The sequence below is a fragment of the Lygodium microphyllum genome, chromosome 18, assembly GCF_053477565.2.
Source record: "Lygodium microphyllum isolate KBCC chromosome 18, Lygodium_microphyllum_v1.1.10, whole genome shotgun sequence".
Lineage (NCBI taxonomy): Eukaryota > Viridiplantae > Streptophyta > Polypodiopsida > Schizaeales > Lygodiaceae > Lygodium > Lygodium microphyllum.
This window is the reverse complement of record NC_141152.1, coordinates 108036355-108108443: the sequence shown is the minus strand read 5'-3', so window position 1 is coordinate 108108443 and position 72089 is coordinate 108036355. Positions and strand designations below refer to the sequence as shown.

Genomic DNA, 72089 nt, shown 5'->3' with positions numbered 1-72089 from the left:
AGCAGTCTTCAGCTACATAAATAAATCAATCGGTTAGAAATCAATCCTAACCTTAATTTATCACGAGTGCGCACTCTAAACTCATAAACGTTTATTAATTTAATATGTATTTTGCGGAATCACCTGCTATGGAATCACCCACGTACACACTAAATTAACAAAATGCCCGAAAAGGATAAGCGTCCCCATCGACTTCTCGCACAAAGAATCCACTTTGTGTATGAGCCCCGATAATCAAAGTTTACGGAATCCACCGTAAAGCCTCACGGAATCCACCGTGGCACGGAATCCACCGTGTAATATGCCTCCTGGCATCAAAGAGAGAGAGAGAGAGAGAGAGATTACATGTATATATGAGAGGGGTTTAACTAAAAAAGGGAGGGGGAAAAGAGAAGAAGTGATTAAACATGAGAGAAAGGGGGCTTTAATTAAAAAGGGGAGGTTTGGGAAGGGGGAAAGTTTGGGAAGCCCTTTGGAGGTTAGGGGTTTTCTAAACTTATAACCAAAATAATATAGTAGTAAGATAGGTGAACCTTTTCTTGCCCAAAATCCCACTTATAGTAGAAATTTCAATAAAATTCTTACCTTTGACAAAATCCATTACGTGACATAAGTTTTGGATCTTCCAAACAAATCTGCATTCCTACATAGCCAAATAGATATAATAGTGTCAACCCAAACTTGGAAGGAGATTCATTCAAGTTTCCTTTATTTCCCAATAAGACTTGTTTTCAATTAATGTAAAATCTAACAAGCTAGTGTCAAACCTTTTAGGCCAAATATACACCTAAAAAAAGTAGACTTCTAGAGATCACTTCAAAAATGGCAACAAACATGAAATATGTCCAAGGAATATCTTATTATCTAAATTTGACTAGTGCTTAGGTATCTTTGCAAACCTCCCCAAACACACGATGAAATTCAATTTTGTGATTGTCCTCTCTCTCTCTCTCTCTCTCTCTCTCTCTCTCTCTCTCTCTCTCTCTCTCTCTCTCTCTCTCTCTCTCTCTCTCTCTCTCTCTCTCTCTCTCTCTCTCTCTCTCTCTCTCTCTCTCTCTCTCTCTCTCTCTCTCTCTCACTTGCTCCTTCCACCATAGCTCTTGCTTCCACTACGTGCTTCCACTTCAGGATTCAACCCCTTCAAGATCCTCTTCAAGTAATCGTGGTATGGAACATATAAGTGGTAACTAGCAAAACAAGTCAAATAAGTAATTTGGTGACATGTAGATTTCAAGAGGTCATGGTAATTATAAAGGCAAGGGAGCTCTAAAGAAAGAGGTGGATGGGAGAACGTAGATTTACTTGCATTAATGGTTTTAAAAAATATACCAAAGTATTTTTTATTTGAGACTGTTCATACTACTACGTATATCATGGACATAACTTCCATAGTTGCAAATCATAATACGGTCCTTGATAAATATTTTACAAGCAAATCATGATAACTATTTGGTTGTATCACATAATATGTTCACGTGTCAGATAAGTTGCATAAGAAACTTGATCAAAAAGGATATTGTTGTTATAACCTTGTCACCAATGAGTTTGCTGAGATATTGAGTTCTATATGAGCTGGCATCCACTATGTATCTTGGTAATATGATAGGATACTATTCATTGGTATCTTAGGTGATCAACATGAGGATATGCTAGTGATTCTATAGCTAGACTACACCCACATAGTCTATCCTTGGTTATAGCACATTCATTGTGCCACCTCTTTTTTCCTTAGTAGGTTCACATTAATCTTTTATCATGTTGTAGACTTAGTTCTTTTGTGAAAGAATAAGAAAAATAAATTGGTCCTATCTCTTTATGTGCTCAAGTCTCCATTGCTTCAGTGTGAGTACTCTTGGTCTCTTCACCTCTCTCCTCTCTTGTTTATTTTCATGGTATCAAAGCTATCCCACGACTACATGGAGCTCGATTAAAGGATGAAGTGAAGATGATGGAGTACGAAAACAAGCAAGCAAGCAACGGGCAAGAAGCTCTTGCACCTTGCTCAGTATACCTTTGGATTATAGTTGCAGGAGGCTCTTAAGGCCAGCAGATCTATAATCTCCAATTACAGTGAAACTTAATGAGCATTTAGAACAATGTATATACTACAAATTGTCCCTTAGGGCTCTTTCATTGCAAGTTTTGGCATCAGATGTTATTTTGGCCTCCGTTCTGGATTTGCAAGTGGTCTCAACAAGAGTTTTTGGATATCTATAGTTTCAGATGTGTCAACCACATGTACACAGTTATAGATTTTGAATCTATAAAGTTTCAGGTGTTTGTTGGGTTGCAAACATAGAATGCATCTACATACAGATTGTAGATTGTGGTTATCGTTGTCCAATTAGTAAAAAAGGCTCCGTGTTTAGTTGTGGTGCACCTTGTATCAACTTGCTTGTAGATTGTAGCTTATTGCAAGTTATTTTTTTTGTCAAAATGTCTGGCAACTTCAACCAGGTTGTTAGTGAGAAGCTTGATAAGAACACTTATCCTACATGGAAGTTCAAGATGACAAATTTCTTAAAGAGCAAATGTGTTTAGAATTACATTGAAGGAGACATCATAGTAGCACCTAAAGTTCCTACATAAAATGCTATTGTAGAATATGTAAAGGCTAAGAAAGTTTGGGAGCTGACACAAAGTAAAGTCGTGTATATCTATCAGTGTCATAGATAGTATGATGGTCTATTTATAAGAATCTGAAACTCTCACTATTGCATGGAAGAATAATGTGTATCTATCAGTGTCATAGATAGCATGATGGGCTATTTATAAGATTTTGAAACTCTCGCTATTGCATGGAAGAATCTGGCAAGGTTGTTCAAAGTAAACATAAAGGCTAGAAGTTGTAGCTCAAATCAAAGTTGAACCTAGTGAAAAGAGGGAACTTGTCCATTAATGATTACGCCTTGAAGATCTAGAGTATTGTAGAAGCTCTTGGATATTACTATGATAATTTATGATAATAATGTTATGCATGCATGCTTAGATAGACTTGGAGATGAATACAATAGCTTTAGATCATATATGAATATGAGGGATGATATCCCCAATTTTGCAAACTTGAGTTCTATGTTGATTCTTGAGGAGAAGAACCTTGGCTTAGATTTCTCTTCTTCTCAAAGTAAGAACAAGTCTGAATAGGTGTTTTACTCTACTAGTAGAGGCAAAGATCATTACAGAGAGTAAGGTGGTAGCTGTGGTCAAGGTTATGATACACAACAAAATAGAGAAGGACAGTCCCAAGGAAGGGGGAGTCAAAGAGAGCAAGTTGCAGATTCTTATAGGCAACAAAATTCTGGTGATAGAGCAAGGAATGCTAGCATTGTGCAGCCACATTTCTAAAAATTGCTTTAAAAATAAGGATGAAATTAGAAATGAAAAAAAGTAGTATAGCAATTATACATCTAGTAGCAGCAAAAACAATGATGAAAAAAGTGAACAATTGTTTGTTATATAGCACTTTATGAATACTATGACTGTTGATGGTTCATCAAAGAATGATGTATGTTATGTAGACTTTGGTGCCTCTAACCACGACTTATTGTGGAGAATGGCTTGGAAAGATGCGCAGTCTAGAGTCTCTAAGCTATGCGGAGACATGGGATGATATAACTCACCCCTTTAGTCATGTTGAAAATATTCATTTAAGTATGTAGGATGGTAAAACTAAGTACTTGGTTGATGTGTTGCATGTACCAAAAATTTAGTTTCTATTGATCAAATGGTAGAATAGGGATTGTAGGTTCAGTTCACATTTGATGGTTATTATGTAGAAGATCTAAAAAATGATTGTAGATTGATTGCAAAAGAAAAATGTAATGGTAGATTATTTATTCTTGATGTAAGCCTACCTAAAATGGATGATGCCATGTTTGCAAGATTGTGGATGGCTTGCCCAAGTTGAGGGTTGATGGGATGTATAAAGTATATGAAGCATGTTAATTTGGAAAGTAAGCAAGACATGCATTTCCACATGAAAAGCATGTATGCAAGAAGCCATTTGAATTGATACATTTTGATGTGTGGGATCCTACAAAGACTACAAATTTGAGTAGTTGCAAGTATTATGTTTCTTTCATTGATGATTATACTCAAAAAGTATGGGTTTACTTCATGCGTAAGAAAAGTGAGGTGTTCACTTACTTTAAAAGCTTTAAGGCTATGGTTTAGAATGAGATAGGGTTGTAAATATCTAAGATCAGATGGTGAGGGATAATATCTCTTCAATGAGTTTTCAAAAATTTTATAGAAAAATAGTATACAGAAATAGTGTACATGTAGATATACTCGACAACAAAATGGAGTTGTTGAGCAAAAAATAGGCATATTGCAAAGGTGGCTTGTGCATTGATGTCATAAAGAAACCTACCTCATTACTATTTGGTTGAAGCAGTTGTTATTACTGTATATATTATGAATAGGATACCAATTGCTATTGTACATGGTATGACTCTTGAAGAGAAGTTTATGGGTAGAAAGCAAAATCAGTTCCATATGAAAGTATTTAGATGTATTTCTTATGTGTATATTCTTGATGAGTTACATAGTAAATTGGATCCCAAAGCAACAAAATATGTATTTTTGGGATATTCTCTTGATCAAAAGAGATATAGATGTTATAATCATGTTATATGTGAGCTAAGAGTTAGTAAAGATATTGTTTTTGACGAAATGAGTAGCTCGTATTGTAGCATGTAGAACGTAGTTGGGGTTGATGATCATGAAAGTGTGGCTATGCAAAAAACAGGTCAATAGTCATAAACATTGAGTGGACCACAAGAGTCTCCTGGTCATGGTTTTATTGATAGACCTTGGAGTGGTAGATTGATGTCACAGGTTACTCCAACAAGTATATCACATATATCAAGAAAATAGAAAGAGAAAGTTGGAGACTCACCTATTATGACAGATGTATCATCGAGTTTCTCTCATGTTGATGTTGATTTAGATGGCTTTGAGTAGAGCTTGGATGAGGAGTTTGGGATTCCATCTATTAAAAAACTTGGTGTGTGGAAGGCGGCATAAGAGGATGCTAAAGCACTTGGTAGTGATCCAAGTCTATGTAGGTCAAGTGGAGTAAGAAAGCCAATGCAATGATTAACATATAATAGTTATGTAGCTCATCACTATGCATGCATGGCTAAGGTTATACAAGATGTGGATCCCACTTGTTTTGAGGATGTAGTGGGAAATGAGTATTGAGATCATGCTATGGACAAAGAAATGGCTGCACTTATGGATAATACACATGGGAGTTGGTGCCTTTACATGAAGGTAAGAAAGATATTGACTGCAAATAGGTTTACAAGGTTAAGCAGATGGATCTATTGAGCACTATAAGGCATGATTGATTGCCAAAGGATATGCACAAACTTATGGTATTGATTATGAGAAGATTTTTGCTCGGATGGCTAAAATGACCACTATAAGGATTGTCATAGTAGTGGGTGCATCAAAAGGTCGGATTATGCATCAAATGGATGTTAAGAATGCCTTCTAACAAGGGGAGTTGTAAAAGGAAGTTTATGTGGAGTAGCCACCTAGTTATGTGGATGAGAATAATCTAGATTATGTATGTAGTCTTTGTAAGGCCTTGTATGGGCTAAAGCACACACCCATGCCATGGCATGATAGGATTGTAGAATACCTTGTCAGCATTGGATTTCACAGAGCACAGGTTAATCGCTCACTCTATGTATATGAGACTGATGTAGCTATTGTGGTTATTACTATATATATGGATGATTTGATAATTGTAGATGATAGTGAGACAGAGATTTAGGAGAGTTATGCTATTTTCTCAGCATAGAGATAATTAGGACTCTAGAGGATATATGGTTGTCACAGAGACAATATGCATTGTATATGTTGAAGAAGTATGGTATGGCTAATTACAAGGCTATTTCTATATCTTTGGATGTTAATGCTAAGCTTATTGCACATGAAGGTGACTTGATTGAGGATGTCACTATGTATTGAAAGATTGCGGGTAGCCTTATCTATTTGATGACCTAAACTACATACTTGGTTTGGAGAGTCAGTTTATATAGCTTCCATGTAAGCCACATTTGGATATACTGCTATGCACATTGCACTATGTCAAGTTCACCTTGGATTATACCTTATTCTATGATACACATATACCATTAGACTTGCATGCTTACACATATGCAGATTGGGTAGGTAGTATTTCAAACAGGAGATCTATCAGTGGCTTTATGTTTTCCTTTGGTAGTATTGATGTTACTTTGAGCAACAAGAAATACTTGACAATTCCCTTATTTAGTATAAAGGCAGAGTACAGAGGTGCTGCAATTACAATATGTGAGGTAGCTTGGTCATGCAAGCTACTTGGTGATTTGGGAATGTAGGTGGATAATAATGTTATCATTTACTGTGATAACCTTAGTAGCATTTAATTGGCTAGAAACCTAGTGTATCATATGCGCACCAAACACACAAAGGTACATTATCATTTCATTTGGGGGGGCAGGTTCTAGAAGGTGATATTAACTTGGTTATATCAACACAGAGGATCAAGAGTTGACATTTTTACTAAGGCCTTGGGAGCTAAGAAGCTTCAATGCTTCATGACTATGCTTGGAGTTTATGAGCTCGTGCTGAGCTCATGAGGGAATGTTGAGATGTCTAGCTCTACACATGAGCTAGCATCTACTACATACCTTGGTGATGTGGCATGATATTATCCATTGGCATCTTAGATGTTCGACACGAGGATATGCTAATGATTCTATAGTTGGATTATATCCACATGTGATATTATTCATTGGCATCTTAGATGTTCGACATGAGGATACATTAGTGATTCTATAGTTGGACTACATCCACGTAATCCATCCTTGGTTATGGCACATCCTTTGTGCCACCTCTTCTTTTCTTAGTGGGTTTACACTTAATGGCCTATGTATATACATTGTGGTACTTTCATATTAGTCTTTTATCATGTTATAGTCTTAGTTATTTTGTGAAATAAGAAGAAACAAGAAGATTTCAACCATATCTCTCTCTATGCTCGAGTCTTCATTGCTTTTATGTGAGTGCTTTGGGTCTCTTCACCTCTCTTTCCTCTTGTCTGCTTTTAGAGTTTAGAATGAGTAGGGATTCTATTTTTTATGAGACAAGGAGTTGGTATGCATCTATTGGAGATGCATTGGATGATGCTAATAATCATCATAGCCATGTATAGCTAGAAAAGGAAGAATCACGAACCCTTAGTGACCATAGACATTATCATCTAATAGTAGATTTATAGTCAGCTTGGAAGACTAAGGAGTAGCTCCTCATCTTCAAGTACATTTGCTAGCCTTATAGATAATGACAAGGGAAAGAAGAAGGCATGTGAGTTTGTGCAACAAAAGGACACAAACATAGAGAGAAAGGAAGAGAGAGATAGCAGGAAGAAGAAGAAATAACTCTACATTGATCGAAGATGAATGCTGAATACAATAGTGTGGATTGATCAGTTCTTTAGACATAGCCCAAGGCAATGATGAGGCCACTAAATCAGTGTGTGAATCAACAAACTGTAGAAGATGAATGAATCTACCCTAACTAGCTAGCTATAAATGTGTGGGAGCTCTCGCTCAACCACCAAGACCCACGGACTGCTTATTGCTTCAAGCCTTCCAAGCCGAGCACTAATGGCTACCTCTCACATAGCCAATGCGCCGTTGATCCTCTCGGGGTAGTGATCTTGCCTCCATACCGATCGAGTTACCTCCTCTCCCGTGCACTCCAATAGCTCCACGATCTAAGTGCAAGCTTGAAGCAAGCTCCGTACTCAAGCTCCTGCTCCAAGCTCCATTACTGTGAGCAAGACAAGAGAAGAGAAGAGAAGAGAAGAGAAGAGAAGAGGAGAAGAGAGGAGAAAATGGAGAGCTTCTCCTCCCCGGTCCCTCACCCTCACACACTCACTCTCTCACACTCTCACACTCCCTCTCTCAAGCACAAGCTCAAGCAAGCAAGAAGAAGAAGAAGAAGAAGAAGAAGAAGAAGCAGAAGAAGAAGAAGAAGAAGAAGAAGAAGAAGAAGCAGAAGAAGAAGAAGAAGAAGAAGAAGAAGAAGAAGAAGAAGAAGAAGAAGAAGAAGAAGAAGAAGAAGAAGAGAGCCACTTTTGGCCACACACAAGAATGAGCTTCTCGTTCACTTTTCAACTTTATATACAAAACCCTAAATCCCTTTTGGGCGGTCATCCCCTTATCCCCTTTTTTACATGGCCGCCCATGGCCTAGGCTATTTTTCCCATTGTCCTCCTATCTTCCTAGCTTCCTTTTCACTACCCATCTACATTTACAAATTGCACGGGTGACAGCCCGGCACTCTTAAAATAAATCATGGTGCACCTTGTGCTTTTTTACAACAGTATAGACTCGCGCTTTTTCTCATGCACCTTTTTCCTTGATTTAGGACTTTTCTGTATTTCTTGTGTTTCCAGATTCTTCTTGGTGCGCCTTCATCTTCTGCTTCACTTTTGCCTTGGCCTTGTCTTCCGCTTTAGATTTTCTAGTTTTTCTACCTTGTTCAATTGAGGGTTAACATTACCCCCCTTCTAGACGAGTGCCAGTCCCATGGCACTCACAGTTGTAGGTAACAAGCTTTAGCATGCACCAAAGACGTGGGTGGCAAGGACGTCTGTGGTTGCCTTGGAGGATTTCTGGTGGTGGGCAGATGAAGTTTGTTGGGGCCACATTATTGGCGTGGGTGGCTGGTGGTAGGGTGGTTGGAGTTGGGGGTAGGGCTGTTCGCTGTTGGGAATTGCACTGGGCTGGCACATGTATTGGTTTTTGGGGATTCTGCACATGACAATTCTTGGCAGGCTTGCAAGATGATAAAGAATAAGAATTCAAAGTTGAGTGTCGATGAAGAGAGAACGACACTTTCGTTGGAGTCTTCAATACCTGCAATTGAAAACCTCTCATATGTGGTCTCTCCCTCAAGGTAGTGCTAGTCTTCTTTATTGTGCACAAGACGTAGTTCAATTAGTTTGGGAGACACGTCGAACTCTAAGCAAGCTGAGAGTATTGTCCTGCACTTGAGGACCCAAACTGTGTATATATTTCGGTGCAGATATTATGCGAGTGCTCGTGCATACTTAGATATTACGTAGTTAGAAGACTGCAAGCTGGTTCCTCGTAACAATGTGTGGATGAAGCAAAGTTGTCCATGTTGAGAAGTACACATGAAGGTGTATGAGGCATTCTTTGCGTTGTAACAGCACGATGTAGCATAATCGAACACATTGACACCGAACTTTCGGTAGTTGGTAGCTATTGGGCTTGCTTGATGAGTACGGTGTACTTTTCATGGCCATTCGTGCGGTGCTTACCACGATCGATTGCGATGATACTAAGGCGGAGTGCAAAAAGAAATCGTGCAAATGGGTCAGGGTGATAGGTCTAACCATAGGCGAGACAAGCTCCTTGGGTATGTCCTACCCTTGATGTGCCCTGAACAATTGTGGGGGTTGTGTAGAGGGCTAGGGGACTAGGGACGGAGCCAGTCGACCAAGGTCATTAGGCGTATCTAATTTGAGGACCCCTAGGTGTTGTGCTATGATTGTGAGTGCTTTTTTCCTTTCTTTTCTTTTCTTTTTTCTTTTTCTTTTTTTTTTCTTCTTTCCTTTTCTTTCCCACGCTTTTTTTAATTTTTTTAAAAAGAATAATATGAGTACAACCATTGCAATACATTAAGGCCACAGCCTTTCAATTGGATCGAGAAATGTCGAGATTCAAAGGCTGTGAAACTGGATATTATAGCGATGATTGTGTCCTAGCCTCGTTGCTAGAGGAACAGTTGTTGAGATGGGGAGATACATTGGAGATTTTGCAAAACCTCTTTGTAATGTGTGATGTTGGTAGAATTGAGGTAACAGCTGCCGTGAGTGCAAGGTGTAGAGTTTGACCCAGAAAGAGAAAGTGGCCACTGTTCATGCTTTGGACCATGCGATGTGGGCAATCGGCAAGGGTGATTTTCACTTTCGGCAGTGTGGCTTCGTCGTGGCTCTTTGTGAGGTTGGTGGTCTTGCGATGACTTGGGCATTGAACACTTTCGTACAAAGACCTGTGTCATCCTGTATCCACTTGATACTTCATGAGAGTATATGCAAGTCACATGTATCAATTATAATGAACAAATGCAACATAAAAAGATATTACTTTATCAAAATCCTATGGTGCTGACTGCGATGCATATCCTCGGCGCTTGTTAAAGACATGACATATATTAGTAGTAGGTAAGGGAGGTTTATACAGTTGGGGAGCATGCCCCTTTAACCACTTAAGGACAAAAAGTCATGACAAAATGGCATTTGGCAACAAGCAGCTTATGCGCATAGGGCCTATTCTATTTGTATGAGGCATGGTGAATTTGGGTGATTAGATGACTGGGGCTGTGCCAGTGGTGGGCTCCTGTTAGGCTGGGAGTGGAAGATATCGGCCGGGAGCCGAATGGTGTAGTCCTTGGCCGCAGTTGTTTCAAGAATGCTTTTAAACAATTCATCAAATTCCTGCTTGTCTCTAGCTACCTTCTCCTCTTTCAAGCACCTGGTGCCCAAGCGTCTGGTGGGGGCCTGCACGGCCGGTGTTGCTACACCCCGGTTGCTTCCTTGAGCCTTCGTCCTCTTGGCTTGTGGAGTTTTCAGCCTGTGTCCTGGGCAATGTCTCTTGGGGCCTCTTTTTGGCCGTACCTTTTTAGAGTAGGCACGTAGCATTATGGTGGGGGCGCTAATGCCTTATGCTCCCTTCTACGGAGGAGAGCTTCCTTGCATGCCAGCTGCATTGTGTGCTCCATGATGGCTATTGTGGGAAAATATGCAAAAATGTGAACCAAGGTTAGGCTTTGAGGCAAGATAAAATTATTTGCATGAAAGGGATTAAATAGTGGATTATCAAGCGCATATGAGGAGGAGTGCGGTGAGGTGAGGCATGCAGTGTTTGTTGTAGAGGGACGGCCCTCATGATGATATTTGTTCTACTTCGACTATGGGGCGTATTCCAGCTATAGCAAATCTTGGCTTATGCTAAGTTGCGTGGACTGGTTGTCATGGAGTGGAGCAAGGCTCGTCCCTGGAAGGATAGACCGGAAAGGGGAAATGTGTATAGAAGGGGATGACACCCCCTCTACGCCGTCAGAGATGTTGGCCAGGGCTTCCTATGGCGGTAATGAGGGTTGCATGCCCTCCAGCTGGAGGCGGGAATGGTCACACGACTTTTAGACGTGTGGCGAGAGGAGGACCTGAGGAGCTCAGCCTGTCAAACCCAACTCTTCTCCCTGCGCTTGACTATCATTGCTTGTGTGTGTTGATATTATCTATAAAGGGTCACAAAACTCATTATTTATTTATGTACATATTTATGAATCCATGTCACTTCATGAGGATAAAAACCAATTGTAGAACTCAGGATTGTACTGGAGTGTGGCACACGCATCTAGTACTCATGGCAGCTTACTCAATAACGATAGATATTTTGCAACATCGAGTAGCATGGTATCTTGTCCGAGTCTACTGGCAACATGTAACTCCTCCTTAGTGAGAACCTTATCAGCCCAGAGAGTTCTCTTGGCTAGTTTCAGCTAAGTCCGTACCCCAAATGGCAGCCAACACTCGAAAGAAAGTTGGAGCCACATAGGTTGGGTCTCTTTGAGACCGCCATTTGGCCAATCACTCCTCTGAGACTGTCATAATCTGGGCTCCTAGTTCGGCCATTGTAACGCGGTTTTCAAACCAACGTTTTTCAAATCGACTTCGACTCTTTGATTGTTGCTTTAGTTGCTCATCTTTAAGAGATTTGGTTGGCAAAGCACATCATTGAATGTCACCGTTAAGCGTAGTTCGTCAGCTTCCTAGTCAGAGATGAGTCGCATGCATTCATGCAGGAGCATGTCATAGTGCTCGTCAATATATTCTTGCTCTTCCTAGGATAGGGGAAATGGCAAGTATTCCCCAAGCTGCTTCTTGGGGAATGCACCATATCTGCAAGGACGTAGACACATGCAGATACTTTGAGTTTAGCATCCAACTCAATTAAGTATTCTGCGACACTTTTATGTTCAACAAGGGCTTGCTCGGTTGCTATCTCATGCAAGGTTCTAAGAGTTTCCTTAGGCTTTAGCATAGCTAGGGGCTCAGGCCTAGATGAGCAAGATTGGTCAATGCTAGGATTGCTTATGCTCTCGGGGTTTTCATGTTTCTTCTGAGGCCTTGCTGCTATTGTGTCATGGTTCTCCTTGGATGTGACCGGTATAGTCTTGTCACCCTGTTGTGATAGTGTTGTATCCACTCTTGATTGGTCAATGCAAGTTCTGTTGTCAGTGGATTAAGTGTTGCAAGAAACCATTGATGATAATGGTTGCTTTGATTTTTCAGAGTACATGGATGTGTCTGAGGTTTCACCGTTGTTAGGAGATATGGCAGGGAGTTCATTCGTGGGTGGACTCGATGCTTTATTCCTTAGCTCTTCGGTACTTTTGATCTCAATCTTCTTGGGGTCTACAACCGCTTGCAACTGTCATTGTTGTTTTCATTGTTTTCTCTTCTCTTTCTTAGGCAATCGAGGTGTATCCTTGGAAGAATTGGGACCTTGAGCTAGGTCAGTCAATTGATGTGCTTGGTTGGGCCTCAGCATTCTCTTTCTCTAGTGTGTCCTCATGGGATATAGCTGCGGCCTGTTGAACAGCCCTGCTAGGTTGTGAGAGTACAACTACCTCTCTTTTTGGAGAGTCTAGCTCTTCAGCTAATTCACCTCTGTTCAGCTCCTCAAGCCTAGGCTTTAGATGCTTTCGAAGTGCTGGAGTTGTCACGGATGTTGGTTGCGACACCTCTTCCACAAGTGAATGGCTAAGGACACGTTCCGCAAGGGGCATTGTCACGGCCAAGGGTTGTGACTGCTGTGATCCCTGATTGGAAGTAGTAGCAACTAGACTCAATGGACTGGCTACTATTGGTGGATTGCGGTGTCAAGTCCTTAGGCTGATCGGAAGTGGTCATGTATTTTGTTGCCCTTTGAGCATTCACTTGTATAGATCACCATTAGTTGATCTAGTCACATTAGGTTGCACAGGCATATCCTTAGGCCGAGAGCTACAGGTGGTGTCATATCCCACCTCTTGGACATCTGGAAGCTTAGATGGAGATAGAGGTTGGGATTGAGCAACTACACTTGACGGCTGCTGTTGTGCTTCCTGTGTCCGTTTAGGGAAAGAGGGTGTAGGAGATCTGGGACTCTTAGGTGGACTTGGCACTGGCTGAAAGATTTGCTCACGGCTGTTAGACAATTGTGCCATTTGCTTTGTTGAGCAATTAACCTTCTTATAAGCAGCGTTGTGCCTATGGTGCTCATGATCCTCTTGGGAAGTCAAAAGCTCCTTGAGCACTAGTGGTCTTTGTGCACGCTTAATGGTTACATCTGACATCTGCTTACTAAGCATGCTAGGCTCTTCCTTTCTAATACTCATGTTTGGTTTCTTACTCTGAGACCTGGATTTTCTCTTAGATTTCCTCCTGTGCTTCTTTGCTTTTGATGCAATCTGGCCTTCAGTTGATAGAGGTGGTTTAGCAAGGGGTTTTGGTACACAAATCCATCAGTTACCTGCGTAATACCCTTGAGCACGTAGCGACGCTTTGGATATCCATCACGGTGTTGTGCTAGCTCTCCATTGGTGCCTTCGTCTATAAGGCTTGGGCTACTTTCATGGTCTTCTACGATGTTTGTAAGTCCAAAGCCTACCCTTGGCATTGTCTCTTGACCTTCTTATTTCAAGCCTGGCCTCACTCACTAGTTCTCTCTGTTCAACATGCGCTTGTAGCAACTCTTTCAACAAGTCCTTGCTGCTATCACTAGGCTTGCTTGGCATGTCGGAATGTTCCTTGTCTTTCCCTCGAGGTTTGATGAGGTTACCCTTACGAAAGGTTGTGATTATTACACTCGGTAGTGTCAAGTGTATCCTCTATGCGACATAGTCAGCCTCACACTTGGTTGCTCTCTTGAAGGGTCATCCAAGGAAGGTTTCCTTTCCACAACTAGCACTATTTGGAGGAACATGGAATAGGACATGCAAGCTTTCAGTTTCAATAGTTACAAGGATTTTGCACTTTCCTATGAGTGCTTGTGGGTGTCTCCTATATGGACTAAGTTGCATTAGTCCGTGTGAGCTCTGGTTGGCCTAGCAGAGTCCATGCTTCATAGGTCAAGTTATTAAAATCTGCCCCTTCATCGATGAGAGCATCGACAGTATGCTCTCTTTTTGCAGTGAGTTTGACCCTAAGATAAGCAGGGGGCACTATGTCTTCATCTTTCGGGTCTTGGCTTGTAAATTTAAGCCTCCTGATGCACGCCCTTGAGTCCCCAACTACACAGCTAGATTTGGTTTCTCTACTGATACCTTAGGTCATCTATGCAGTGCCATTCAAGGTGCATCTATCTTCAGGACTGTCATATCTAGTCATCCTCGCAGTTGTAGCTTGATGTTGTTGCTTTCCGCTTTGACTAGATGTAGTCCGAATGCAACACATACATATTTTTGTGGTGTGGCCTTTTTGCCCTTATTGGCTAGATTGGCCCATTGAGGTTCTAGGGTCTCTGGTTGTCTTTGTTCGGGTATGGGCTTTTGGTTGCTCCTTTGCAAGTGAGAGTCCATACTTGTGTAAAGCCATTACTACACTAGGATCTAATTTGAAGGACCTGTCACGATGCGTGTTTTCTCTCCAACCTACTTGGGGGAGGTGCGGAGGGGGCAGAGGGGGCAGAGCCCCCTTTGCGGGGGTCTGGCGAGGGCAGTCCCCCCAGCTCGTAGGGTCGTTACGGTACATGCCATGTGCAATTTGAAGGACCGTTTATAGCCAAGTTTTGAACTACTTGCTCTAGATTTCGGCCGAGTGATAGATCTATGATGTGGTTTCGGTTCTATATGGTCTCTCGGTTAGTTTCAGGGTCTACACGTTAAAATTTGAAAAAAATCTAAATTCGGCCCAACAGTCCGAATTGCAGGGACCAAATGCTCGATTCAGCCCGCTCGAATGGCTAAGGGCCGAATGAGAAAGTGCCGAATGTAACTGGTCCGAATGTCAAATTCAGCTAGTTCGAGTGGTGGGTGTCCGAGGGCCAAGTGGCCGAGTGGGCTGAGAGCCGAGTCAGGTTGGATTGAGGGTTGAATGGTGAATTCAGCCGGGCCGAATGGCAACTTGTCCGAGCGGGGTTGGGCCAAATATCAAGTTGGTCCAAATGCTTGATTCGAACGGGCCGAGCGGAGGGCATTCGAGTACGATGGGCCGAATGGTTGATTCAATTGAGGGCCGATTGGTAACTTGTCCGAGTAGGATTGGCCGAGAGCTTAGTGTCCGAGTGGACCGAGGGCTGAGTGGCCAAGTGGATTGAGTGGTCCGAGGGCCGAATATAGGACACGGGGCCGATGGCTGATTTTGGGACTCGGCCCAAAATCCTTGTCAGTCGGACGGGCCGAGAGAGACGCGATTTTCGCCGGACTCCACGAAATTCGTCGCGCTGAGCGATTGAGGCCTTCCTACTGGTTGAGCACCTCCAGATCCAAGCTACTCATGCGAGGAAGGTGTGGAATTACCTGTGGTGGGCAAAGAACTCCTCGATCACAAGATCGAAGCAAGTCCACGCAATGGAGCTTTCTCTCTCTCTCTCTCTCCAGCTCTGCTGAAACCCTGCAATGCAAAATGTGGCCTTCCTTGCCACTCCTGGGCCCTCAATACCCTGTCCAAGCCTGCACTCACCTTATTCTTGCTTCCCTCACCAATACTTAACCCAAAATTTTATTGTTTGCCCTTCTTTTCCCTATTTCAGCCTATTTTACAACAACATAAAACCCTACTGCGTGCTCCAATGTTTTGCTCCTATCCTTCCTAAGGAGATCGAATACCTCTTCAAACTCCCTCGCTTCCTACCTATTTACCTTAAGTACCGGTTCGGGGAAAATTCTACTTCGATGCTCGATTCGAAGCGCGCAAGCGCTCAAGGCTTGAATCAGTTGTTCCCATCAACGGAACCAAAATGTGGGAGCTCTTGCTCAATCGCCAAGACCCACGGATCGCTTATTGCTTCAAGCCTTCCAAGCCGAGCACTAATGGCTACCTCTCACATAGCTGACGCGCCGTCGATCCTCTCGGGGTGTAGTGAGCTTACCTCCATGCCGATCGAGTTACCTCCTCTCCCGCACACTCCGATAGCTCCACGATCCAAGTGCAAGCTTCAAGTATGCTCCATCCTCAAGCTCCGTGCTTCAAGCTCCATTGTTAGGAGCAAGAGAAGAGAAGAGAAGAAGAGAGGAGAAAATGGAGAGCTTCTCCTCTCCGGTCCCTCACCCTCATACACTCGCTCCCTCACACTCTCACACTCCCTCTCTCAAGCACAAGCTGAAGCAAGCAAGCAAGCAAGCAAGAAGAAGAAGAAGAAGAAGATGAAGAAGAGAACCACTTTTGGCCACACACAAGAATGAGCTTCTCATTCACTTTTCAACTTTATATACAAAACCCTAAATCCCTTTTGGGTGGTCATCCCCTTATTCCCTTATTTACATGGCCGGCCATGGCTTATGCCATTTTTTCCATTGTCCTCCTATCTTCCTAGATTCCTTTTCACTGCCCGTCTACATTTACAAATTGCATGGGTGAGAGGCCGACACTCTTAAAATAAATCATGGTGCGCCTTGCATTTTTTTACAACAGTATAGACTCGCACTTTTTTCTCATGCACCTTTTTCCTTGATTTAGGACTTTTCTGCATTTCTTGTGTTTCCAGATTCTTCTTGGCACGACTTTGTCTTCTGTTTCACTTTTGCCTTGGCCTTGTCTTCTGCTTTAGATTTTCTAGCTTTTCCACCTTGTTCGTTTAAGGGTTAACCAAATGTTTGAATATTGCCAAAACTAGCCAATCTGCTTGCCTACGTGGCAAAAAATGGGCTGACCTACCAAAGATATTATTGATTACAGTAAATGCAAATTGACTACACAAGCTACTTGTGAAAATGATGAGGTGGTGTGATTAAGAGTAGTAAAATGATTAGAAAACACATAGCAAAAGTACACTAAGCTATTAGAGGTCCAATGCTTGGATGAGAAGGAAATGAGAGAGAGAGAGAGAGAGAGAGAGAGAGAGAGAGAGAGAGAGAGAAGAAGAAGAAGAAGAAGAAGAAGAAGAATAAGAAGAAGAAGAGAGAATATGAATACAGAGAGAGAGCATTATAGAGAGAGGAAATATAAAATTTAAAAGAGAAAAGAGAAAGAAAATATTTTTTTAAAAGAGGATGAAGAGAGAGAGAGAGAGAGAGAGAGAGAGAGAGAGAGAGAGAAGAAGAAGAAGAAGAAGAAGAAGAAGAAGAAGAAGAAGAAAGGAAACAAGAGGAGAGGGAGAGAGAAAAAGAGAGAGAGAGAGAAAGCGGGGAGAGAAAAAAGGTAGAGAGAGAATTTTACGTTTGATGAGAGAGAGAGAGAGAGAACAAGGAGATAAAAGAATGTAAACTAAAATAAAAGGTAAAGAGAGAAAACAATTGACATAGGCAACTGAGAGAGAGAGAGAGAGAGAGAGAGAGAGAGAGAGAGAGAGAGAGAGAGAGGGAGGGGGAAAAAGAAAGAGAAAGAGAAGAAATGAATTGTTGAGTGAAATATAGCAACTTTGTTTGCCACTTCGTGACAAGGTGGCCGCACGTGGAATGCTAGTAAGGTATTGAGCAAATTGCTTAGTAAGTTGATCACATCTTTACATAATATAAATCTATCTTGGCATTAAAGGGAAAAGGGTTTCTCGTAACTTAGGTAGAGAAATTAAGGAAATTTACAACTTCCTTCTAGCCTCATTCTTAGTTACTACAAAGAAATGTGTTAATGTGAACTCTACCCTGAAGTATAATTATGGCCTTTAAAAACTCAAGCCGAGGGGTTTATGGAGGGCTTAAACGTCCGAACTAACGAATTCCAGCGAGAGAGAGAGAGAGCGCATTCATAATTACGAAAAAGAAGGAGCGTTCAGAGCAGCCATAGCCTCCATGCGACCCCTCCTTCGAGCAAGACCATGGCGACAGACTTCCCCTGCTATTTTCCACACCTTTCGAGCCTCATCCCAGCTCGTACACCCGCACGGATTCTCCACCGTGGCCGCACCTTCAACAGCTCCGTCCTCAACCAACTACATTCCCGGTCGTGCAGATGCTGCCGGGACAGCCGCATACGCACAGAGGAATCCTGCAGGTATCTATTAAGCTTCTCGCTAAGCGTATTGTTAGAAAAGAAAGCAGCTGCATCTAGAATTGCTGTACAGTGAGACGATGACATTTTGAGGGACAACAAACTCTTATGTCTCATGGTGCGCATTCTTCGAAGTACAGCTGCATCCAGTGCTGCTATACAGTGACATGATGGACCTTGAGGGAAACAGATTCTCATGTCTCAGTGTAGTGCACTAGATAAGGGAGTGTTTTTGAGGGGAACCGATTCGTCTCATGTTGGAATACCCTATTAACATCATAGTCGTCAACCTGGTTTAAGGTAGCTTCAGTCGTTTTCTTGGAGTGCTTAGGATTTCCTTTCGGATTGTGAAGCATCTTGTTTTGTTATCCCATCCTGACATGTTTAAGTGATTTCAGTGCTTAGGGATTCCCAGGCTATCCTATTTTTCTAGTAAAAGGTTATTCTTTTTAACTATCCCTGGTTGGGACTATACATTTGCTGCAAACTTACAGGATGAAAGGCCAGAGGAAGCTCACATGTCACAAAGTACAAGTACATTGATTAGTACTATGTTCATGGACGCGTGCTATTGACATTCGGTGATGTTTGCCTCCAGAAGCTTTTCAGCCTTTTATTAGTCAGCTTCAAAGAAAGTGATTGATTATCTAGTGTGGATTTATGTGCTCATATATTCCTTCTTCTACCATAATAATTAGCTGGGTAGTCTTTCAAAGACCAGACAGTGGTTAAAGCTACAATTGAGGATTTTTGTTCTACATGTGGCATTGGTTCTCTTGAATGTTTAGGTGCATTCAAACCATAGCTCATGGTGCAGTCACACCTTGAGGACCTATCAGAAGACAGACAGCTTGGTTGAAGTGCTAGCTATGGACTGCAGGTTTAGAAACAGCTAGCATTCAGACATATAAATGGGAGCTTATCATTTAATTACGATGACATCTGGTCAGCCCTCAGGCATCACAGTGGCTATTTGCAGTTAGACTGGCTGCTTGCACCAATCGTTGCTTTTGCAGCTGTCAGGTGTGAAATCTAGATGGAGAATCCCTTTTTTTGTTTTATGCTACTGACGTTTGATAGCCCAATCCTTATGTTCTTCAAGGGGTATTCTTGCCCTCTCAAAATTTTCTTGACTGTGACAGATTTCTCTTGGTATAAATACAGTTTTACCTTAGAACTCTATCTAATTTAACTTGGGAGCTGAGAACTATCTTTTTCCAGGATGATTTTTGAACTATAAGACTTACTCATTGTTCGACTCCTATAATTGTACATATAGTAACTCTATATTGCAAGGGCTTAATGTGGCAATTAGGAGGTGGTTTTGCTTGGCCAAGCTTATTGCACTTGAAAAGTCTTTATGCTTGCTTTACAGTATGAAGATGCTAAACTTTAGTGCAAGATGCATCTTATAGAAGGGCCATGGCCATTTTTTCAAGTGCATTTGTAGATCTACTCAATGGCTAAGGGGGTGTGGCATGGAAAATTGAAAGACTCTGTGCCATAAGGATTGAGATGGTTGCAAATTAATTCCCTGATCTAGGACATTTCTGGGAATAAATGTCAAGCATTAAGGCTGATTTGCATAGGGTTTAGATCAAATTTGAAATATGAATCCATTGCCCGATGCAGAACTGAGTGGTATGGCCTTGTGAAGCACTGGTGAGGTGGGATACAGATAATGTTCCATTTCTGAAAACAAATGTCAAGAATAAAGGCTGCTCTGCATAGGTTTTAGATAAAACTTGAAAGTCGAATCCATGGCTTCATATGCAGTTGCCTCCATAACATGTAGTCTTGACATTCCTGAAAAGTGGTGGGTTTGAATATTTGTAGTTGATTAGTATGAAATGTTTAGACTATATCTGGGCTTTTGCATGAATTATTAGAGCAGTATTTGCAAATGATTTGTCTTTAAGCAACTTGAATGATAATTTGCAAGTCTCATCAATGTATCTCTTTTCATGCCGATATATTTGTTTTATCATTGTTCGAGTTTGTCTTCATTCAGATGTCTCATTTAGTTCCCATTTTTTATAGGACCTGGCCACTTTAGAACCTTGAAAATTGGAGGTGAAACAGGTGATCTTATTGTTTCATCCCTTGCACATGGGACTTACCTTGGTGGTGATAATGATGCAGAAGATAGAGAGTACATAGAAGCTATAACAAGAAGTTTGAGTCTTGGTATCAATGTAATTGATTGGTAAGCTTTAGTTTGGGTTTTCAATAAATGTTACGTTTGAACAAAATGGTTGGCCTTAGAAAATGTCTTGTTTTCCAGAATTTTTTAAAGGCTCTTTTTTTGGGGGTTTTTTCTTTCAATGGTTATGTGTGCTTTTGTGAATTAAAGCTTGAAATCACCTACAATTTAATTCTTCCTTCTTAATGACACTATTCTTTGGTGATTTTGTTAAGTGCAAGCAACTTCCGTAATATGCGAAGCGAGCTTGCAGTTGGTCAATGCTTGACGAGGGCCATTCAGCAGGGGAGAATCAAACGTAATGAGGTGGTGGTTACAACAAAAGGAGGCTTTTTGACATTTGACTATAGGGAAGATATTGAGCCTCGCACACACATAGAGAATACTTATGTTAAAACAGGCCTATTTCAAATGAATGAATTTGTGGGAGGTTGTCACTGCCTTTCTGCACCGTTTATCAAGAACCAGGTTAGTGCTTTTTAGGGATGGTTTTAAAAGCTTTTTTGGACTTGTATATCATTTAGATAAGTCATTTGAGATCTATCCATACAGCATTACATGTTCTTGCTGTATGGTAATGTGGACTTGCCAGTTTTGCAGCTTTCTTATTTTTAAACCAATAACATAGTAAGACATATTGCACTGATTGTGGGATTTGAGTGGGTTTCTAGACCAAGCTGTGGCATTCAATCAGTGGCCTCACCTAGGAAATCACTGATGACATCAAATATGAGGGGTGTTTTTAACATGGCAAGTGAGTGAACAATCATTCTTAATCGTGCTTTGGCAAACAAAGAAATGCAGACTTGAGATTATCAAATTGAAAGCAGTACAGATTCAATCACCTATTTAATGCACATCACAAACAGGAGTAGCACAATTGAGGATAGTTGGAATTGTAGTGGGAGTGTGTGACCCTGTTGGATTGAAGGCAAATATAGAGACTTGCACATTTTGATGTATAGGGAATACCATATTGGGGTGAGGTATCTCAATTCTCAATGGGTGCCTTCGATGGTGTGTGTGTGTGAGTGCGCAATGGAAGAGAATTGTGAACATGGAGAGGGAAGGCAAGAGAGACAAGATGAACGGAGATAATGAATGAGTGGAACTGCACTGATCTGAAAAAGAAAACTGAATACAAGGTTGCACTGATCAGCTCCTGCACCCTGCTGATATACATCAGTGAGGTTGCCAGAATGGGTAGGGAGAAGCTGGAATAGCACGCTGAGAATAGGAGAGTGGAGGTGACCAATGCTGAATGTGAGGGCACACCCAAAACCGGCTGACCAGCTGCAAAATGAAGTGAAATGACTGTCTAATCTGCTGCAGGTGCAAATAAACCTGGCCTACCTGCATAAAAGCTGTTGCTAGCCTGCCATGTGGCACAAACTGCATTTCAATCCTACTCGGCAAGTATAAACACATCTAGAAACTGACTGATCAAGCTGGAAACTGAAATGTGCAAGCATGCAAAGTCGCTAGAGCTTCTTACCCCCTCCATGAAATGGGCGGGATGATCAACAATGACAAAATCCTAGAAAATAAAACAAAAATATAAGGTCATGATTGCACAAGTTCATCTAGATGGATATAGCAACCAGCATACAATGAATGACATATCATGTTTTAAAAGATATTATCTATAGAAATAACCAAATAGCTCGAACCTCTGATTGAGGAATAGCCTTTATAAAAATATTTGTCAAAATGACTTTTGAATAACCAGCCTAATCACAATCCATGAATTTGTGCATAAGTGAAGAAACAACCTTGAAGAAAAGGCTTAAATCCTTGGTGTCCTTGAGGTAAGTAAAGCCACTCTTTGCTGTTTGCCAATGATTGACAAAAGGGTTGTCAATGATGATGTTTGATTGGGCAACTAAATGCTTTGTTGGTGATGGAAGTATGCCCCCCCTCAGTGGTGACAAATTGGGGAGCCAAAGGTGGATGAAGGACACCAATATAAATGATAGGAGGTGGTTGCTGGAAATGATGTTGTTATGTTGCAATTTGGATAGCACTGATCCCAATAATAAGCAAGTTATCAATATATACAATAAAAATCACCAATTTGGATAGTACAGATCCCAAGAATAAGCAAATTATCAATATATACAATAAAAATCAGCAAATCTGAAATATGTAGCACTAAAGGAACATGTGCCATAAAGGATCACCCACTGAAGGAGCATGGTCAAGAGAAATTTTATCATGCTATTGATCACAAGAATCAAGACAATAAAGTTTTAATGTGAGAGTGCCAATCAATACAATGGAAGAAGGTACTTGATCATCATAAACCACACACCGAGGGCCATCAAAGAGAACACGAAAGCTTGAAGTAGCAAGGATTGAGATGGAAAGAAGGTTCTTCTTAATGCCTAAACCACACACCGAGGGCCATCAAAGAGAACACGAAAGCTTGAAGTAGCAAGGATTGAGATGGAAAGAAGATTCTTCTTAATGCCTAGCACATAAAGGACATCTTGTAATTTCATGGAAGTGTCAAAAATAGTAATAAGTTGCACATTACCAATACCTTCAATTGCATAAGAGGCATTGTTTGCACACAAGTATGCCTCCTAAGTACATGAGAAATTGATAAGAATAGTTCTCGAGAAGAAGTGATGTGCTAAGAAGCACCATTGTTAAAATACTAAGTAGAAGCTGCATCAGTGATTAAAAAGAAAGCATCATGAATAGAAGGCTTGTTTTTGACTAACGTGCTTATTCTTCATTTGATTTTCATCTTTTCCATGATGGTGGGTAGAAGAGGCTTGTTCGGTTTCCATGGTAGCATTGTGGCTGAGATGGCTTTGTTTTTTTTGCAATAGGAGAGAGATAAGATGGTTGAAATTGTAGGTAACTTCGTAACTTGGTCGCCCATAGTTACCAACTGCAAGGTGGTAGCAAAACTTTGATATGATTTTGGTAGCTTAGGCCATGCTAGTGAGATAGGTATCCATGTTACCTCCTTTCACGTGAATGTCTTCTAGTTGCTTACTTACGTTAGCAATGCACGGTTCATTGTGCACTTGATACAATGATGCAAGCTTATCCCATACATCCTTGGTTGTCTTGCAAGATCGAATGTTTGGAGTGATACAATAGACACTCGGTTGGCCCCAAAATTGGCACGCCTTTCGGTATTTCTTTAACTTTGATTGCTAATGGACAGTGTACAATTGAGATTTCACAATCTCCTTTGCTGATCCAAAGTCCCTTGTTGTACATACAACCAATAAGCAATTTGGCCAATTGCCCCTTGATTTTCACCTAGGACTTGCATAAATGGAACTGCCAATTGGCTAAATGCTACCTGTCATGAGGACATGTATTTTTGAAACCTCACTTAACATGTGGATTAATTTTTAATCACATGGTTAAGTAAACATTGCACATGTGAGCTGTAATTGGGGTTAGAGTAAAATTTAGGAGCTTGGGACCCAAGGAAATCACGAGATGTCAAAGGTAAAAGTTGCTATAAGTTATGCTGCATAGGTACTTGATGGTATTTGGTGTCAGTTGTTGGCCTAGGTCATTCATTTGGCCGTAAGTGTCAGTCTCGGTGACACTGGAGAAGTGGTGTTTAATGGTACCTAACGCCAATTTGATAGTCAAAGATGGTTCAGAGACACTCGGGAATGAAAGTTACCTAGCCAAGTTAATTATTGGCCAGTTAGATTATTTTTCAGGACATCGAAATAATTATTAGATTAATTTTCAGTATTTAAAGACTGAAAATTAATATTTAATTATGGCTAATACTAGAAAAACCATTTGGGAAGGTTGCCACTTGTTAAAAATGCCCATGCAAGACTGAAAAACGTTTTTAGAGGCTGGAGAGAGCCATTTTTAGTGCATTCAGCTTGTAAGAGAGAGGGAGGAGATGCTGTTGGTCTGATTTGCAGCCATTGGAGGACCTTCTGAGGCAGCTAGGGGTAGGAGAAGACCAATCAACAGCAGGTGATAGCATATACAGGCTGTTGAGACAGGGCAACAACAACAAATGATTGATTTTTTTCAGTTCTTTGCATCTACAAGTTGTGTGGCAGGGTAGTAGTTGCATTTGACTGATTTTCAGTCATTCTTCGCGACTAAACTCTGAATTTTCTTTCTCTACAGCTTTCTCTCTCATCTCCCAGCCATTTCACAGGCTTGCTCCGAAGATCTCAGCATTTGGACCTTTGGAGGCTGAGAAATTGCAAATTTCTCTACTGTAAACTCTAATTTACAGCAGAAATTAGGGTTTAGCAATAGCCTTGGGAAGCGTGCCAAAAATTGGAAGCTCCAAGATTTGGATTCAACAAGGCTGAAGGTGAATTTCAGCTGAATTCAGGTGGAGGACTAGTCGGCCATTGAATTTGGGGCATTTTCATCATCTATGAAGTGGGTAAAGGCCAATTGAGTGCCCAAATCAAGGGGCAAAATAGATTGAAGACTTGTTGGTCACTTTGGACAGCAAGGGGAGTTGAAATACCAAAAGGGGTTGGGAGAATTCCATTGTAAATCAACTTTTTTTTCAATAAAGCTAAAAGAATACCGAAAGGGGTGCCAATTTTGGGGCCAATCGGGTGTGCATTGTCCAAGATGAGTAGGTAAATTTGTATTTTCAGATTTGCATTAATTTTTTGCTGTTGTAATTAAGTTGTAATCAGGGATTTACTACCCATCCACAGAAGGAAGGCTGGTTACCAATTGTATTCTTTCAAACAATGCAAGAATAGACACGATTACATTTTCATTGACATATTCTGTTTACACAAGAAACACTATTCAACAAAGTTGTCATCTTTGATGAAATGACTTCTTGGTATATAATCTCTGTTGTTGTCCCTATTGATATGTCTGCAGACCATGGATCTACTGTTGCTCAACAGCAAAGTACTACTATGACTAGGCCTACAAACAATGTATCTCTGAGTGTATCTCCTTGGATTGGCAAATTGCACAGTAATGCATCATCATCCACATACAACACTATGTCAATGAGGGGGAGAAATGATATGGGAAGCAAAGGAAAATGAAAAGTTGTTGATGATGTGTTTGGCATGATGACTTTTGGATATGAATCGGCTAAAAGCTTGGATAGTGCGAACTTGGAATTCCATCTGTGTATACTCATGGTGTTAACTAGAGCAGATATGTTCTGCCTCGTAAAAGAGAGAGGGGAATCAAGTAGTGCACCATAGCTGAGACACTCGCAGAGGATGAGATACTCAGTTGATAGATTCACATACAATGGATATTTTGCAAGTCATTATGCATACATGACCAAAGAACTTGTTACATTTGTTGAAGCTGTCTTGGATAAGAACTGTTGCAAAGCAATGGATGAGGAAATGTTTGCATTGGCTGAAAATCAGACTTGGGAATTGGTTGCATTGGGTGAAGGTAAAAGGACTATTGGTTGTAAATGGGTGTATAAAGTTAAATGCAAGTTTGATGGCAGCATTGAAAGATACAAGGTTAGGTTGGTAGCAAAAGGCTATGCTCAGCAATATGGTTTAGACTGTGAGGAAATATTTAGCTTGGTTGCTAAGATGGCAACCATTAGAACAATAATTGCTTTGGCTGCAGCAAAGGGCTGGAAATTATAGCAAATGGATGTGAAGAATGCATTCTTGAACGGTGACCTAGAAGAAGAGGTATTGATGGATCAGCCTGAAGGGTATATACATCCACAATATCTAGATTATGTTCGTAAGCTGAAAAAGGCTCGCTATGGGTTGAAACATGCTCCAAGAGCCCGGCATGCACGTGCTAGTAGTTACTTGTAGAGTTTTGGCTTTACAGTTGGTACAACTAATCACAGTTTATTTACCAAAAAGAGTGATGTAGGCTTGGTTGTGTTGGTCATCTATGTAGATGATCTCATTATTACAGGCAATGATGACATTGGAATACAAGATGTGATGGCGATGCTGAAAATTGAATTTGACAAGAAAGATTTGGGTGAGCTGAAGTTCTTCTTGGGCATTGAAGTGGTAAATTCAGCCAATGGCCTTTGGCTGATGCAAAAACAATATGCATTGGAAATTCTAAAAAAGTATGGCATGACAAATTGTAAGCTACTTGAGATCCATTGGATCAGAATATCAAATTGGATGCAAACACTGGAGCTGAAATTGCAAATGTTACCATTTATAGGCAGATGGTAGGAGGTATGATATACTTAACTATCATTAGGCTTGACCTTAGTTATACAAGTGGGCTTATCAATCAGTTTATGCAAAAGCCTAGGAAACCTCATTTGGATGCAGTGAGAAGGATCATGCGTTATATCAAGGCAACGGTAGACTATGCACTTTTTTATGAGAGAGATAAGGAACTGAAGTTCATGGGATATATTGATGCAAATTGGGCAGGATGTCCTTATGATAGATGATCTACTAGTGGCTACGCATTCAGCCTTGGTAGTGGAATGATTAGTTGGAGTAGCAAGAAGCAATCGACAGTTGCACTATCTAGTACTAAGGTAGAGGACAAAGGTGTTGCATTAGTAGCCTGGGAGATTGCTTGGTTGTTGTAAGTTGATGGCTGATTTGGATATGCACATAGAGGCTCTAGTGACCTTGTACTACGATAATATGAGTAGTGTACTACTGGCTACAAACCTTGTTTATCATTCTAGAACAAAACATATAGAGATACACTATCACTTCATACGAGAGATGGTACTTGTAGGGAAGGTGGATCTCCTGCATGTCAAGACAGATGATCAAGCAGCTGATATCTTTACCAAGTCACTAGGTAAAGATAAGTTTAGTCACTTCAAGCATCTACTCGGAGTACACTACCCTTCTTGAGCTCGAGGGGGAGAGTTGGAAGAGTCAAGCTCATCACTGGTACTCTATCCCCGACATGATAGTTGTCTAGTCTAGCTGTCACTAGCAGGGGGGTGTATCAAAAGTGGTGCAGCAATGGAAGTGTAAACATAAGCTGTAATAAACTGCTGAAACACAAGATAAAAGAGAAAGGGAAAGAAAGAACACAATACAGATGAGAACTTAGATGTATGCTCGAGAAATGGAATCCATATATCAAACACGAGACTGTCGCGTACGACAGTGAGTCATTGGCTGTGTGGGCATCCGCACCGGCTTCTCTCTCCTCGAGAACTCTAGGCTGTGAACTGAACTAATTGAGGAGGAGGACCTCAGAATTTATATAGGCATAAATAATGCCATAAAATATGTTAGGTTGGCCAGCATTTAATGCTGGCCAATTGGCAGAAATAAATGCCCAAATAGCATAAAATTCTACACAATAAAAATGCCTGAAATATTTATCTAATGTGCCCAGCCATAATATATGCTCAGACTCACATATGAGTTGACATATTTGCTAACACTCTCTCTCAGATCATGGGTGATTTGATACAATACAATGGTACAATGAGAATGAATCATAAACCATACAACATAGAACTATTAGCAGATTAGTCAGCTCATGGTTGAGTCTGTACTTGTGGTACAATAGGCTGCTCTCAAACATTATTTACACATTTTATTTGCCATTGTTTAGTGTGGTTTAGGCATTATTTGCAGCCAGTTGGCCAGCATTTAATGCTGGCCGACCAGTCATATTTTAGGCATTTATTTGGCCTATTTATTGTCAGTCTCCCTCCTCCACATTCATTTATCATTAGATAGTTCTTGGAGAGAGGGAGCAGGTGCTAGTGCCTCCACAGTCGGTGACTCACATTCTATTTGTACTGTCTCATGTCTTGGTATATGGATTCCATTTCTTGAGCATACGGTATTAGATTTCAGGATTTTGTGTTTCTGTTGTGTTTTCTTGCTAATTTCAGGACTGTTTTCCCTCTTGCTGATCAGGCGGCGCTGCTCCTGCGAGGCGCCTTGTTTTGCGTGCGTTTTTTGCTGATGTTTGCATCCATACAGCTTGCGCATGTGTTTCAGCTTGTGTTTTGATGTTTCAGCATCTCCTCTTGGCTGGGCGCTGAAATTATTAGGCCGTTTTTTGCTGTTTTTGACAGTTTTTGATTGATTTTTAGACTTTTTACCGTAGCTTTTTGTTAGCAGAGTATTTGTCAGCTCATGTGTGAGTCTGAGCTTGATCTGGGCTGGGCATTTTTATCAGGTATTTTAGGTATTTTTCTGGTGTGGCATTTTATGCCAGTGGGGCATTTTTATGCACCAGTCGGCCAGCTTTAATGCTGTCCGACCAGCATTATTGCTCCCCACTTTTTCAGCCTATTTATACTGAGTGGCTCCTCCTCAGTCAGTCACTTCATCTTCACCATCTGCAGACTCTGTGGAGAGAGGAGCCAGTGCCAGTGCCCACGCAGCCAGTGACTCACTGTTGTATGCGACTGTCTCGTGTTCAGATATATGGATTCCATTTCCAGTGCATACATCTGAGTTCTCATTTGTATCGTGTTCTTTTCTTTTCTCTTTTTGTCTTGTGTTTCAGCAGTTTATTTCAGCACATGTTTATGCTTCCACCGCTGCTCCACTTCTGACATGGTATCAGTTTTCAGGATTTGTGTTTCTGCTGTGTTTTCTTGCTGATTTCAGGACTGTTTTGTACCCCTGCTGATCAGATGACTGCTGTCGCAGCCAGGCGACCTGTTTTGGGGCTGTTTTCAGCCTGCGTTTTTTGCAGTTTTGCCATCGCCTGCTGCCTCCGCACCCTCTGCTGCCTACGCACCCTCTGCTACCTGCGTTTTTCATCTGCAGCTGCTGGCGACAGTTTACTACCTGTTTTCTCCAGTTTACAGCCTGCGTTTTGCTGATTCAGCATCTCTCGTGGCTGGGTGGCTGTTCCTTCAGGCCGTTTTTGCTGTTTTTGGCAGTTTTTGACTGATTTTTTGACTTTCTGCAGCAGATTTTGTCTTCTATTGATCAGATTTTGGGTTATATTGCATGTGAACTCTCTTTTTCTGTAGTCTGTGCTTGTGTTTTGGCTGTGTTTCCTCTCTAAATTCCATCTCTTCTCTACTTCTCTTCTTATCCTCTCCATATGGCTCCTCCGTGCACTTCCACTGATGATAAGTTACATGGACCTGATTATCTCACATGGAGTGTTGTCATGAAAGCTTGGTTTGTGCAGAAGCGGTTATGGTACATCGTCTGTGGAGCTATTGCTCGACCTCTCCGTCCTTTTCCTCTTCCTGAAGACTTTGATGAGGACAACTATGAGGAAGCGGTGCTCACATGGGACTCGGATGATGCCCGTGCTTACTCGGCGTTGCTTCGGTGTATTTCTAAAGCGGTCTTACCGGCGGTTATCTCCTGTAGGACCTCTCCTGAAGTATGACAGAAGTTGCAGCAGATGTACGAGGCACCTTCCACCATGCGGGCCGTCACACTTTATGGCCAGCTCCAGCAGATGAAGTTTGAGCCGAAAGATGCTATTCAGTCTTTTCTTCTTCGTGTTACGCAGGTACAGGACCAGCTTCGGCACATGCAATCTGCTCTTCCCGAGGTGCATCTTGTCGGGACGGTTCTCTACAAGCTCCCCCCGGAGTTTGATGGAGTGGCCAATGCTTTGCGGGCGCAGACATCATCGACTCCTGTCAGTTTTACACATATGACCTCGATGCTTCTTGAGCATGAGGCATCCTTGAGATTACAGGGGCGGCTTCCGGCACATTATGGAGGTGAGGCTTATGTAGCTTCAGAGAGGGGTGACGGGAAGAAGAAGTCGAAGGCCCAGTGTTACCACTGTGGCAAGAAGGGACATTTGCGGAAGGACTGCAAGAAGTTAGCGGCTTCCAGGAAGGAGGAGCAGAAGACGAAGCGGGATGCTGACTCTACCGATGAGTCCTCTCCTTCATCAGACTCCGACTCCGATCCTCCGACCAAGGTGACGTCCAAGGCGTGAAAGGGATCCTCTTCTTTGGATCGCGGGAAGGGCTTGGTGGCCCCTTCCTCGGCTGCTTTCTAGTGGTGGTGATGAGGTCATCCCTCACGACTCTCTTGTGCCAGAGAGGGAGTGTGAGCGGATGTTCAGATGGGGCAGCCGCGCCTCATCTATATTTTTATATAGGTGCACAGGTTCCAGAGAGGGACGTCCCTGACGCATCGACTTCAGTCTGGCGGAATCAAATCCTGGAGCTGGGATTGACATCCAGGTTCATGCTGAGCTGGTTATCTGACAGAGAGCGGGAGGCTTTCGTCTGGAGCTCACATGAGGGGATACTTTGGTGGTCTGGCCAAAGGTGGGGACTCCATGGTCACATATGTTCAGAGGCATTTTTGACAGGATGGTCTTGTATGCTACTGAGAGACATTGGTGATGGACACAGAGACATGCTATGATCTTCTCTATTTTCAGGTGTTTGGTACGATCGACATCGACATCAGGTTCTCTCCGAGGCACCTTGGTGGTGGCTTGATCACCCACTGCTTGGGTATCCATGGTTCTACTTGGTGGTTCTATGTTGTATAGTTTCTGATCCCTTTTCATTGTACTATTGTATTGTATCAGATCACTCATGATCTGAGAGAGGGTGTTAGCAGAGTATTTGTCAGCTCATGTGTGAGTCTGAGCTTGATCTGGGCTGGGCATTTTTATTAGGTATTTTAGGTATTTTTCTGGTGTGGCATTTTATGCCAGTGGGGCATTTTTATGCACCAGTCGGCCAGCTTTAATGCTGTCCGACCAGCATTATTGCTCCCCACTTTTTCAGCCTATTTATACTGAGTGGCTCCTCCTCAGTCAGTCACTTCATCTTCACCATCTGCAGACTCTGTGGAGAGAGGAGCCAGTGCCAGTGCCCACGCAGCCAGTGACTCACTGTTGTATGCGACTGTCTCGTGTTCAGATATATGGATTCCATTTCCCGTGCATACATCTGAGTTCTCATTTGTATCGTGTTCTTTTCTTTTCTCTTTTTGTCTTGTGTTTCAGCAGTTTATTTCAGCACATGTTTATGCTTCCACCGCTGCTCCACTTCTGACACTTTTGTCTTATTTGATCAGATTTTGGGTTATATTGTATGTGAACTCTTGTTTTTTGCAGTCTGTGCTCGTGGTTTGACTGTGTTTCCTCTCCAATTACCTTCTTTTCTCTACTTCTTTTCTAAATTCTCTCCAGATGGCTGCTCCATGCACATCCATTGATGATACGTTACATGGAGATTCCCTTGAGGCTCTTGCAACTTTAGAGAGGGGTTCGGAGATGAAGAAGTCAAAGGCCCAGTGTTACCAGTATGGCAAGAAAGGTCATTTAAGGAAGGACTGCGAAGAGTTAGTAGCTTCCAGGAAGAAAAAGGAGCAGAAGACGCAGCGGGATGCGGACTTCTCTGATGAGTCATCATCTGCCTCAGATTCCGATTCTGATCCTTCGGCCTAGGCAAAGTCCAAGGCGTGGAAGGGATCCTCTTCTTCGGATTGTGGGAAGGGCTTTGTGGCCCCTTCCTCAGCTGCTTTCTAGTGGTGGTGATGCAGTCATCCCTCACAACTCTCTAGTGCCAGAGAGGGAGTGTGAGAGGGTGGTGAGATGGGGCAGCCGTGCCTCATCTATATTTCTATGCAGATGCACATGATCTAGAGAGGGACATCCCTGACGCATTGACCGATGTTTGGCAAGTACAAATCTTGGAGCTGGGATTGACATTCAGGTTCATGATAGGTTCGTTACTTGATAGAGAGCGGGTGGCTTTCGTCTGGAGCTCACATGCGGGGATACTTTGGCGGTCTCGCTAAAGAAGGGGAATCCATGGTCATTTCTACCGTATGGCATTGGTGACAGGATGGTCACGTATGCTACATCAGAGGCATTGTTGGTAGACATTGAGAGCTGCTATGATCTTCTCTATTTTCAGCAGCTGGTACACTCAACATCGATATGAGGTTCTCTCCGAGGCACCTTGGTGGTGGCTTGCACACCCACTACTTGGGTATCCAAGGTATTTGAAGAGGGAACACAGCCAAAATACGAGCACAAACTGCAAAAAACAAGAGTTCACATACAGTATAACCCAAAATCTAACCAAAAGAAGACAAAAGCCATTGCAAAAAGTCAAAAATCAGTCAAAAACTGCCAAAAATAGCTAAAATAGCCTGACGGTATAGTCGCCTAGCCAGGAAGGAGTTAGAAACACCAAAATGCAGGCTGAGTACTACCACAAATAGGCTGAAACACAAGACAAAAGAAAAGGGAAAGAAAGAACACAATACAGATGAGAACTCAAATGTATGCTCGGGAAATGGAATCCATATATCAGACACAAGGCTGTCGTATACAAATATAGCCCATTTTACCTTCATCTCCATAACCCATAAAGATGTCTTTATGAGATTTCAAGTCAAGTTTGGTTTTGCTATCAACAGGTACATGTACATAGCATTCGCAGCCAAAGACCCTTAAGTGGTCATATGAAGCAGGTTTGCTAGACCAAACCTCTTCAAGGATACCGCTTTCAAGTGCACGATGTGGAGATCGGTTGCAAATATGCACCGTGGTTTTAAGTGCCTCTTCCCAAAATGATCGCAAGAGATTAGTTGTGGACAATATGCACTGAATCTTCTCACATAACGTGCAATTCATTCGCTCAGCCACACCATTGGATGATGGATTGTAAGGAGCTGTAAGCTCTCGTTTAATCCCATTGACATCACAAAACTTATTGAATTCTTTAAATACATACTCTCCCTCATTATCTGTTCTTATGTATTTTAACTTTTAAGCCCTTTTGAGTACTAACCAATGCATAAAACTTTTTAAAAGCATCCAATGCGTCACTTTTCTGCTTAAGCAAGCAAACCCATAGCTTTCTAGAATGGTCATCAATAAAAGACACAAAATAATGGAAACCACTATGAGTTTTTATTGGCATGGTGCATACATCAGAATGGACGAAATCCAAGATACATGCCTTCCTAGAGGCTCCATGAGAGTACGGACTCTTTAGATATTTACCAAGAACACAATCCTCACAAAAGTCAAGCTTTGAGTTTTTCACATCAACTCTTCCAAGTGAAGAAAGTGCTTGCAAACCCTTTTGTCTCATGTGTCCAAGACGCTTGTGCCATAACTCCGTGTGATTGTACTTCAGCAACTGCAACAAACTTTTCAGGAAGTGCCTTGCAATAGAGATTGTACAGAGTCTCCTTTTTACCACCTCTAGTGACTATCATAGACACTTTTTGTATTTTCCACATTCCACCACCAAAAGTAGTGAAGTAACATTTGCTGTCTAGCTACTCAATAGAAAGCAAGCTCTTCTTGATGCCAGGTACATACCTAACATCATGAAAAATCAATTCCTGACCATTTTCTAGAGCTAGGTGTATGGTGCCCATTCCTTCAATATTACATGCATGATTGTTGCCTAGGTAGACTTTTCCAAGATTACCTTTTGCATAAGAAGAAAAACACTCCAAAGATGGAGTTAGATGAAATGAAGCACTGTTGTCAACAATCCACGATTGTGACTGTGACCTTAACGTGACATTAAATGTCACGTTAAGGTCATAGTGACAAACTATCATGAGTTGACAACAAAGCATCTATCACATCCATTTTAGTGATATACATGTCCTCCACTGTCATAGCAAGCAGATCTGAAAATGCAACTAGCAAATCAACATCTTTATCCTCTTCTATTTCCTCAATAACAACACTAGATACCACATTTACTTTTTCTGTATCTTTAGGGGTAGAGTTGCCATCCTTGTCATTCTTTTTGCCTTTTGCATTAGTCTGCTTCTTGCGTTCTTGTTCCCTTTTAAAGTACCTGCAATTGGGCTTTTTATGCCCTTTGCAACCACATTGATAACAAATTACATCTTGCTGTTTTTTCTTGCTTTTGTCGTGGATTTTGTTTTTGTTTGGAGATTAGATTATGCCCTTTGCAACCACATTGATAACAAATTACATCTTGCTGTTTTTTCTTGCTTTTGTCGTGATTTTTGTTTTTGTTTGGAGATTAGATCTTTTTTGAGTTCTTCCTCTTACATTGTAGGCTGATCCATTGTTTTCCCCACTTACCTTGCATCTAATCTCTTCATTTAGAATAGAACCATGCACACCATCAAATGTCAAGTTGGGTTATTGCTCAATGACACAACCAATGCTTCCCATGAATGGAGCAATGTCATGAGCAAGAAGATAGCCCTCAATTTAGGATCAAAAGTTGGCAAACCTGCATCTTGTAAATGACTCAAAATACCAGTGAAAGCATTCAAATGCTCTGAGGCAAGTTTAGACTCATCAAGCTTCAAGTTGACCAACTTTTGCATGAGATGTACTTGATTGCCAGGAGTTGTATTCTCATAAGTAGCCTTGAGTTTCTCCTAAACTACATAGGTAGTATCAAGCCCCTTTATATCAACCAAGATATCATCTGTGACGGCCATTTTAATGTAAGTAATGGCCTTTTTATTCATTTTGGCCCAATCCTCATCTGACAAAGCAACAGGCTTATATTCTGCTAAAGCATCATCACAATCCTTTAGAAACAGTATACCTTGTATACAATCTTTCCAAAGATCAAAACCATTGCCATCGAATTTACAAATCTCAAAGAGATTCTTTGTGTTAGATGTAGATGCACTGCCAACCATCTTCAGCAATACACAACTGCAATAAAGGGCTGAATGCTTTCAGCCAATAGCAAGGTTGTTGAATTGTAACAGCAAGTACACACTCTTGTACTTCCAAGGTGTCCAAGAAGCTGATGTTTGGCTGCAATTTCAGTCTCCAATTTATGAATCTCAAAGAGATTCTTTGTGTGAGATGTAGATGCACTGCCAACCATCTTCAGCAATACACAACTACAGTAATGTTTGAATGCTTTTAGCCAATAGCAAGGTTGTTGAATTGTAACATCAAGTACACACTCTTATACTTCCAAGGTGTCCATGAAGCAAGAGTTTAGCTGCAATTTCAGTCTCAAGTACTGATTACAGCATATACATGAATTAAAGCTGATACATTTGCATTAAAGACAGCTCCCACTTCACTAATACATCACCATAATGCCCAAATGCAATGATCCAAATGCTGTATTTACCATTGTTTCACTGCATAGTGAGTATTCAGCAATACATGTACCAAGAGAAGCTGCCCCTTTTTCAACATTTGAAGCATCCATAGCTCAAAAGACTCCCACACAGTAGTGAATCTGCTGCAAATTTCATTGTCCAATCTCAAATCAACTCAATACATCACCAATGTGAAAAGCTCCAAAATTTTTGTAGTGAATCTACATCCATTGCGTCAATACATCTTCTAAGCATCAAGTACGGGCTAATGTTGCAGAAATTTCATGAATTCTGCAAAAGCCCTAAATTTCGAGGTCCAAGAGTGCACAAATTTCCAAGAAATTGGCTCAATCAAGCAAAAATTTCACTTGAATCGGAAAATTTCCAAAATTTCCGAGACTCATGCACCCAATGTCTGCAATTTATGGTTGAGAAATCACCGAAGCATATGTCTGGCACCAAATCTACGAAAAGCCCCAAATTTCAAGAAGCAGGTTTGCACAGATTCGTATTTTGTGCTTGTACGTGTGAACATCCGGTAGGGAGGGGAAAGGAAACTAAACTTTTTTTCAGATTTTAAAGAAAAAAAATGGGGGTTGACTATTCGTTCCAACTGCCGCTATCACTCGACACGCTGTGAATTGTAGCCGCGTGTAAAATCGTCCGCCTGACACGTCGTGAACCGATTGTTTGTTGTCTACCTGCCTGACCAAACGCTTGTTTACTGCGACTGGCACCCGCTTGTCGAGACTGAGTTTGTTCCCCCTGCGCTTGTCACGAAGCTGGTCAGCTCGTCAATCTGTCAACTACCAACACACACCTTTAATAGTACCGTTGCCTCTGCAGCCTGGCTTGACAACTGTTTCTGATCACAACTAGTGCCTATGCACTGACTGTGATTGTCGACTATAGCACATGACTATTGAATATCGTTGTTGGTGTTGCAGTTGCTTGCGCGAACAAAATTCCAATGCTTTGATATCAGTTTGTCGAGTAGAAACGGAAGTAGAGAGGACATGCACATTAATCGAGGTGCTCAATAGTACTAAACAATGAGAGAGTGAGAGTGAGTCGACGAATAGCTGTGTACTAGTGTGGTATACACAAAAGAATAAAAGAATGTATTTATACTTAGGGTACAGTACACTTACACCCGCTAGGGTGAGTTCACGTGTTTGAAGTAATTTATACACAAGAGATACACCGGAGAGCGTAAATGGCCTTTATACCCAACACAAGCCATACAAGGCCTTCTTCAACCTGTAAATCTTCCCATCTGAGGAACCAAAGCTAGGAGACTGCTTGACATAGATCTCCTTCTTCAAATCAGTCTTCAAGAAGCTTGACGTCACATCCAACTAAAAGACAGGCCATCTTCTATGACCAGCCAAGGTAAGAACAACACGGATAGTCGCCATATGAGCAGTAGGGGCAAAAGTATCATGGAAATCAACACTTGGGCGTTGAGCAAAACCTTTATGAACAAGGCGAGCCTTGTGCTTGTTTAAAGAGCCATCACTATGGTACTTGGTCTTGAAGACCCATTTGACACTAATCACCTTCTTATGAGAGGGACGAGGCACAAGGAACCAAGTGCCATTCTGCTGAATAGCCTCCAGCTTGGCTTCCATTGCTTTCTGCCAATGATCAGACTGTAGAGCCTCCTTCACGGAGTTAGGCTCTTTATCCTGCATGACATGAGTCATCAAATAGTAATTAGTGTAAACAAGCTCAGTGTGGTGTGCTTGGTTTGGCACTCCTTAGGGATCCCCTTGATCCATGAATCTTGAAGTGTATCACGTGCCCAACAAGGAGGAGACCCGAGCTCGCCTCGGCGATCTCTATCTGTTGAAGTTTTTGGAAGGTCCACCGATGGCAGGGGAGCAATCGGTGAATCTGGTGATTGGGAACTAAGCTCTTCATTCGAAGAAGAGTCCTCAAGAGGCACAGGCTTCAGAGGAACAGTCGCTGGGGCTTAGCTATCGCCAGGATCTCCAAGAACTGGGTGATCCTCACCCTTTGGGGCTGGAACCTTCACGAACCGAACATCACGGCTCGTGTAGACATCCCGCTTAACAGGATCAAACAATTGGTAGCCATGAGGCTGTGAGCTATAGCCCACAAACACCTTGTTTTGGAAGCCACTTCAAATTTGTCACGCTGTGTCTTCGGGATGTGATCATAGGCATCATATCCAAAAACCTTGAAATAAGAAACATTTGGCTTTGACCCAAAGTACGCCTCATAAGGAGTTATACCAACAATAGCGGAAGTAGGGGAATGATTAAGGATGTGAACTGTAGTAGCCACAGCCTTAGCCCATAGAGAGTGAGGTGTCTGACGATGCTCCATTATGGTACGGGCCATCTCGATTACATTGCGATTCTTGCACTCCAAGATGCCATTCTCCTGAGGGGTGTTTGTATTGGTAAACTCTTGGTGAATACCATGATCTACACAAAAACGAGCAAACTCATTAGAAACCAATTCTTCGCCCTTATCCGATCATAAGGTCTTCAGCTTCCGCCCTGATCGGTTCTCCTCAAAGAGCAACCAATCCTTAAAGTTGGAGAAAGCCTTCGACTTCAGATTCAAGAAATAGGCCCATGTCATTCTGTTGTAATCATCTACAATGAGCATGAAGTACAAGCTCCCTCGAAGGGATTCCATCCTCATCGGTCCACAAAGATCGGTAGAAGCTCCAAGGGTGTTGAAGACCGCCTCGAAGCCTTGTTGGGAACATCACGAGTTTACTTTCCACGGATGTAGGATATACAAGGTTGTTGGCTCACCACAATATCGGGCAAACCTCGAACAAATTTGTCCTTAGACGCCTTTTGAAGGTAATCAAAATTGAGGTGGCCAAATTGAGCATGCCAAAGCTTGGTGTGAGTTTGAGAGGTAAGAAGAAAAGAAGTCAAGGCAGAAGAAGACTATAACTTGTAGACTCCATTCTTCTCATAACCTCCACTCTCGAGTGAATGGGACCGTCACCACAACATCAGAAGCCGTCAGGGTTGAATCCTCAACCACCTCCAAATGGAGGAAAGCAGCTGATGAGGAGCAGCCACTGCTTGGGAATCCTTTGAAGATTTCTCCTTCCTCTCCTTCTCCTTGTCGGGGCAATCCTTCTTTCAGTGACCTGTTTGTCACAAATGTGACAAGTAGACTCCTTATCTTTGTCCTTCTTAGATTTGTCCTTCTTCTTTTTTGGTCCTTGCTCTTCTTTTGAGAGGTTTGACCAACCAAAGCCTCAGATTTCGAAGCATTGGTTCCTTTCAGTTGCTCCTCTTGGTCCAAGACCATAGGAACCAACTCTTTCCACCGAAGGGTCTCAGACCGCCTTGAAGCAATCAAGGCAGAATAAAAACCATTGAAGCAAGGCGGTAATTGTGAAAGGAGAGTTATCGCCATGTCTTTAGAAGTGATCACTTTTCATGCGTTTTGAACCTACATCTGAAGCTGCCTTAGCTTGTTGATATGCTTTCGCATGGATGATGACTTGTTGACTCTATATGAGAGATAATAGCTGTAGTACATGAGAGAAATAAAAACAAGCGAATGTGAGCATTAGGTTCATCCCAATGTGCTTGAGCGTTTGCCAACTCCACCTTCTCACTGGAAGAGAGTCGGGAACCGTCACGCGAAGTAGGACGATTGATAGCCTCCGTAACAAGCTCCGCCCAATCATAGGACTCCAATATGGCAAGCATTACGACCCGCCAAATGCGGTAGTTCTCACCATTGAGCTTTTGATGAAGGAAGAGCCGGTAGGACAGACACTTTCTGGTCCATGATCGCCTGAAACTCTGTCTCAGCCTTAGAAGACATCTTCAGCTACAATGCCTGCACAAAACACAAAGAGCAGTCCTCTCTGATTGTGAAAATATAGCCTGCTAGGGCTATGGGTCGCTCGTCCCGCTCCTTTACCTGCCGAAGGTGATGAAAAGGTAAAATCTGCACTTGAAGGCCCAAAACGCAGCATTCTTCCTTCTTTGACAGCAAAAAAACAGCAGCACCTTCAGCAAATCTTCTATTTTCTCGCACATCCATACTCGCCTCAGCCTTGTTTTGATGCGCAGCCCACTTGCTCGCACTTAAACATTGAAAACGCAGCCTTGTGTCGCGCTAAAATCTCCTCTTAAGATGAGTCCACCCTAGGTCAGTCCTTCAATGCTCTGATACTATGTCAGAGTGAAGCAATGCGAAAGCGAATGACCGAGACAGAGTGAACAGAGAGAGAAGAGAGAGAGAGAAAGAGACAATGAAATGAAGAAAATCTGCAATGAAGAATGTTGTATAAGGATGTAGAATTATATGCGGGTGCAGAGAGAATATTTGCGTATGTCTCCACCTCGAGGATCTCGGTCTCCGTCAGCCCCGAGGGCAATCTCTACGGTCTATAGCTTGAAATTTATGAGAGACAACTTATTGAGGCTATTGGAAATAAAGCCTATGAATAGGCTGAAAATAATGCCCCAGATAATGCAGGTCAGCTGCAATTAATGCAGCCGACTGGACAATAGCTGTTTAGACTGTTGTCCAACTGCCAAACGGCCATGTGGCACACATCTTGCCCCTGTTGCTTGCTGCACAAACTGCTCTTGCTCCCCCTGCCGGTCCAGGGAATGTCCAGCTCTAATAGTAACCGCGTCTGGAGCCCAAGGTGGAGGGATAGGGACACGGGGGGCAGTGGATGGAAATCCTTACTTAGGAGTGACGCAAGGGATTTGTGACGACAATCCATAAGCAAAGGATGGATATCCTTGCGTTTGAAAGGTTGAGTGGGGGGTTTGTGAGTGTCCGAGGGTAGTGAGAGGAACGCCCAGTAAATTCGTCCTACAGTTGAAGAATGGGGTAAAGCAGTGTCATGCCGCTACGCGCACACCATGTGAAAAATTCTAAAGTGTGGCTTTCTTATTGATTTAGAGAGCCAATGCCATTTTAGACATTAGTGTTAGTGTCCATGGTTCAAAAATATTAAAATTTTGGACAAGTTTTAGCCAATTTTTGATATTTTAGATATTATCTCTTGTAAAAATCCAAAGAACTGTAGACAACTTCTAGATTAGGATAACATGTAAAAGAAAGCATGTAGCTTTCAGCCATTTTGAGAGGATTTTATGTAAAAAGAGACATTGGCGAAATCGCTGACGCACAATCGTTGTTTTTAGATAGTGAACAACACTCCGAAGTGGGAGATAAAAAAAGAGTGATCTGGCAGAATTTAGGTCAGATGTGTTAGTATTTTATCCCCCTTTCAGAGCCAATGGAAGCATCAGATTGGCGATCTGAGCAGCATAGAGGAAGGTATTATTTTATATACGTTTTTGTCTACAAGAGTTTTATCTCCCCATAATGCTGAAATAAACTGAGAGGCTTCATCTCTGTGAGTATTCTTCTACATCTTCTATTTCTTTCTGTGAGTATTCTTCTACGTCTCCTATTTCTTTCAACCCCTTCTCTTTCGTCTACTCCGGTCCTTGAATCTCTCTTCACCCTGCTGTCTCTTACCCCCACGGTAGACTTTCGACCTAAAATGCTCTGGCAGCGGGGGTAGGTGGAAGGTGCAATGTTAAAGGGTGGCTTTTTCCCTAATGATGCACCAAGAGGTGGAGTGAATGAAGGGTAGGTAGATGGTGGGATGGAGAAAGAGTGTGATATGTAAGATGATCAAAATGAGAAGAAGATGGTAAAGGTGAAGGTGTATCTACCTCCTCTTCTCAACCATAATACCTTCTTTGAGTCTCCAATGATGAAGAAGCCTGATAGGGTGTCATAGGATCCGAAAAACAAGGTGCTTGAGACATTATGAGTCAGAATCGAGTTGCATACTTGCACAAAGACTAGCCTTCACAATCACTGTCGGATACTCTTTAGCAGAATACCGACTCTAATACCATGTGAAGGTATGCTAGGGTTTGCACTGAGAAAACATAGCATGTATGACCAAGACTGAAACACAAAGACTTAGGCAGAGACGAACAAAACTCAAACCCTAAACACAAAGCACAATAACTCAAAACTCAAACATAGAGACAAATATAGAGAGAAGAAACTCTGAAGTGAATGAATGCTTTAAATGAATGTAAAAGTGTACAGAATGCCTAAGGGCAAAGTAATGTAGTGTCAGAGAGTGACGTCCACCAGAGATGGATCCAAGTGTTGTGACCACTAATCATAGTGTCGGAGTGCGAGAAACACCAAACGTTGATCACCAGAGCGTTAGGGAATTGAGGCGACAATAGGAGACGTGTTGATGTAGACAGTCAGTTGGACAACCAAAATGAAGGTACTGTAGGAATGGCCTGATGGGAGGGATGGCAGCAACTTGTCGCCTGGCACCAGATGCTGAAAACGTGGCTAATCAGGTGTTATGATGATGCAGTAGATGGAGACCTCCAAACAGCAAGGCGATGGCTGAAAACAGGCCGCCTAGGGCTCAACACTATATACATCTCATTATTCATACGTAGATACATACACTCTTTCATACATACATACATACATACATATAGACATTTAACATACATAGATTCACGCATGCATGGATGCATAGATACACACACATGTACATATGTTTTCATATATGTGCATATGTAAAAACACACACACACACACACACACACACACACACACACACACATAGGGTTGATGCCATGCTTTACTTTCGTAATGTAGCTGCTCTTGGCATGCTACACTAATGGGAATTTTGAAAATTGTTTTGTTAACCGCTTGTGCCTCACATTCATGTTTATGGGTGAACTCCCTTGTGACTAAAAAAAATTAGATTGCTCTTTTTCGGTTGTCACTAATAAACTTAGTGTTGATCCTGCATGGAAACTCCCTCTTCCCTTTAAAAGGCTCACAAGCTAAACTGGTCTATCCTTTCTCATCACTGTCCAGACACCTCTAGGTGTGATGAGGATTGGCAGACTATGGAGAGGCACTGCCTCACCTTCGACACATACTCTTGTTCTTTATTCTTTCTTCATTCCTATTGCCCTCTGCTGTCCTGTGACTGCTGCAGCACCATTCTTCTTAAACTCCTTGACTGCATGCTCACTTCCATGATAAGGTGATGCTTTTGTGGTCTCGTGCTAGGACCCTATTGCCTGCGAAGTGAACCTTATGCTAGGTTTTTTAATTGAAGCAGTGCCCCTCTATACACGGCCTGACCTGGATCTGGCTCTCATTGTGTTTTCATGATCCGATCTCTGGCTATGAAGCTGCCACCTGCCATAAAGACGAATAGTTATAATGCAATTGATGTCATGACAGCATGGTAGTACTGATCAGGTCTGCTTGACGTCCTTAACTAGGCCATGGTGGCTCCAGTGCTGCAGTTATCCACTGCCTTATGACTTTCTTGTTTAATTACCATGATGATGCTGCAGGAATTGGCAGCTTTTCAGCTAAAATGGCTGGCTTTAAAATTTTTTTTCTTTTTAAATGTGCTTTCTTATTTTTACTAGACTATGGCACAACATAGAGCCTATCTCAGACTGCAGCTATTTGACAGGCACTATCAGCTTGTTATGTACTCGTATTATCTTTGTTTTTATTAAACAGAGAGGCCTTTGACACTTAGGCACAGCCGGGAGATCATCTCTGAACTTCATAATTAAGGGAGATTGTATGATTTTTAAAATTTTCCGTGGTATACACCTTGCGGGCGAATATATTCACCATGCCGTGAAAATAAAGCTTACATGCTCAGTATTTCTGAAGTATTTTCTCGTATGAGACTAATTTTCTGACCATTCGTTAGTGCCATTGGGCCTTGTAAATGTGCTTATTTAAGCTTCACTTCCCTCAATAAGGAGGTGTATTAAAATCCTTTGGAGTGCTACTGTACCACCTATTGTTCTCTAAATATTATTACTCAGCACTACACTCTACCTACATTCAGCACCTATCTTGAGCCTCTTCTATAAGCCCTCTACAAAACTATTTAAGCAGCTACTCTTCTCCCAAGCACCCAAGCAGTGTTCAAGCAATCCTTTTTGACAACTTGGTCCATTTTGGAACAGCATCCAGCCCTACTTAGCAGTCATAGCAACAAACAAGGCAGTCTTTCTATGCGCAATCAATTGGGATAGCAACTGGGCATGGCTTCTCACACCTGCAATGTAGGAATGGTGTTTTAGTTGCTACTAACTACTGTCCTATTCAGTTTTTGCAGGTACCAGGGCATGCCTCTCTTTCACATTTCAAGTGTTACCCACTTTGCTGTGGGCCTGTAAATCTTTCATCATGTTGTATTATGCAAATTTCCTTGGGAGTATGGAAAATCAATTTCTGCTGCTAATTCCTGGTCTTTTTATATTGTACTATGCCTTGGTGTATTATTTGGAAAGCTTTTTTGTAAAACACTCACCAGTGTGTGTGTGTGTGAGAGAGAGAGAGAGAGAGAGAGAGAGAGAGAGAGAGAGAGAGAGAGAGAGATCATAGTCTCATTGTAATTCTTTATCAGCTGGAGCTGAGCAGAAGAAACTTTAACTTGGATGTAATAGACATTTACTTTATTCACAATCCAGAGATTCAGCTCTCAGTTGTCCCTCGGCAAACAGTGCTCAATCGGGTAAAGAGTGCATTTGCTGGTCTTGAGGAATGTGTGCAAGCAGGAAAGATTACAGCATACGGTGTAGCTACTTGGAGTGCATTTCGGTCAAATACCTCTCACAAGCAACATATCTCTCTTGAAGATCTTGTCTACTTTGCTAAGGAAGTTGGTATGTTTTCTTTAGATTATCAAAGATGTCACCAACTAGATCATCTTTCTCTGTGGGAATGACATTCTTTGAAAATGCTGGATCTGTAAGCCCATTTACAATGCAAAATGTCCTTTTTTTTTTTTCAAGAAAGCAGTCAAAGAAAGCATGAGAGCTAAAATAAGTGAATATCAACTGCAAATAACTGCACTGGGGGTTTTTAAACAGCCGGCTGAAAACATGCAAGGAAGGAACAGTTTTATCTTGATAAAATTAGATTATGGTCGTGCGAGTTTTGTTAAGCTGCAGGAAGACTTTGCTTTAGTTTGACTATTCAAGTACATACTTTTATTGGGAAATGCCAAAGATGGGCCAGTGTTGCCAGAATTAATATTTGCTGTGTTTAGATTGAGCAAGGCTCCTGAGGCAATGCCTTAAGATTAGGTGTCTGTTGTGAATTTCGAAAAGTATTGTCAGATGAAAGTTCTTCCTTGTTGAGTACATCGTGCCTATAGTACTTTGAATCTCAAGAAAGACAGCTGTGATTGAAGTTGGGATCTTACTAATTTTAATTATTGTTTTCTCCAACTTCAAGTGGAGACAAGGTATCACACCATTCTGTTGCCAAGGATACTAAGGATCAACTCATTCTAAGAAGGACCTGAGCGTCACATCATCCTTCTAGTGGAAATCCTAAGTGACTATGTATGAAGAGGGATAATCGACATGAGGGCAATAGTCAACATTGGAAATCAATTAGCCTTAGAAGCTTGGGCAATCTCACCTATTGAGAATGCATACTTCAATCTAACTATAGTAGTAGAAGAGTTCAAAATCCATCAACTAGGCAGGATAAAGGAGTGGCCTGTTAAGATTGCAGGTATCAAGTTCTCTGTAAATTTCATGGTCATGAAAGGGGTAGTCTATGCCATCCATATGTTTTAAGAAGGATATGTTGGTGTGATATTTATGTATGATTACTATACGTCAGGCCTAGTTGAGCTGATGACATTGTTGAGCAGTTACTCAGCCTTATTCAGTGTGTCTTTGTTAGCACTTGTAGAGACTCTATGATGAGTCAATGAGTGAGGGACCAGTAGTTCAGATTTCAGTAATGAAGTTTTTTCCTGTTTGAAGGGGATGTAGGTCATGATTGATATCCATATCTGCTTAAGTAGACCATCACCTGGTGATACCAGCATTTTAGTGGGTTGACGTTTTCAGGTTCTTTAGATGACACTGTCTGCTGGTTGTATGTTGAGGAAGCTTATTTGTGTTTTATCTAAGCATAAGTATTCTACATCAAGCATTCTTCAGCTGTTTTTCAGCCAGAGGTAGTGTTTACTCTATGCTTAGATGCATGTAGGGACTTAGTGTAATGAGTCGATGAGCAAGAACTGGTAGACCCATAATGAGTTTATTTCCATGTTCAAGGTGGTTGTAGATAATGATTGGTATCAAAAAGGTCTGTTCTTGGGATCCTTCACTAGTAACTACTTACTAGGTTGACGTTCTCAAGAAGAATGAGGTATTGTTTTGTGTTCTTTAAATGATGTTATTTGCCAGTCATATGTCTGAGAAGGATATCTGTCATTTTAATCTGTGATTAGGTCAGCTGTTGATATTAGTTTCTCAACCATATGTAGTATTAATCTATATTTGCACAGGTGTACGGACTCAACAGTGTGATCAGTCAATGTGTTAAGGGACCTAGATCAGACTTTTATAATCAGTTTATTTCTATGATTGATATCCGTTTTAACTTATTTTGATATTTTCCTATGTCAGTATTGCTATGAAAGAAGAATCAGAGATTGTTGGATGTTCTGTAGATGATGCTATTTGTACCGGTCATTTGTTAATCTAGGTTAATAAATCTGTCGAGATTCTGGGTCAGATTTCTGCAATGAGATCATTTCCATGTTAGATCATGATTTATGAGAATGTCAGTTAGGCAGACAGCTTTCTTGAGATGCTATGAAAGGAAAATCAGAGGTTGTTTTATGTTCTTTAGGTTATATTATTACTGCTAGTCATGTGTCTGTGGAGTTGTGCCATATCTGTTCGTTATTCTTTTACGTTAGGGCTTTATAATAGGAGTTTTGTTGCTCTAGGAGGATCATTTCAGGATGAGAACTTTTTACTGTTCATTTTCGAGGATCTGTGTATTGATACAGATAGTGCAATTCGTTACTATCAAAGGGGGTAAACTTCAGTGTCACAGGGATCCCATCATGTTCATAGGAGCCAACTATGATGTGCAGTATAGTGGAGGGTTTTCTTCTCACATAAAACAACAGGGTGGGGTGTCTGAGTTGTTGACAGGGCCATTGAAGTCTCTGAGGGAGCCATTCTTAAGGGCAATCTAAAGGATGGGCCTCAGTGGGTGCCGTTTGAGTCCTTGACAGGCATTCACGTTGCTACGGGAGAGCAGAAGCTAGTCCATAAGCGGGTTATCCTATCCTACATGTGGCTATCCTTTTTTTGGAAGACATTTTCCTAATGTTATTTTGTGGACATAGGCTGAGAGACCCACTATTGCGTATGGACTACGAACAAACATCTTTCTAGGGAGGCACTAGAGGAGTGAGGAGATTCACTTGTTCCCATTTGAGGGAAGTTCCAGTTCTAGTTCTGGTTGCAATTCCATTCCAGCAAGAGTGAAAATTCAAGTATAGCAAGTGCTACAACAACCTGCCTAGAACCGTTAGAACTATCTATAGTATTCAAGTTGAAGGGCAAAGTTATGTATCTACTGTTGACAGTTATTCAGGTCAAGGTCCAACACCTTACCATTTATAGTCATTCCCAGTGAAGCTACACTCTTAGCACCTTAAGGATCAATTTTTAATGGCAAAGACCTACTCTCGTCAAAATGGAATTCTAATGTCAATGTTGAGGTGGTCGTTTCACCTGGAGGCATACTGGGATCAGTTAACCATACTCAAGGCATGAGTCTAGGTCCAAATTTTGGGTGGGTTCAGCTTTATTTTATTCAAAGTACGGTCAGATTTAACCTCTAGCCTGGCTCATAAATAGCTTATTCTTGACAATGGATTTAGTAAATTCTATCCTAAAGCTTAACTAGTGCAATACTTGAGACTCCGAACCACTCTCAACAAGATTCTATGTCTCCATATTTCCATATAATCCAGATAATCATCACAGAATGTCATTAGAGGGATAAGGGATTGGCAAGCCAGGTGTAATAATTCACACTTTAAAGAACAGATCTATTATAGTGCATATGACCTTATCCCGGTTTTGACTGTGAGAACTCAATACAGATGATTTTCTTGTGTGGTGGGGCCTCTGCAGGAGGAGAGAATCACCACTTTAAAGTTGTGGAGCTTCCCTACAATGTACGCTTGCAAGAAGCTGCCACTTCCCCGACACAATCTGTCAGAGGAAAACGACTTCCGCTACTGCATGCTGCACACCAGCTTGGTCTCTCAGTGATCGGATCTGTTGCTTTAAATCAGGTCTGATTAGCCATATTTTCTTGTCTTGATGACACAGGGATATTACTTGTTAAAGTAGATATACTAAATCTTGTCATAGGGAATCACTTGTACTAAACTTTTCATATGCTTCAATGCAGAACAATTTTTTGAACTATATGCCGCCAGGTTGGAGAGAGAAGTGTACTGAACTGGGTGACAGACGTACAGATGCACAATGTGCCCTTCAATTTGCCCGCACGACTCCTGGAATTTCAACTAGTGTGGTAGGTATGCGCAAAATGATGCATGTTGAGGAGAACTGTGCCATTTTTAGATATCCTGCAAATCCTCGTTCATGACGGAATGCCTAATTTGATTATGCATCCAGTCTTGCTGCTTCTAGCATAGTGTATTTGCTGATCCTAGCATCTACTAGGACAGTTGCAGTGCTGTGTACCCTATGCAGATAGCAACCATTTGATCTTTCATGAAGTAGAGTCGTACTGCTGATAGCATGTCAAACCGTGTGTTCTGCTGCTGAAGTTCGTAAGGGTCTAAAGAAAATCCTTTGGTTTAGGTACCGTAGCTTTGGTTAAGCTATTGAAGCTTCCAAGTATACAATGTATAAGATTAGTTTACTGCTACTAAGGGCTTTTTGGAGGTAATGACAATTTTCTTTGGAATTGAAGCATGTGGAAAATTATTATGAGATTGAAATTGTAACATGTTTTGCCTGTATGAGCATTCCCTTCTGCATGTGCCAATATACACATGCATGCTTCTATCAATCTCGGTGCTTGTGTGCTTTCTGTTTGCTAGTACGAGTAATTAAGTAGCTTCAATCTCTGAAGATATATGGATTCAAACACTCCATGGAAACATGAAGGAAACTTAGTCGTAAGGGAGAGCCAGATTGCTTGAGATGTCTGCATGGTAATTCTAGAGACAGACCAACGAATCCCTTTTATTCAATCGTAAAGACCCAGGTTGCTTTAGATTTGGCGGTTGCATTGATGGAATGTTTATGGCAAAATCCATTATCATATAAGGATAATCTTATGTAAACATGTAGAATATACAGGTGTCTTTTGTAAGAGAGAGCATCTCAAGACCAACATGAAGTAACACAAAAGATAAGGTTTGGATTTCAATTGCTGCTCATTCGTTCTTGATATTCCAAGTGTTGATGCCAATATTTCTCATAGCATACATAACCTGACATACATAATGTGTAATATCTCAAATCCATGGTGCAAATTTGCATATGTTGGGCTTAATTTTCTCTTGGTTCAGAAGAGCTATGTGGTTGCAGTGATTTTTTGGGTTTGACTTGGATTTGTTAGGCTTTGTCGTCCTTGAGTGCTTGGTTTTGCCTTTTGGGTTTGTGTTTGTCACGTCCGTTTGAGGTTGATTGCATGTCATCGCTTTCCTTTCGCAACTTGTTTTTTGCATGCAAATCCTACCCCCTTTTGCTAGTATTATTGAGATAATGCCAAAGTTATTCCTTCTCTCATTTCACTTCCTTTGCCCTCTCATCAAGAGGTTCATTCCTTTTTTTTGACATCGCTCATAGAATTGTGCTGGAGTCTTATGTTGCTAACTAGAACTTAGAACAAGGATATTGGATTGCTTTTAGAGGAGTCTTTGCTTCTCCCAGTGTTTGATGAAATGGGTATTGTGAATGTGATGGCTGAGAGATGGAAGAGTGTCTCAAGGTCTCATATCCTAAGAGATATAAGTTGCTACTTATGGTGGAAACCATGGATATACTCGCTGAGCATTGATTTGTTGAAAATGATGAATCAGGATTTGTTAGAAGCCTCTTTGCTAGATTGAAGGGATGCACTCAAGCTCTTCACCTAGGGAAATAAGTGCATAAGTCAATTATGGCATGCTACTTGACTTGATCACGAGTTAAATAACAAGGTTTGGTCGATGCATCCAACATTGGAAGCTAAGCTTCTTTCAATGGTACCATGTTCTATTGATTCTTCTCTTTTGCTAAGCTTTTCTTGTCTCATTGATGCTAGGTTGAATAAGGGTGTCATCTGTTTAAACTCTCTCTTGGCTATAACATGACACGAATTGGGAATTTAATCCAACCATAATGCTGTGTACTATAAGAGAATTAACAATATGGTTTTTCCTTACTAGTTCTTACGTATTGTTTTAATCTCCTTGGATATCTTTGGTTACAACTTTGGAAATTTAAGATTCTTGCCTCGTAAGTAAATGCAAAAAGATGTAAAGGCTAATATTAGCCTGGTTACAAAAATATCATGATACCTAAGATTAGTCACTTCATTAGTGTACTTGGGTTACAAATATATCATAATATGTAATAATAGTTACTTTGCTAGTATACTTGGGTTTCATGGCTCCTAGTCTAAGTAAACAATCAAAAATATTAAACCTCCAATGTTGGTTGAGAAAACTTGAATTTGAAGAAGTAAAATAGCAAATTATAAGGTGCCATGAAGCTAGACCAAGCATACTTTTCTAGCTTTCACAGTCTAGTTTAAGATTATGTTGCTTGATTTGATATGAACTTGGAACAAAGTAAGTTTGTAAAATAATCATGTTTAAAGTTATGACTAGAAAATTGAAGCGTGTAAGGACTATGGTTAGGACCAAGCTAGAGGACGAAGAGTTATAGAATCTAATGAAGCTATTTTGTAGGAAAACTATAAACATCTTGCATGTTCATATTGATGATGTGGGTATTTCAAAGTCTAGTGTGTGCACACCATCTCTAGAATACATGCGTGAACTTGGAATGAAGTAAGTCTGTGAAATAATCATGTATCAAATTAGGATTAGAAAATTGAAGTGTGTAGGGACTATTGTTAGGACCAAGCAAGAGGATGAGTTATAGAATCTAATGAAGCTATGTTGTAGGAACAATATTAACATCTTGCATGTTGACCTTGTTCATGTGGGTGTTCTTTTCTTATTACAAAAGATTGAGGCTCACATGTTTCAAAGTCTATGTTGCTGACACCATCTCTAGAATACATGGGTGAAGATTGGTATGATTGCCTAATGACCTTTCTTTGAAGTCACAAATGATGCAAGGAGACTACATAGGCTGAAAAAGAGATTGCATATGTTTCATATGGCATACTAGTGAAAGTAATCCAATAACAAACCAAGGTTATATGCATAGATTTGATGCATTTTGAGCAATTGTTATGCTAGTTTTTAAGACAGGCTACAATTGTAGAAAGACTTTTGTAAAAACATAACAATTGTAGAAAAACCATTCTCAAAGGAAATAATACCCTCTTGAAGTCACCAAGGACTTTGACATGGGTCCCATGGATCTCAGTCCCATTTGGTAAATTAAAAACAACGTTGAATTTTCCCAACAACTTTAATGCACGCAATGTAATGCTATGCCTTCATTTCAATGCTTACAATTTTGATATAATCCATGCGTCATTTTATACCACATATGCGAAGGTACTTTCTATGCATGAAAACTTAGCATTATCCTCTAGGTAATTATTTACACGATCTATAACCTTCTTGAGTGAGCTAACTTTATGTGATCATTGTATGAGTCTAGCTGCACTTTAATCTTTTTTGCAGATTATTACATGTACCTTAGAATCCTTCTTGCAATACAGAGATGCACTGTTTCTTTCAATGTCCTCTGAAATGCGTTTTAAGCAATAGCTTGTGCAAAGAACAATGCACTTAATGCAAGAATTCATGTAAGACATTTTTTATAATCTACAATGCAATTATCTAATCAATTTCACCTATTATGATGTCATGTTACAACGGAAATTATCTTGCTCGTTACATACATCACAACTAAGTTCATACCCAAGAAATTTTCAAACACGCAATTAATGTGATGCATATATAATATGATAGTGTAATAAGGTTGTCAATTCAGTTGGATAACACCTACATTGTGTGTGCTCTTCTCTCTCGCATCTTCCTCTTATTCTTCTCCACTGCCATTGCATCCCCTTCAACTCGTATCAAAGCTTGATCGTGGAGCTTGGCCCGGCATTACTTCAGCTCAGATTGAAGACCTAGAGCTTGGAGCTTCAATGCCAGCCATGGGTTCTTCCCCTCGAGGTAAGATTTCATCTCCCGCCTCTCCCTGGCCCTCATAGGCTCTTTGCAGGTGTTCTTTGGCTTCATTGGGCACCTTATATGCCCCCATTTTCCCCCTTATCCTGAGTGTAACCAGCAGGCCCCACAGTAGCAACTCACGTTTTTTTGCGCTTGTTTCAAAATCTGGCTAAAAAATCCCATTTTTTCTCATATCTCAAGCATCTGGAACTCGATTTAGGCAAGGAAAGAGTTTTATTTGGGGTTTTGGCATGCTCCGGATGCAATAGTGATGTTAGATTTGCCAAATTTTGATCACAGAATTTTTTGTGACAGATCCGAGTTGATTTATAACAAGAAAATGTCATGCTCTTAGCTTATATGATGCTCCCGAGGCTTGATATTTGATGCCCAAATGCTTTGGGGATGTTTGCCCAATGTTTTGAGATGCTTTGGGACTTGGTTTGAGCTTACATAGCTAGATTTATACAAGGATTTACTGCTGCATATTGTTTGGGCAGCAAGGTTTTATAAGGGATGGCCTATGCATAATGCTCTTTGTTGACATTTGGGTGCCCTGTTGGATGTATTGATGCTTGGTCATCATGGTTTATGCCCGGATATGCTGTTTGAGAGCTATTGAGCCTTGATCTGGATGCAGACATTTCGTTGTTGGTTGGGATTTATGCTACCTTGATTGACATGTTATTTTACCTCCAGTTTGGTTATGCCTATGGTCTACGGGTGCTCCCGACTACTCGGGATGATATGTTGATGTATTTGGATGATGCCACTTTGATGTTTATGCTCCTGGATTATTCTTGAGCAAAGAGTAGAGCTCAATTCTTGGTTCACTGTCATTTTCTTTGCAGCTTGCATTTCACTTGACGAGGTTTATGCCCCGTGCTACCCATTATGGGACTGATGTATGATGTGTTTGCTTTTGGGTTCGACTGCAGTATGATAGATGTTTGGGCTTGAATCGACTTGAATTTGAGAATTTTGTGGAGCAGTTTGCATTTAGTTAGCTTATCACTTATGCAGCTTGGATACTATTTGGCCCTTAATGCCTCGATTATAGATCTTGGATTTACTTGGATGCAGATACACATTTTGAGCAGTGCTTGCTCCATTGTCTTAGCAGTTGGTTATTGAGATTTCATTGCTCATTGATGCTTGGTTCTTTGCGGGTTACTCCTTGATCACTAGACTTCTTGACAATGCTTGGGTTTAGCAGTTATGGCTTTGTTGCTTCTGTGTTGTCTAGCTTCTATGCTAGTTGGGTTACTTTTGCCCATATAGGCAAAGAGCAGTTGCTCTTGATGCTTACCTGGCTATGCACTTTGTCTACTGTCATGTACTTTACAGAGTCACTTATTTGGATGTTGTTGTACAAATACTTGGGCTTCTCCTGGAGCTTAACCATTGCAGGATCTTATGCCACTTACCGGTCTTGCATTGACTTGGATGCTACTATGTGGTCTGATGTACTGCAGAGTCATGTTTGCCATTATGGTTATGGGATGATTTCATGGTTGAATACCATATGCTTTGATGACAGATATCTTATGCTTTACCGTACTGTGGTTGGTTATGTCATGCAGTTGGCTATGACTCTTCTTCATGTGGGAGCTTTTGCATCCTTGGTTGATGCCTTTATGTCATCCCGTCTGTTGAGGTTTCATGAGCCTTTGCAGCATGCTTCTACCATTGATGTGCTCGCAGATGATTGTCTTTATGAGTAGGTTCCCTCCATTGGGATAGCCCTTGACTACTTGAGCTTCGTGGATGCTATGGATAGCCCTTTTCATGATGACTTGGATTCCTTGTCGTCTTCTACAGGTTCTTCTACTTCAGATGTTGTTTGCTTCATTGTGGGAAGCTTGGGCTTGTTCAAAGAAAACGCTTTAGATAGATTAGAGAGCAATAGAGACAGAGATGGACTCGACATGAGCAGAGAGTCAAAGATACAAGAGATGCAGCGGGTGTTACCACTGTTACTAGTGGTGAGGTACATGTTGTTACCCATAATGATGCAGTTGAGCATGTACTCCTGTCATCTAGTTTCCCTACAACTTTCTTGCTTAGTGATATGGCCTACGCCTGAGATTGGCTATTAGATTATATGGCATCTTGTCATGTTACTCCACATAGAGCATGGTTCTCTACTTACATGGAGTTTGATGGATGCATTTCTTTGGGCCTTGAGTAGACTTATGCTATTTTTGGTATAGGGGACATACATCTAGCTTTGCCTAATGGGACTTTTCTTATGCTTAGGGATGTTTTACATGTTTCCATGCTCAGTAAGAGCTTGATTTCAGTCAGTCAGTTGCATGATGCAGGTTACTCTGTTTCTCTTCAGGATAGGTCATGGAAGATCTATCATGGTTGCTTGGTTTTGGCAAGAGGTTCTAGAGTTGGTTCTCATTACCCAGTGCATGTCTCTCATGTGGGAGATTCTATGGTTGTAGTTATCCGGATACCACATGCATTGTTATGGTTTGTCTTTTCTCTTTTCTTTCTTTTCTTTTCTTATTTTTTAATTTCTTTTCTTCCTTCTCTCTTAAAAAAAAAAGAAAAATATAAATAGACAAAGATCTAGTCCTCATCATCGTAGTCATGAGAGGGGGAGGGTGGAAGCTTACTGGATTTGCTAAGAAATTGTCTACTTTGGATGTATCCTTTTAGGCCTATTCGAGCGTTAAGAGGAGTGATAGATAAGAAGGGATGGTTACAGCTAGTGAAATGGATGTCGCTCATATCCTCTAAGAGGGCTACACAAAAAGATGACATAAGGGAAACATGTATCATTAGCCCAGCCATTGCACAACTATCTATGCTGGCATTAAGATAAAAAAAGAGTGGTGGGAGGTGGTGCTCCTATGGCGTAGGCTCCTATCTAAGTAATACCCTAAGTAATCTCATATTATTACAAGTAGTAATAATGGCTGGATCTGGGCAAAAAGTGAACTCACTGAGAAAATGGGCAATTAAGTCCTATAGATTGATTTTGGAGAAGGTTAGGGCATCCTCTGGCTTGGTAGCATTTATGTTATATATCTTTGGAAAATCATATCTGCCATGGATGCCAAGATTGAAATCCACCCCTACCTTTCTTGGATATGGCATATGTGTGGGGTTATTTCTCTTGAATGGTAGTGTGTTGCAAAATGACATCCAGGCATCCATGTTGCTGTCCCATATTCTCCTTCACCACTTTGGTTGGGACTCGTAGCCTTGAACTATCCGGGGCACCTCCATGACTTTGTCTTCCTAGTACTCGGGTGCTTTTGTTCCCCATCATGTTGGATTCTTCTCCCTCTTGTGGTTCCACCTATTGTGTCGAGCCTTCCTCCCACGCTTATTACCTCCTCCACCACTTTGGTCGATGGCACTCTTCATAAGGTGGAGGGGAATTCACAGGTGAAGTTAAAGGGTTGGCCGCCATTTTCTTTTTGCTCTCATACTATGAGCTCTGCATTTCAATCCACTGGGAAGAAATCCACTCGTGGTGGAATGGGCACTCTAGGGGCTATTGTTGGTTGGGTTTTCAGTCTTCCCTTTGCCTACTCCAACATCCTCACCCTTTTCTTCTTGAATTTTGCTTTTATCTTGGCCGTGGTGTCCATCTTTTTTTGTATTTTTGGTTGTGGAGAGGGAGGTTGCGGTACTAGTTCCTCTTCTAGTTGTCCCATTTCAAATTCTAGCTCGGCTTCTAGGAGTGGCCATTGCCTTTCAGCTTCACTCTTAGGCTCTTGTGAATCTACTTCCTTGGGCCCTCGGTAGCTTGCGGTTGGGCATGCAGCTTGTGTCTTAGAGCCCTACATGCGATCTCTAGATTTCTCCTTAATGATTCAATAGCCTCCTCCTCTTCTACTTGTGTGGCATCTAAGAGAGTATTGTGGAACGCATGTTGTTGGGTTTCCAAGCTTATTTGCGTGTCCTACTTTCGGTTAACACCTTGTCATCTTCTGCAAGGGCTAGTTGGATCGCTAAGGCTCTTCTCTATCCTTCACTCCTGCCCACCCATTCATATGCTCTTCTTTTCATCTCTTTCAAGTTTTCATTATGTCTTTGGACTAAGGCCCTTATTCTCTACTCTTGCTCTTTGATTTCTCTTTCTAGCCTTTTTTGCTCTTCTAGTTCCACATCCACCATCTTCTCCAACTTGTCTATGTTTTCTTGGTACCTTTTGGGCTCTCTCTTCTTCCCCGGTTGCGAGTTCCTCCATGGCGTCTTGGATCCTCTTCATCTATCCTTGTAGTTCTCCTTGTTGTAGAATTAGGAGCTTGTACTCCCTTTGAATCCCCATTAGCTCTTGATTTTCATCTTCAAGCCTTCTTCACCAGTTGTCCTCTTGCTCTTCCTTGGCCCTGAGTGCCACCTTTAGTTCACTTATTTCACGTTGATACTCGACTACTTGGTAGGTTTTCTTGAGATGCTAGAAAGTTGCTAACACATCTTTCTCTACTTATAGCTTGGCAACTACCACCTTCTTTTCCTCTTTCGCTCTTTTCGACTAGGACGATGGGAGTTCTTGAACATATTCATTCTCGGTTTTCAATGTGACCTTTGCTTTTCTTTTCTTTTTTCTTTGCTTATGACTTTTCTTTTTGATTGAGATTGCATCTAGGTTACTAGGCCTTGGCAATGATATACCAGACTTTTCTTTGTCAATGTTGCATGGATCATAACATGCAATGGGATGGGCCTGGCCTCCTCGTCAAGTGTCTCCATGCCAAACAGCCCCAAAGGAATTGATGGTACCATTTTCGAAATAGAGGATGGTCTCCGCCTAGGTCAATCAACAAAAAGGTGAGTGATTCCGCACTCAGGGCATCTAAGATCAGCCTTATCTCGATTGGCTTGCTCCCTCTTGGGGTAGTGCGAAGAGATATGTCCTGGATGGCCACAAGTCCAATAAGAAATTGGCTCTTGGGTCTACCCTCCTAAGCCTCTACCTCTCCCTCTTACTAACGCCATCACCGGCACTAGTCAATAATCCATGAGAGCTGGATTGCCCTCTTCGCTGTACGAGACGTAGGGATTCACATAAGGCTCCTCATCGTTCAGTTCCTCCATGTAGTGGACTAAAGAATCACTTGGTGGATGGGTTACATAAGGTCTACACACCCTAGATATGCTTATGGGATTGATCTCTGTCCTAGGGATGACTGGCTTTGCATTGTTAGGTGCTGGGAGGGCTAATGGGGCTCCTGTCCCAAAGAAATTTATAGGCCTATTCCCTAGCTAAGGCTAGTTGTAAGGCAGTGAGTATGGGAGTCTCTATGGTAGTCTGCAAGGCATGGCATCATGGCCAAACCTTTCGCAATTGGTGTAAGGTTGGGACCTAGGGTCGTGACACTTGGCTGGAAGGTGGTTTCCACCATAATACATGCATTGGACTTGAGACCGTGTAGGTCTTCTCATCATCTCCTATAGCCTAGCTAGCTCCATTTTCATCTCTAATAGCTCCACAACGCCCTTCCCTTTACCTTGGTTGCTTGGGCCTGACCATTCATTGGATGGCATTACCCTTGGTGCTCTTTTTTGTGCACTGTGTGAAATCAGGCTTTTGGTTTTTCCAAGTGCACTTCAAGTGTTAAAAGCAATGTGGGTATGAACATAAGATAATGAATGCAGCTTTCGCACTCCGGTCTAAGTTCTCGGCCAAATAGGGCTTTATACTCAGTCATTGGCCAGTCTCTCTAGTCTTTAGGGTCTGTGCTATTCTATCAGCTTGATCAAGGTCCAATGGGGGTCCAGGGTTTAGTTCAAGGCTCTAAAAGGGAGTAAAAGATGTTGTGACTGTCAGTGGTTGTGTGTAGTCATCTGGCTGTGATTTCTAAGGTCGATTGTGTCTGTAAGGCTTTCAGAGCCTTCCCCAGTTGTGGGAGATGTTCTGTCGCCTTGCCCGAGATGCACTAGATTTGTTATACCCTACTCTCACAATTTTGGTCCCATTTGACACTGTCTGATTTTGCAGCATCCGATCCTCGGAATCCAACGTTTGATTTTTGAGTATCCGATTTTCATGCATCCGATTCAAGCTAGTTCGATTCCGGTCATTCAATTGTTCTGCGTCCGATCTAGACTACTTCAAATGGCCAATGGTCCGATTCTCATTTGTCCATCCAATTCCCCAGTGGTCCAATTTTAAGTGTTTGATTTGCATGAATCCAATCGTCCAAGTGCTCGATTGTTCAAATTGGAGGGGCCACATGTCTGATTGAACAGATTGGGCGGTGTTCGAATGATTTGATTTCCAGAATCGACGGTTCGATTATCCAGAATTAGACAGTTTGAGTCCAATTCTAGGAATCAAACTTTGTTAGTCATAACTAATCCTATTAGTCAAGGCTAAAATCGAATCAATGGCAATGATTTTGGGCATGCCAAGCCACACAACCTTCCAGAATGCAAGAATAGACAAGGGGAAAGGTTTGTATATACTTGGGATGGCCAAAAAACTCCAGCACAAGTCGATCAATCTATTTGTTTGGCCCTGGACTCTCTCTTCTCTCACAAGCTCTCTCTCTCTCTCTCTCTCTCTCTCTCTCTATTGCAAAAGCTAAAAATGAGCCTTTCACCCCCTTTCTTGGGTCTTAAACCTTTGTTCTAATGCTCGAGTGTTGCCTTGTTAGTGCTTATGCCTTGTCAATGGATTGCAAGCCCATCTTCCCCATCTTATGTCATTAATCTTGTTATATTATGTTTTTTAGATGTACATATTGATGCAATTTTTGATGTGGTGGGGGCCTTTATCTCAAGATTTCAACCTTGAAAATGAGAGAGAGAGAATGATGGCTGAGGTAGAGGTCTTGTTTGGCTATCTTGCTATCCACATCCGAGTTGTATGAGTATATAAATACCCTCGACCTTCTCAATCTCAAATAGTTGTATAGTCACCAATTACTCTAGTAGTATTAGCTTTGCCTTTTCAAGGTGCAAATGCTCCACAATCTCTATCACATGAGCCGTCCCATGAGAGTGGTAATGGTAGTAGCCATGGGTGTAAGCACCGAGGTAGAGGTTGCTTTGGTAGAGGTTTTTTTGGTAGTAATCAGAGCCTCTCTTTAGAGTAGCATGGAGAGAGACAACATGAAGAGAGGGAGATAGAAGCCTAGCCAAATGTGTACTACCAACTAAATTCTAAGAGTGGGGTTCTCCAAAATGCTACGAGAAAGGAGGTCTTGAGCTACTTACATAATGTAGTGCACATAAACTACAAGGACTACTTCTTGGCCTCTGAAAACTAGGACCCAAATGCACTCCATGTAATAGTTACTACAATACATGAGCAGTTTCCTAATTTCCCAAATTTGAGGTTCACAGGCCATTAGGCTTGAGAAAGGATAAGAACTGCATTTTTCAATAAGATGACTATGGCCAAACAAAAAATATGAGAAAATAAGAGGAGGTTAGAGCAAGGCTTGGATTCTAAGCCAATACTAATCACTACTCATGGTCAAGAGTGGATAGAACCTTAAAGCATGGTAGAGTGCAAGGTCTACATCCCACAATAGAGGGAGGCATGATGAATTGTTTGTTGCATTTTGGATCAACAAGTGTTGATACAATGAAGATTTTGTAAGTATTCACTTTTATATTTAAAAAGTCATATATGACTATTTGGAATTGATTGTATCAAATACCCATGGTGTTTTCATTCTGTAGTTGAGTATTGTTGGTTGACTATCTACTAGTTGTAAGATGACTTATAAGCATCATTATCAAGGGGTATTAAGTCGATGGCCTTAACTGTGGGGGTTCAATTAAAGTTTCTTGATCCTCAAATTGATTCAATATTCATATGATGCACAACAATGCAAATACAATACGTGCACTTATTGTACAAGCATAATATTCTATGTTAGGATGATCTCCTAAAAGCTCTAAGATGAGAACTTAGAGATAACACTATTACAAAACAATGCCCTACTATACCTAGACTTTATACAACTAGAAAAGCTTCAAATCTCATCTCTAATCCAAGAAAACATATAGTAGATTGTTGCTACCATCGATCTACTATTAATTGGGCACAATACCAAGTGATGCTAAGCTCTGAATCTTAAGAAATCCTTATATTGGGTCTAATTACATGAATTCAATGCTATTTTATTGTTATAAGGAGCAGTACTAAAAAATCTTGTTTGTGCTACCCAAAATCAATATATAGGTCTAGGAGTGCTCAACCCTATTCCTCTTTGCCAAACCCTCCAACTTACATGATATTTCAACCCCCTTCCTCTCCATATTTTTTCTCATCTCTTCTAGACAGTTTTGGATAGTTTGTGAACTTTTTCCTCCTCTCCTTTGCTACACCTCTTCTCCTCTTTCTTTTGTCCCAATAGTCTACTAAGTGTTCCCACTTAACCCCTACATAAGGCCACCCACATACTCCCTCTTAATTATAGAATTACTTGACTTTCCCTTCTCCTCTTGAGTCTAGCTTTATTTCTTGTAAATAATTCACTAAATCAAGACTCTACATTATCTCGAGCTCTCATATAACCTATATTGTCATGTCCCATGTATAGACTCCTAAATGCATGAAGTTACAAGATATCATCTATCTTCATAGTATGGACAAAAAATCATATGACATCCACCCCCTCCAAACTTTCCCATCCTCTAGAGTGCCAGACTATCATTCTTTGCAGGTTTAGAGCCCTCATCATCCACTTCAAGATCATCCTCATCCTCATCCTCAACATTGTCATGGATACTTGTATTCAAATCTAGTTTCTCATATGCATCAGACTCATGTCTCTTGAAGAATTTAATCCACTTCCGTACAATTGGTATCCTCAACCCTATACCATCCAACTCATTGAGGGAGTAGGTAGCATTATCATGCACAATTTAGGATTAGTATCTTGCATCCACATGATTAGGCATTCCTTACTCTTAAAAATTTGTGAATCGGGACAATCTTATCTTAAACTGCTAATAATTTTGATCCATAGCTCAAGTCACTAAGCTTTTTGAATAAAAATTGTAGCTTGGTTCTAAATTCAATCTTCCTTGAAGACAAAATACTCAAATTTCCAAAACTTTAGCCTTAAAAAAACTCTGTGCAGCCTATAATTCACTTTTCTAGTGCTCAGTCTTCTACAGACATTGGCCTTACAAAGCATGTATCTTCAACATAATTACTCGATTGGCTACCAGAATTGGTAGATCTCTTCTTTAGGTGTGAAATTACACCTTGGATATGTTGTGCATCACTAGGTCCTCCCTCATTACACTAGATTTTGAAATTACCAAATCTACCCCAAACTGCAAACTACAATAATCTACTCTATGCCCTATCAAAAGCTCACTTATGCATCCCCCAATAAATCATATGCACAAAAATACCACTAGTAGGATCAAAAACCTAGATAGATGTTATCCACATAAACATGTAGTTAACATAAGCACTCCCTCCTAGATCATACAACATCAAAAGCGCATACATCCCAAATAGCATGTCTCCTCTACATCCAAATCCACAAAAGTCATAAGTCCACCAGGATCAAAAGGTATCATTACAACTTCCCATCTCCCTTTTGCAGTTAGTTTACTTGGTTCTTGTACATCAAACATAGCTATATTTGCCTCAATATCATGCATAGAGAAGCATACATCCTTGTCCATTTTGTCTTCATGTGTATCAAAGCATAAAATCTCTATCTCAAACAACCATAAAGAAGTATCCTGCATGATAAATATCTCATTGTTCTGTGTTTGTGACTCACTTTTTAGTATATAATCTTTGGCTTGTATAGATTGCACTATATCTACAATCTTCACAACCAAATCATCAATCCTTGCTTTTTTATCTTGTGCATCTACATTTAAAATATCATATGTACCCCCTGGTAAGATTTCTTTTGCAATCATAGTCAAAATCATCCTCTTCAGTCACAGTCAATGTATTAGCTACATTTACAAGCAAAGCATGTGCATCTTCAAACAATACATCCTTCTCTACTAGGCATCTATATATCCTCATGTAACATATCTACCAGAAACATATTTGTGACATTAGTAAACTCATCATCATTATGTTGAATATGCTTTACTACTCTTTGAGTATTGCTACAAATACTTGAGTTTTCAACCAATACTCCTTTATTTCTTCACAAGTACATTAATAGTCCCTTTTACACAATGCCAATCTCTCTTAAGCCACATTTCTATTGTTTGATCTTTCAAGGGATCTTCCAAACTCTCTTATAAGGCAGGATATGTTGCATGTAAAAACATCTCAATCTTTTATGTCTCTAGATCTTGCTACTTGGCTACATCTAACTGATCATATCTACTTTCAAATTCTTGTAATTTTCACTATTAAGAACATGGTAATAACATGTGGATTCAACTCTGTATATATAAATTAGTCACATAGCCTATGTAGAACATCTTAATATCAATTGTTTGTATCAAATGACTTGATCCTTAGTTTGTGTGCCTCAAAGGAGAATGCATAAATGGTACATCTTCTTTGAGAGCACTTCCAACTACAAGATAAAATATCAAAAAGTATTTAGAGGTCCCAAATTTTCACTATGTTGTCTATGCATCTCTAATTATAGTGGTGATGACTCCTTACATCTATCAATATTGGTATATACATGGGGTTTTGGTGATACCTTCTAACAATATTTGCTCAATAATATTATGTAGTGATAGTAAAAGACAATAGAAGAATGAATTATTTTAAAAGAAACTATGAATAAAAAAGATATTTTAAGGATTTTTCTATCACCAAAAAGTGTAGATTTGAGAGATCAAACTCTGAAAGAGTTAGTAAAAGACTTGAAAGAAGATGTGAAAATAAATGAAATAGCCAAGACATGTGACACTGTAGGTATTAGCCATAGATATTATCGTGCTCTCTCTAAGTTGTGGTTCAAAAACCTCAGATATCATAGTATAAGTGCACTTGGCTTGCATTGACCTCTTATAGTTTCAATTGCTATATGATAGCAATGAATAGTAGGATTTTGAATGTATTTGGGGAGACTATTCATATCAAAGGGTTTATGCCCTTTTACATGATGCCAATCTCCCTTCAGCCACATCTCTATTGTTTGATCTTTCAAGGGATCTTCCAAACTCTCTTATAAGGCAGTATATGCTGCATGTAAAAACATCTCAATCTTTTATGCCTCTAGAGCTTGCTACTTGGCTACATCTAACTGATCATATCTACTTTCAAATTCTTGTAATTTTCACTATTAAGAACATGGTAATAACATGTGGATTCAACTCTGTATATATAAATTAGTCACATAGCCTATGTAGAACATCTTAATATCAATTGTTTGTATCAAATGACTTGATCCTTAGTTTGTGTGCCTCAAAGGAGAATGCATAAATGGTACATCTTCTTTGAGAGCACTTCCAACTACAAGATAAAATATCAAAAAGTATTTAGAGGTCCCAAATTTTCACTATGTTGTCTATGCATCTCTAATTATAGTGGTGATGACTCCTTACATCTATCAATATTGGTATACACATGGGGTTTTGGTGATACCTTCTAACAATATTTGCTCAACAATATTATGTAGTGATAGTAAAAGACAATAGAAGAATGAATTATTTTAAAAGAAACTATGAATAAAAAAGATATTTTAAGGATTTTTCTATCACCAAAAAGTGTAGATTTGAGAGATCAAACTCTGAAAGAGTTAGTAAAAGACTTGAAAGAAGATGTGAAAATAAATGAAATAGCCAAGACATGTGACACTGTAGGTATTAGCCATAGATATTATCGTGCTCTCTCTAAGTTGTGGTTCAAAAACCTCAGATATCATAGTATAAGTGCACTTGGTTTGCATCGACCTCTTATAGTTTCAATTGCTATAGGATAGCAATGAATAGTAGGATTTTGAATGTATTTGGGGAGACTATTCATATCGAAGGGTTTATGCCCTACAAAAAATATAAAAAAAAATTTATCTTTGAATACAACACATTTAATCATATTTGGATTGATCTTAAAAGAGTGCAAGTTGTAATGGTCCATATGTATAATTTATTGTACAAGAATGTGATGGTATTTTTAAAGTTTGTGCTAAAGTTGGACATAGCACAAATTCAAAAATGACAAAAGATTAAAAGAGTTAGCATTTGTATCATGAACAAGGGCATTAGAATACAGTAAGATTAGGAGACATGAACAATATCCTAAGATTCAGTTTGAGATGATTGGTGCAAATGAAGTACCAATTTAAAGTCATCAAACCTTGAAATGGTTGCTCTCTCATATCAGTATTCATGATATTGTTAAGTCTCAAGGTGAAGAAGAAACATTAATAGTTGATGGGGTTGATAGTTTCAATGTAGAATGGCATATCAATGCTGACGTAATGACTATCAAATATATGCCTAGGATATGCAATGGGGCAAATGCAAAATGTTCTTGTATTTATTGCATGGAAAGCATGGGATCTAAAGTTTGGAATGATTTACAATTGGTAAGAAGAGTCCCAACAACTAGAGAATCTATAGATTTCAAAAAAATTAGAAATAAGCAGGGCATATAAGATCCTATTCTTTCAATCTATCTTAGGAATGTTCATTTTTTGTACTTTGCATAATACCGAGATTAGAATAATTGATAAGCTTCTTAGATTGCATATTTAGTATGCATATTCAACTAAGCCAATATCCTTATCAGATGAGTGCATTGATAAATGTGAGGCATTACTCTCGAGAATGGGGTTTTATGGGCGACAAGTCCATTTTAGAAAGGACTCAATATCTTCAGGAAAAACAAGAGATGCCTTAACATATGTCTCTATGGGAGGTACAAAGGCCAAAATATTTATTAGAGATCACAATGGAGCAAAAATAAATGTGGTATGAGAGTGTTGGAGAGAGTTGTGTGAGATCATGACAAATGTGACCAGCATACTCCAAGTTGCAATTCTATGAATGGAGATTTATAGACATTTTGACATCTTTCTGAAAGTGCTTAGGTTGTAACAAGAGACATTGTTTTGGTATCCAAAAGAGTATATATCTTCAATTATAAATCTTATTCAAGCAATAAAGAAAACATGGGGGAAAAAGGATATTACTTTCTATTTGGTAAAATAGAGAAATAACTCAATCCTGGATTTTGAAAAATAAAAGATCAAATGATATGAACTAACTCTTGCTTTTTATATGATACAACATATTCTTCTAATTCATGAAGTTATTCTGTGGAAAAGCATTGGCCTTTAGTAACCTGCAATAGCCAAGAAATGGAAAAATCCTATATCAAGCTTGTATATGTTACTTTTGTAACACAAGACACAATGGAGGAGTAACAAAAAGCAATGCTTTTGAAGAGTTATTCATCTAGATTTTTCAAAGACAACTTCAAAGACGACTTCAAAGACTTAAGAATACAATTAATATTTATGAAATTTGAATAATCAAATATACAAAGGACTAGCTAGCTTGAAATAGCCTTTACATTCTCTTTATCCTTAGGCATCTTTGCTCTGTAATACAAAAACTATCTCTTCTTATAGAACATCCATGGATTTAATATTTGTTTGTTGTGCTACCAAAGCATAAGAGGAGAATGGTAGAAAGTATCCAGTTTTGGAGGTAGAGTAGCCAATTGCATAAGAGGAGAATGGTAGAAATTATCTAGTTCTGGAGGTAGAGTAGCCAATTGCATAGCCAAAAATTTAAATGGCCAATGTTTTGCAAGAAACATTACTTTGTGGGCATTATATTGTAGTATTGAGTAGCCAAGAACCCTTGTAAGAGCTTTTATACAAAGAATGGGCCATGAGACCTCCTCTAAGAAAGTATAATGTAAAATCAAAAGAATATGAGGATCAATTATGGAAAGATAGTATACAAGTGCCCTTGATAGTGCCACCATTAATTCTTGATCTTTTGCCTCTTCCCGCGAAATTATCCTCATCTACAATCTCCAATTAGAGAAAAATAATATAAGATGAAAAGGAGATGTGAGAAAGAAAGTGGTGAAAAGGAAATGTATAATATCTTTGGATATTCATGCAAAAGAAATAAAGTATTACCAATTTATTTTCAAAATTCTCTAGTTTACTTGGATTCCATAAGCTAATTAATGATGTTTTCATGATGTCTTTAAGTTCCTTTACATACTCTAAATCTTATCTCCCAAAAGTGAAAATTTTGAGTCTTTCTTGAAGCTCACGAAACTCCTTATCAATAATCTGTAATTCCTTCTCAGCATCTTTTGCTTTGTTCAAACATATAAACAAGGTGCCAGGTGCATCGATGAACTTATCATTAGATATATGTGTATCTAGTAAGAGAAACTCATCTTTCGACTCATGTTCAACATCAATAATGCCATCGGCATCTACAAAAGCTTATGCAATAACTGCCAAACAATAGTTCTCTCTCAAATTAAAGAGCCTTTATATGTCTAACAATAGCAAGTACTTCTTGTCTTTGATTAGAAAGGTAAGCAAAGAGGGTACAATGAGGCTTGAGGATGACTCAAATGTAAAAAATTACACGGCGCAGTGAACAAAATCTAAGAAAGAGATAGAGAGTACACAACAGATAAGAGGAGAATAACAAAATTTCTTTATCTCTAAACAACTGATACAAAGATGGCTCTATCCACCCGTGCGCTTCCACTGTGAAGCTTAGATGACAATCTAGACAGAAGATAGGTGAAGAGCAACTCTGACTGGGTGAAAGATGGATCATTGATGGCTGTGAAGGGGTTTAGATTTTATAGCTTGTGAAGGGGGTCATGATGGATGACCTTCTATATGTACATGTGTCTATTGACCTTCCATGTGCCCATGTGTCTGTTGACCTTCCATATGCACATGTGTCTGTTGACCTTCCATGTGTCCATGTGTCTGTTGACCTTCCATGTGCACCTCCACTAGTTGGCCAGGGAATATTCTAGGGAATATTGCATTTACCATTGGCTAGGGCCCATGTTAGCTCTCTTACCCCGCAACTCGATGCAATGTGCCTCAACTTGCTACTAGCTTAACTACTCTGTCTAACCCAAAGCTTAGACCCACAACGGTCACCTTTTTGCCATCTGGTCACATAGACCTCATTTGACATACAAGTCAGGACACAACCAATTTCCAAGCTCACATATGGCTTCTCCTCATAATGGGGGCCTTACAACTTTGAGCACCATGGATTATTGGTGGCACCTTATGAGGGTAGGGCATTGAGCATATCTAACACCCCCCCCTCAATGTCCACCCACAGGTGAACTATATCCTCAGCCCAATGCCAAGTCTCTAAAGATGAACTTGAAACAGATCCTTCGTAAGTGCTTTGGTGAAGTTATCCACTCCATTCTCCTTTGTTGGACAGTAGACTAGTTCCACTATCCCATGCTCAATCAAATCACGCACATAGTGATACTGGATCTCTATATGTTTGGTGCGCGCATGAAATACTGGATTTTTGGCAATGGTGATGCAACTCTGATTGTCACATCTCAGCACAGTTGGTTCTTCATCCTGCACTCCGATATGCCATAGGATCCTTCTCAACCATATTGATCCACATGCAGCAAAACAAGCTGCCTTGTACTCTGCTTTGGTAGAAGATAATGCCACTGTTGGCTACTTCTTACTAATCCAAGAGAAAATTCCTGAACCTAAAGAGAAACAATAACCAGAAACAGACTTCTTGGAATCACTGTCTCCTACCCAATCTGAGTCACAATTTCCCACAAGAGAAGTTCCGGAACTGTCTGTGATACCATAGTCAAGAGTTTCCTTCAAGTATCTGAGCATCCGCATCCCAACTTTCCAATGATTCTCATGAGGTTTGTTTGAGAACTTGCTCAAAACACCAACAAAGCTGATATCTTGTCTGGTGTTACACAAGTAGATCAGACTACCGACCAACCTCCTGTACCTCCCAATGTCTACTAGTGTTGATGTATCCTCAATGGATAACTTTGCATTCACCTCCATAGGTGTAGCTATCTCCTTGCACTTGGTCATGCCAAATGCCTTCAAGATCTCCCATGCATACTTCTTCTGAGAGATGAAGATCCTTCCTAGCTCTTGCCAGACTTCAATCCCCAAACAATAGTGCAGCAAGCCTAAGTCTGTCATTTCAAACTCAGAACTTAAAGCCTTTCGAGTTTGGTTGATCATATCTTCATAGTCACCTGTAATAAGAAGGTTGTCCACATATAGGACAATCACTACATACTTTTTACCATCCCGGTAAACATACAAGTTAGCATCTGAGGCACATCTTTTGAAGTTTAAGCTTAGAAAGAACTTATCTATCTGCTGGTACCATGCTCTAAGAGCTTGTTTTAGCCCATACAATGCCTTCTTCAGCTTACACACTATGTTCTCAGAATGGGGGGCCTCAAACCTTGGTTGCTGAGCCATGTACAACTCCTCCTTGAGGTCACCATTTAAGAACGTTGATTTAACATCCATTTGGTAAACTAACCACTGCTTCTGGGCGGCCACTGCAAGTATTGTGCGAATAGTGGTCATTCTGGCAGTTGGGGCAAATGACTCTTGAAAATCAAACCCTTCAACCTATGAAAATCCTTGGGCAACCAGTCTGTCTTTGTACTTTTCTAAGGTACTATCAGCCTTGTACTTTACCTTCCAGATCCACTTGGTGCCAATAACCTTCTGCTTTGCTGGCCGATCCACTAGCTTCCAAGTGTCATTCTTCATTATGCTGTCATAATCGGCTTGCATAGCTGCCTTCCATGCTGGATCTACAAGTGCTTCTTCCAAGTTAGTTGGCTCCTTTACTTCTCACATAATCTCATCCATCAAGGCCATATTGACTATGTGAGCAGAAGCCCTCCTTTGCTCCTCAATTCTCTAAGACCTCCTTGGTTCGTCTGCCTTCCCCTCAACAGATGCATGTATAGGATTATTGTGGTCATAGAGGTGCTTCCCCCAATGCGGCAATGGCTTTTCTAGTGGGGTGATGTCAGGTTGGTGAACTTTTTCCTCATCATCTGAAGATGATGCTTCCTCCTCCTTAAGGATAGGGACAGCTCTCGGGATAGGTTCATAGTGGACTACTTCTTCGCTTAATGATAAAGTGGAAGAACTTGCCTTCTCCTCCTCCACTGTATGTGGCTCCTCCTTGAATACCACATCACGGCTCGCGATGATCTTCTTTGCCTCTTGGTCATATAATTTGTAAGCCTTCTGCTTATCACTATAACCCAAGAAGATACAGTTTCTACTTTTTGGTTTTAACTTGTTTCTCTTCTCATCTGGAACATATGCATAACATTCACATCCAAAAATTCTGAAATGTGAGACAGATGGTTTCTTACCAGTGTAAGCCTCATGAGGTGTTTTTCCTTGAGACCCTTTGTGTGGCTCCGATTTAGAATGTAGACTGCAGTATTAACAGCTTCAGCCCAAAAATGGTTAGGCAATCCCTTGCCCTTTAGCATGCATCTTGCCATCTCCACAATGGTGCGATTCCTGCATTCCACAACATCGTTCTACTAAGGTGTGTGAGGCATCGTCAATTGACGCTTGATCCCTTTGCTCTTGCAAAAGTCTTGAAACTCCTTTGAGTTGAACTCACCACCACCATCTATTCTAAATTTCTTCACACTTTTCCCTGTTTCATTCTCAACAAGTTTTAGCCATTCTTTAAACTTACCAAAAGCTTGAGCCTTATCACGAAGAAAGTACGCCCATATCTTCCTACTATAGTCATTGACAATCAACATAAAATAAGAAGATCCCCCAAGGCATGTGTAGGCATCTTACTGCACAAGTCAGCATGCACCAACTCTAGAGGAGCCTGTGCTCTATTTTGGCTTTCCTGTGGAAATGCCTTTCTCTGTTGCTTGCCCATCGTACAAGCTTCATATGGTTCCTTCAATTCAGTCATTGTAGGTAGGTGAGCAACCATACCTTGCTTTTGCATCTCCTTCAACACTGCAAATCTGATGTGTCCAAACCTTTCATGCCAAAGCTTACTTGTGCCCACTCCAGCGGTGGCTGTAAGAGCACTTAGCTCATACATGTTGTCCTTTCTTTCTCCCTTGCTAACAATTTTGCCAGCACTGTTAAGAATTTCTGCACCTGTCTTCTTGAACCTCACTTCATGACCAAGATTAGTTATGGCAGCAAATGATAATAGATTTCTCCTAATTTCAGGAACATACAGCACATCTGAAAGCTTTTTGGCTTCACCATTTGCAGCAACAAAAGAAATAGTACCTATGCCCATAGCAAGGCATTTTGCATCATTCTTGTAGAGGCTACATAGAACTATATAGACATTTCTTGTTGGTCATGTGACAGGGGGCCCCACTATTCAACACCCATGAGTCAGTGGTAGATTCTTCTTGCGCCGGTAAAATGGTAGTTTTGTCGTTTCGGGTGGGTAAAATGTGTTCATATGGGGGAAAAATGGAAGATAAATTGAATGTTAGTATGCTGAAGTGATTGGAACAAGAAAAATAAAAAAATAGCATATTTTATTGCCAAATAAATCAAGAAAATAGAAAAAATAAGGAGAAAAATAGAAATACGCCTCACAAAAATAAGAAAAAATATAATGATTGTTTGTGGATGTGTGGTAGTGGCAAAGCATGAGGTTTAGCCTCAGTTTGCCCTATCTCCTTGTCAAAGTTTGTGATTTATTGCTTTTCATACATCAAAACATGACAAAATGAACCTCTACACCTATGCAACGGAAGCAATACCTAAACGTAGGGCGTTGGGAGGTTTGAATGGTGAGATTTGCATGCTGATTGTTGCTGATTTTCTGATGCATATCATGACATAGAGTTTGTTGTATTTTAATTAAGAGGATAGTAGCACGAGTGTTGTCTCGGTGCTATTCTTACATCACCGCAACGAGTTAGTGAATGAGCATTGGAAAGCCTAGTTATGCACACCACATTTCTGATTGAAAATTATGTTTGAGCACTTTAGGATCATCCACTTTTGTATGTGCATGTCAACCATGGTATCAGAATACAAAGAATTGGATGCATAGCACCTGTTTTCGATGACGATGACCCACGCTTGAGTGTGAAAAGGCAACCTAAGCTGTAGGATAGACGTTCGTTTCTTGGGAAATTATTTAGTAAGGACACATGGTATCTCCTGGAATACTTTCAAAATGAAAGAGTGGAGTTTGTTCGTTTGTTCTATATGTTGAGCAGCACATCAAGGGGCTGATCCTTGCGATGTAGGAGAGCTGCAATGGGGCGGTGGTGATTCCACCGAGAGGTTGCCTCCCATATATGTGATTATCGTGGCATTTATTGCCAATGTGTAAGGGTTCTCCCTCTGTGGAGTTTATAGAAAGAGAAACATTGGACTACAAAACTATAAACGCATAGATTAGGCTTTAGGATAGTTCGTCCTTTAGCAGCAGATAGACACTCCTAGCTCGCGAGGCCATGAGGGTGTGTTTGTTTGTTATGAGCATGAGGTCCGACTAGTGCCATAGCTAGTGCCGGCCCATTTGAGGTCCCATCAATCAATTTTCATTTAGCTATGTCATAAATGCAATGCTAATTGTTTTTTTGAAAACTTTATTCTAAGCAATGTAAAAAACATAAGTGTAATTTTTCTTTCATCTTTTAGACATCGAATTATATTACTACGCACCTAATTTATGCGCATCTAGTATATATTTTCCTATACAATTTTCTGTTGATTTAATGTATTGATTATTTCATGATATTATCTAAATGATTTTCTATAAACTATTATAAGACTCATATGTATCTGTTTATCATTAGCAAAATGAAATAGAGATAGTCACTTTCAAGGAAAAATTATAAAATATTTCTTTCTCTAACACCGTCTCCTTTTTTTAGTTATTATAATCACACGCGTCATTAACAAAATAACAATAAATATCAGGAAATAAACCATAATTACGATATTTTCTTCATGATAGGCATATAATCCTTTTTCAAGTGAAAGAGTCTTTTCACTGAATAGTTCATTAGGGGAGTTTTGAGGTCTCGAAAATGCCTTTTAGGATGTGGAGAGAGAGTGCTCTAGACCAATAAGAGCAAAGCCTCCGTAACGGAACTTCTATTAAAAAAAAATTTAATTTTTTTTTATAAAAATATATAAATATAATAATATTACGAATTTATATTTTAATTATGTATTTTTAGTCTCTTATATTCATGATTATTACATCTTTTGCATTAATGGCATAGAGTCTCGGCTACTTTTATTTAATGATGTTTCTAGATTAATGATAATGACTGATGTAATCAAAATTCAAATTGGTAAAAAGCATGGCGCTCAGTTTTTTCCCTCCTTTCTTTTATTCCTCTATTGTTTTTCCCTCCGTTATGGTAGCCTAGTCCTCTCTCTCTCTCTCTCTCTCTCTCTCTCTCTCTCTCTCTCTCTCTCTCTCTCTCTTTGTGTGTGTGTGTGTGCATGTCTCTCTCTCTTCTACCATGGATACAGAAATTCGACCTTCAACAAGGCGTCCAAGCTCCCA

At 40.6% G+C, this 72089-nt stretch overlaps 1 protein-coding gene across 2 annotated transcripts; it reads left to right on the top strand.

Moving 5' to 3' along the window:
* The first annotated feature begins 17932 nt into the window (after positions 1–17932).
* Positions 17933–48256, top strand: LOC148021244 (uncharacterized). Of its 2 annotated transcripts, XM_087699077.1 has the most exons (6): positions 17933–18229; positions 20267–20432; positions 20645–20897; positions 43866–44124; positions 47422–47585; positions 47705–48255. In XM_087699077.1, exons 1-6 carry the CDS (start codon positions 18028–18030, stop codon positions 47903–47905), a joined length of 1245 nt encoding a protein of 414 aa, XP_087555203.1. In that variant the 5' UTR covers positions 17933–18027; the 3' UTR covers positions 47906–48255. The 2 variants fall into 2 exon arrangements, with proteins under 2 accessions (XP_087555203.1, XP_087555204.1); XM_087699078.1 differs by lacking the exon at positions 20267–20432 and having other exon boundaries at positions 47705–48256.
* The last annotated feature ends 23833 nt before the right edge of the window (positions 48257–72089 follow it).

Coding starts and splice junctions, on each gene's coding strand:
- LOC148021244 (XM_087699077.1), top strand. CDS start 18,028: ATGCGACCCCTCCTTCGAGCAAGACCATGGCGACAGACTTCCCCTGCT. Junction 20,433..20,644: donor GGTATCAATGTAATTGATTG/GTAAGCTTTAGT, acceptor GATTTTGTTAAG/TGCAAGCAACTTCCGTAATA. Junction 20,898..43,865: donor CACCGTTTATCAAGAACCAG/GTTAGTGCTTTT, acceptor ATTCTTTATCAG/CTGGAGCTGAGCAGAAGAAA.